Source organism: Musca vetustissima, unplaced genomic scaffold (assembly GCF_032173495.1).
Source record: "Musca vetustissima isolate MV318-11 ecotype Yass unplaced genomic scaffold, APGP_CSIRO_Mvet_v1 utg60785, whole genome shotgun sequence".
Classification (NCBI taxonomy): domain Eukaryota; kingdom Metazoa; phylum Arthropoda; class Insecta; order Diptera; family Muscidae; genus Musca; species Musca vetustissima.
The window spans coordinates 16,053-87,857 of NW_026887490.1; the positions used below are offsets into that span (position 1 = coordinate 16,053).

The 71,805-nt window shown below is 35.4% G+C and overlaps 2 protein-coding genes across 2 annotated transcripts; both read left to right on the plus strand.

Annotated features, from left to right (window-relative positions):
- The first annotated feature begins 23,722 nt into the window (after positions 1-23,722).
- Positions 23,723-38,977, plus strand: LOC133335049 (glutamate receptor ionotropic, kainate 2). Its single transcript, XM_061543351.1, has 12 exons — positions 23,723-23,807; positions 23,886-24,038; positions 24,103-24,165; positions 27,905-28,108; positions 28,171-28,382; positions 31,500-31,622; positions 31,684-31,887; positions 32,101-32,327; positions 32,390-32,573; positions 37,433-37,656; positions 37,791-38,359; positions 38,436-38,977. Exons 1-12 carry the CDS (start codon positions 23,723-23,725, stop codon positions 38,975-38,977), a joined length of 2,790 nt encoding a protein of 929 aa, XP_061399335.1.
- An 8,246-nt stretch (positions 38,978-47,223) lies between these two features.
- Positions 47,224-60,502, plus strand: LOC133335050 (glutamate receptor ionotropic, kainate 2-like). The gene is made up of 12 exons (XM_061543352.1): positions 47,224-47,305; positions 47,381-47,533; positions 47,652-47,714; positions 52,095-52,298; positions 52,366-52,577; positions 52,642-52,755; positions 55,922-56,137; positions 56,205-56,431; positions 56,490-56,679; positions 59,062-59,285; positions 59,349-59,917; positions 59,982-60,502. Exons 1-12 carry the CDS (start codon positions 47,224-47,226, stop codon positions 60,500-60,502), a joined length of 2,775 nt encoding a protein of 924 aa, XP_061399336.1.
- Positions 60,503-71,805: the final 11,303 nt, after the last annotated feature.

The following is a 71,805-nucleotide window of genomic DNA, read 5'->3' on the forward strand; positions in this document are numbered from 1 at the left end:
GACGAAACTATATATGGGAGCTATATCAAAATCTGAACCGATTTTCTCGAAACTTACCACACATCATTCTAGACCTAATTCAGTACTCTGTGCCAAATTCCATGCATATAGAATGATATATAGGGACTTTGGTGCACCATTTACCTTAAATCGGACGAAACTATATATGGGAGCTATATCTAAATCTGAACCGACTTTCTCGAAACTTGGCACACATCATTCTAGACCTAATTCAGTACTATGTGCCAAATTTCGTGCAAATCGAAAGATATAGAGGGACTTTGGTGCCCCATTTACCTTAAATCGGACGAAAATATATATGGGAGCTATATCGAAATCTGAACCGATTTTGAGGAAACTTAACACACATCATTCTAGACCTAATGCATTTCGCTATGCCAAATTTTGGGCAAATGATGTGTAGGGACGTCCGATTTGAATGAAATTTGGCACAGTTCACTTATTTGGCCGAAGGACGAACCCTATTGAAATTGGAGAAAATCGGTTCTGATTTAGATATAGCTCCCATATATAGCATATTTGTCCGATTGGCACAAAATTTTGCACAGAGTTCTGAATTAGGTCCAGACTGATGTATGCGGAGTTTTGTTAAAATCGGTTCAGATTTAGATATAGCTCCCATATATAGTTTCGTCCGATTTTATGTAAATGATGCACCAAACTCCCAATATTTGTCCGATTGGCACAACATTTTGCACAGAGTTCTGAATTAGGTCCAGACTGATGTATGCGAACTTTTGTTAAAATCGGTTCAGATTTAGATATAGCTCCCATATATAGTTTCGTCCGATTTTGTGTGAATGATGCACAAAACTCCCAATATTTGTCCGATTGTCACAACATTTTGCACAGAATTCTGAATTAGGTCCAGACTGATGTCTGCGAAGTTTCGTGAAAATCGGTTCAGATTTAGATATAGCTCCCATATATAGTTTCGTCCGATTTTATGTGAATGATGCACAAAACTCCCAATATTGGTCTAATTGAGTAAAATTTTGCATAGCTATTGAAGAAAAAGTGATTTGTGATATGGTTTGTTGAAATCGGTACAGATTTTGATGTAGGTCTTATATATACTTTCGTTCGATTTTATGTAAATGGTAAGGGGCTATGGTGGTTACACGAAATTTGACAGAGGGTATTAAATTGAATATAGAGTGATTACAAAAACAAACAATTAGGTCCATGTGTTTGTATATAGCTCCCATACATACTTTGACTCGATTTCATACAAATGGTACACCAAAGAATCCAAGTCTGTCCGTTTGAAATGCAAGTTTTCATTGATTTGTGTATGTATGTGTATGGGGTTTTTCAATTGGTTCAAATATATATCTAGGTAACACATTTAATTTCGCTCGATTCCATCTCAATGGTCTTCCAAAGATTCTATGACCGTTCTATCTACAGGATATTGTAGATATTAACATGTGGTGAAGGGTATCATATAGTCGGCACCGTCCGACTTTTGAACTTTCCTTACTGGTTTACTATATTATTATGATTGATCAGTTGCAGATTCAAAGTTCAACGCGAAACCCCCAGGCTGTTTTAATGGTACCATTTTATAAACACAAAAACAAAGGCAACTATGATTTCATTTTACCACCGAACATGTTTCCTAAAAGCCTTTACCACAAAAGTGGGTAATCGAATGCACGTTACTATGCCAACATTCCGTTCCGCAAAAGCATGTTCATGATTTTGTAATTGTGTTTTTATTTTTTCTATTTTCCCCATCGAAGCGACATATGCTACTGGCAGGATGTTACCACAAAGTTTTTACTTAGACTATGACAGACGCATAGCACATTTTGGTTGGATCATTTTATACACGACACACAATCGCACACACATCGGTTAGTTGGAACATTTACATATCTGGGTATGATTATACCCTTCACCACACTGTGGTACAGGGTATTATGTCTTTGTGCATATGTTTGTAACAGGCAAAAATAATCGAGATAGACCCATGGTTCCTTTTGAGAATATGCATAGAATCACTTTCTAAGTCGATTTATGCATGTCCGTCCGTCCGTCTGTCTGTCTGTCTGTCTGTGCATGTTAAATTGTAAACAAAGTACAGGTCGCATTTATGATCCGAATTGGATGAAATTTGGCATAGGTCACTTATTCGGCCCAAGGACGAACCCTATTGAAATTGGGAAGAATCGGTTCAGATTTAGATATAGCTCCCATATATATATTTTACCGATTTAATGTAAACGGTCCCTATATATCTCTCGATTTGCACGAAATTTGGTACAGCCTAATCATTTAGGTCTAGAATGATATGTGCCAAGTTTCGTGAAAATCGGTCCAGATTTAGATATAGCTCCCATATATAGTTTCGTCCGATTTCATGTAAATGGTGCCCCAAAGTCCCTATATGTCTTTCGATTTGCACGAAATTTGACATATCGTACTGAATTAAGCCTAGAGTGATGTCTGCCAAGTTTCGAGAAAATCGGTTCAGATTTCTATATAGCTCCCATATATAGTTTCGTCCGATTTCATGTAAATGGTGCCCCAAAGTCCCCATATGTCTTTCGATTTGCACGAAATTTGACATATCGTACTGAATTAAGCCTAGAGTGATGTCTGCCAAGTTTCGAGAAAATCGGTCCAGATTTAGATATAGCTCCCATATATAGTTTCGTCCTATTTCACGTAAATGGTGCGCCAAAGTCCCCATATGTCTTTCGATTTGCACGAAATTTGACATATCGTACTGAATTAAGCCTAGAGTGATGTCTGCCAAGTTTCGAGAAAATAGGTCCAGATTTCTATATAGCTCCCATATATAGTTTCTTCCGATTTAATGTAAATTTTGCCCCAAAGTCCCTATATATCTTTCGATTTGCACGAAATTTAGCATAACGTACTGAATTGAGCCTAGAATGATGTCTACCAAGTTTCGTGAAAATCGGTCCTGATTTAGATATAGCTCCCATATATAGTTTCGTCCAATTTCATATAAATAGTGCACCAAAGTCCCTATATATCCTTCGATTTGCACGAAATTTGGCATAACGTACTGAATTGAGCCTAGAGTAATGTCCGCCAAGTTTCGAGAAAATCGGTATTGATTTCTATATAGCTCACATATATAGCTTCGTCCGATTTCATGTAAATGGTGCACCAAAGTCGCTATATATCCTTCGATTTGCACGAAATTTGGCATAACGTACTGAATTGAGCCTAGAGTGATATCTGCCTTGTTTCGTGAAAATGGGTTCAGATTTAGATATAGCTCCCTTTTAATTTAGATTGATTTTAAGTGATTGACGCACCAAGGAACCAATAGGAACAAAACGTTCTGAAATTAGTATAACCTAACCTGTGACAAGTTTGTTTAAAATCGCTTAATATTTGGATAGACCTTCCATATATATTTTCGCCCGATTTCAAGTAAGTTGGGCATTAAACTCCTCATGTTAGTCAGATCGACATCAAATTTTGCACAACTTACAAACTTGAGCATAGAATTACGTAGTTGGGTTTTGTAGAAGTACAGACATAGCCCAACGGATGACCTATTTTTATTTGTTTGAAGTCGATTTACATACTTTATGGATAGATCTAGGTAGATTCACATGTAGATAAATATCAAATATTTTATTTCATCCAATTTCATGTTAATAGTCCTGTTTAATATACCCATAGTGGTGAAGGGTATCATATAGTCGGCCCCGTCCGACTTTACTGCTTTCCTTACTGGTTTTTATTCTATTTTATTGAGTTTTTTTTGTAATTTGTATTTTCAAAATTCAATTGGTATTATAAACAATTGTCTTTTATGGTGTGATAGATAGAAAAAAAAACAAAGTTGTACGAATTAAAAAAAAAAATTCCGATTTTGATCGGTTGCTGAAAGTTGGTTTGAGGTTACATATTGGGATCAGGCTATTTTGTTGTAGAACTTGCACTTTGTTCATGTTTTATAAAAATATTATGTGCAATGATTGACATATTTCGCATATTTAAAATTGTGAATTGTGATTTCCGACCCTATAAAGATAAATATTCTTGATCAGCGTAAAACTCTATGACGATTTAGCCATGTCCGCCTGTCCATCTGTCTGTTGTAATCACTCTAGCCTCTAAACGAATTGAGATAGATCGCTACAATTTTGCATAGGTTCGTCTTTTGTCTGCATGTAGGTCAAGTTCGAAGATAAGCTTTATCGGTCCACGTTTAGGCATAGCTCCCATATAAGGGTACCCCCCAATTTTCGGTATTTTGAGGTTCTTGAGCGCGTTTTTCAACTGAATTTGGTACAACGAGTTCTTATTGGGTAGCAAATCTCTCCACTACAAATTATAAATATGGGTCCATATTTTCGGATAGCCCCCATATAAGAGTACCCCTAATTTTGCGGTATTTTGGGGGGTTTGATCGCATTTTTCGACCAAATTCCCTGAAATTCGGTACATTGTGTTCTTACTGGGTACTAAATTTCCCTACAAAAAATTATAAATATATTTCCACTTTTTCTGTTAGCCCCCTTTTAGGGTACCCCTTAATTTTCATGGGGTTTTGACCATTTTTCCATCGTCAAATTTTTGTATATAGGTCTATTTTTCAGGTAGCCCTCATATAAGGATATCTTTAAATTTTCGGTATTTTGTGGTTCTTGAGCGCGGTTTCCAACCGAATTCGTTGTAATTTGGTATTTTGTAGTCGTATATGGTAACAAGTCTCCCTACCAAAAATTATTAATATTTGCCCACTTATATTTATTATACAGCTAGTAGATATGCATTCTTTGGATTTCCTATAACATGACCTGATTATTAGACCTCGGATTTTTGCATATTTTTTATGCTTTATCCGATTGGACTCAAATTTTGTATTTAGGCGTTTCATGCTTTAATTGATCGATATTTGGGGTCATGTCAAAAATATGCAAAAAATATGCAAAAAATATGCAAAATATATGCAAAAAATATGCAAAAAATATGCAAAATATGCAAAAAATATGCAAAATATGCAAAAAATATGCAAAAATATGCAAAATATGCAAAAAATATGCACGGTATGCTAGGCCGATATGCGATAAATATATGCAAAAAATATACAAAATATGCATTGTCGATATGCAAAATATGCAGACATATGCAAAATATGCAAAAATATGCAAAAAATGCAAACATATGCAAAATATGCAAAAATATGCAGACATATGCAAAAATATGCAAAATATGCAAAAATATGCACGGTATGCTAGGTCGCAATATTAAAAATAGAACTTGGAAATTTTGCACATATATTATTACTCCTAGGATGTTTGGTATTGGAAATGGGATATATCGGTCCACGTTTTAGTATATCGCCATATAACGGTTATATATGTTGCATGTTTTATACATATATTTAGCAAATTTTTCATAATGCCCCAAAAATCTAACAGTTGAACCATGAAACGCATACATACACAATTAGATTTCTATAGGTTAAAAATAAAGAAAGCACACAAATTCGAAAACTACCATGAAAAAACTTTTTTTTTGATTAAAATGATTGCATATGTGAAATGTGTTGCTCATATTTGCACATATTTTGCATATTTTTGCCTATATTTTTCATATTTTTGCATATTTTGCATATTTTTGCATATTTATTGCATATCGACAATGCATATTTTGTATATTTTTTGCATATATTTATCGCATATCGACCTAGCATACCGTGCATATTTTTTCTTCCCAAACAAGCTCCCAAAGTTTCTGCCGAGTCACTGTAGATATGTGTGGCCTAGCGTTGTCCTGGTAGAACACGACACCTCTCCTGTTGGCCAATTCTGACCTTTCTGGTCAATTCCTATCTTCAATCGGTCCAGTTGTTGACAGTTGAGATAAGAATTTAGCGTTTGGACATACGGAAGCAACTCATAATAAATAATCCGCTTCCGGTCCCACCAAATGCATAGCAGAACCTTACTGGTCGTTAGACCTGAATTGACCACCGTTTGCTTCAGCTCTATTTTATCTATTTCTCATCTGCAGTCACCATCCGTTTAAATAGTGGGTCTATCTCATTCCGTTTTTATACCTTTCACCACACTGTGGTACTGGGTATAATATCATTGTGCATATGTTTGCAACAGCACAAGGAAACGAGATAGGCACATAGGTCCCTTTGAGAATATACACAGAATTACATTCTAAGTCGATTTATGAATGTCCATCCGCCCGTCTGTCTGTTCATCATCTGTCTGTCCATGTTAAATTGTAAACAAAGTATAGGTCGCATTTATGATTCGAATTAAAATTGGCATAGGTCACTTATTTGGACGAACCCTATTGAAATTGGGAGAAATCGGTTCGGATTTAGATATAGCTCCCATATATATTTTCGTCCGATGTAATGTAAATGATGCACCAAAGTCCCTGTATATCTTTCGAATTGCACGAAATGTGCCACAACGTACTGAATTACGCCTAGAATGATATGTGCTAAGTTTCGTGAAAATCGGTTCAGATTTAGATATAGCTCCCATATATATATATTCGCCCGATTAAAGGTAAATGTTGCACCAAAGTCCCGAAATATATTTCGATTTGCACGAAACTTGGCACAATGTACTGAATTAAGCCTAGAATGATGTGTGCTAAGTTTCGTGAACATCGGTTCAGAGTTAGATATAGCTTCCATATATATGTTCGTCCGATTTAAGGTAAATGGTGCACAAAAGTCCTTGAATATCTTTCGATTTGCACGAAATGTACCACAATGTACTAAATTAAGCTTAGAATGATGTGTGCGAAGTTTCGTGAAAATCGGTTCAGGTTTAGATATAGCTCCAATATATGATTTCATCCGATTTAATGTAAATGTTGCTCCAAAGACCCTATATATTCTTCGATTTGCACGAAATGTAGCATAGCGTGCTGAATTGAGTGTAGAGTGATGTGTGCTGTTTCGTGAAGATCCGTTCAGATTTAGATATAGCTCCCATATATATTTTCGTCCGATTTTACACAAATGGTGTATATGGGACAGAGTAACTTCTACTGCTTATCTTTAGAGTGTGTAAGAGATATGCACATGAGTTTTGTACATATCATGAGGTCTATTATACCGATCTTTAACTCGAAAATCACGTTTTTATACCCTACACAACTATGTTGTCGGGGTATTATAGCTTTGTGCAGCCCCAAGAGTTTGTAACGCCGCGAAATATTGGTCCTAAACCCACCTTTAAGTATACTGATCGTAATATCTCGACTAGCTGAATCGATCTAGACATTTGTGTCCGTCCGTCTGTCCATTATAATTTGTAAACACGATACAGGCCACAGTTATGGACCAATCTTCACGAAATTTTGCATGTAGGATGAGTTCGGCCCAATGAAGACCCCTATTATTTTTGGAAAATATCGGTTAATATTTAGGGGATAAAATGGACTAAATACTAAATTGTGGCCCGATCGTCGTGAAATTTTACATGGAGAAGGGGATCGGGCCAAAGAATAAGCATGCCAGTTTTGATAAAGAAATTTATTACAAAATGTATATTCTATGGCGTAATATTTACTTCTGAAGGACATACACCCGAGAAGTTGTTCAAATATACAAGAGGATTGGTTGGCCTTTAAATTGATACCAATTATATTGTCGTATGTACTGGGATGTGGGTGTTACACTTAAATATTTACAAGTGCTTACGCATTCATATATTATCTAGTAACCCATTACCACACTAGATGGCGGATATATAGCGCTGATCGTTTGAAATTTTGCATGAGGTTCTTGTTATGGTCAAGGACAACGCTTATAATTTTCGTCGATGATCGGAAAGAAGTGGACCAAAAACTTAAATTTGTGTATTTTTTCGAGTCGATCTATAAGCCACAATTGAAAGCCGAACATCACGAGACAACCCACGGTGAAGGGAATCTGGATAAATAATTAGGTCAAGAGGTTGCAAATATCACGGCATATTGCGTAAGCTTAGAATAAACATGCGCAAAAAGTAAGAGTTCCGTAGTCGTTGTGTAGGGTATCGTATGGTCGGCCCCGTCCGACTATACTGCTCCGCTCACTGGTTTGAGTTATGCTTGTCTTGCAGCAAATGAGCGATACGTATAATATACCCAAAGTGGTGAAGAGTATCATATAGTCGGCACAGTCCAACTTTACTACATTCCTTACTTGGGCAAACGGAATGAGATATACCCATAAATTTGTACGAAAACGTATGCGTTGCATCCATATGTCCAAACTGAAAATTCTGATCTCAGCTGTCATCAACTGGACCGTTTGAAGATAGCAATTAAACAGTTACGGCCAGAATTTGCCCAACAAGAGAGGTGTCGCGTTCCCCAGGACAACTTCGAGCTTATTTTTGAATCCAGCTTTGTGTAAATGACTTACAACATTTTAATGGGCGATGTAACGTATGGCGTAGGGGATGATAGATACCAAGCAACGGCTCTGATTAGCTTTAACATGGCGAACCCCAGGCTTATCTTGGTCCCTCTTTCATCTCAATTGTGGACACTGACCTCCCCGCGGTGTCACCTGGGGAGCTATTCTCATCACCCGATGAAATAGTGAGCTAATATGTGCCGCGAGTTCACCCATAAGAACTATAAAAAAATGGGTTGAGGCGTCGGGTTAGTTGCCCACTCTCGGAAAACCCAACCTACTATGAAAAAGCAAAGAAAAAGAAAACCAAACCCCCCTAATGTTGACGACCCCCGCAAACGTATAAAGGACCACGATCTGCGAATCTGCACTTGGAATGTGCGCACGCTATACAGAACAGGGGCAGTGTTCGCTTTGGCGGATATACTCAAGAAGTACAAAGCCGATATTATTGCCTTACAGGAAATGCGATGGAAAGGGACAGGCGTAAGTAAATCAGACGATTACGCCCTGTATTATAGCTGCCATGAAACGAGACATGAATTTGGCTGCGGATTTATGGTTAACAGGAGAATAAAAGACCTTGTCTCCAGATTCACTCCAGTAGATGAGCGAATTGCTATAATCCGTATAAAAGCGAAGTTCTTTTACATCAGTCTAATTTGCGCCCATGCTCCGACCGAAGATAAAGATGAACAGACCAAAGATATATTTTATGAGCGCCTAGAAACAGCATATGACCGTTGCCCTGGCCATGACATTAAAATTCTGCTAGGAGATTTTAATGCAAAAATCGGAAGGGAAAATATCTTTGGCCCCACCGTCGGAAAATTCAGCCTTCATGAAGAAACATCCGATAACGGCATGAGGTTGATTGACTTCGCGGCAGCAAAAAACATGGTAGTTAGCAGCACCAGATTCAAGCATCTCGATATACACAAGGCCACCTGGATTTCTCCTGATCAAGTAACGAGAAATCAAATTGATCATGTTGTGATAGACGGAAGGCATGCATCCAGTGTTTTAGACGTCCGATCGATCCGAGGAGCGAATATCGATTCGGACCATTACCTTGTGGCAGCCAAGGTACGCACCCGTCTAAATGTTGCAGCAAAGGTGCGATCTAATACAACACGGAAACTCGACGTCGAAAAGCTGCAAACACAACAGGTAGCCGAGGCCTACTCCGCTCAACTTACCCATCTGCTTGAAGAAAGCACTTCTTGTCCCGATAATAGTATAGAAGCACAATGGCAAAGAATTGCCCACTCCCTACAAACTGCAGCAAAAAGAACAATTGGGTACCAAAAACCACCACCAAGAAACCCATGGTACGATCAGGAGTGTCGTATTGCTACTGATGTGAAAAACGCAGCGTATAGGGCAACCCTGCAGACAGTAGCAACACGTAACGTGATGGAGAATTATCGGGAGAAAAGGAGAGAGGAGAAACGTGTTTTCAGAAAAAAGAAGAAAGAACAAGAAAAACGTGAGCGTGAGCAAATCGAGATGTACAGGAGTCAGAATGAAGTCCGGAAATTTTACCAACGAGTAAAACACCAAACCGAAGGCTTTGGTGCAGGCACATCCTCCTGTAGAGATGAAGAAGGAAACCTGGTGACAGATACAGACAGCGTGTTGAGGATCTGGAAGGAGCATTTCGAAAAGCTGCTAGTATCAAATAGTGGCGATGAAGAAGATACCCCAGAACCAATAGGAGATGATGGTATAGAGTGTATACCACCTAGCCAAGATGAGGTCATAAAAGCAATTAATCGGCTCAAGAACAACAAAACAGCAGGAGCCGATGGGTTACCAGCCGAACTATTCAAGACTGGTGGCCAGATGCTGGTCAGGAGCATGCACCAGCTGATTAACACAATTTGGCTAGATGAATGCATGCCCAATGATTGGAACCTCAGCATCCTGTGTCCCGTGCACAAAAAAAGAGACAAGACAATATGTGCCAACTATAGAGGAATAAGTCTCCTTCCCATCGCATATAAAGTGCTATCCAGTGTGCTGTGTGAACGATTGAAGCCAATGGTCAATGACATCATCGGACCATACCAATGCGGCTTCAGACCTGGCAAATCGACCATAGACCAGATTTTCACTCTGCGCCAAATCCTGGAAAAGACCCACGAAAAACACATCGACACATATCACCTATTTGTCGACTATAAAGCCGCATTCGACAGCCCTATCCGTTCAGAGGTGTTTAAAGCCATGTCTGCGTTCGGCATTCCTGCAAAATTAATACGGCTATGCAGGATAACTTTAAGTGGCACAAGGTCAGCCGTTAAAGTAGGAAAGGACCTATCGGAGCCCTTCACTACCGAACGAGGATTCAGACAAGGTGACAGTTTGTCGTGTGATCTTTTTAACATCCTACTGGAAAAGGTCATACGAAACGCAAAGGTGAACAGAAATGGCACTCTGTACACCAAACAACACCAGTTACTCGCCTACGCCGATGACATCGATATAATGGGTCGAACATTGCGAGCGGTAACAGCCACCTTTGAACAAATTGAAAAGGAGTCTGCCAAAGTGGGTCTGGCAGTAAACGGCGAGAAGACCAAGCTGATGGTATCAACGCGCAAGACGTCCAGTAGACTCGGACCAACTGTGGAACTTGAGAACTACAGCTTCGAGGTAGTTAAAGACTTTATATACCTTGGTACCGCCATAAATAAAACGAATGATATCAGTTTTGAAATTCGGAGAAGGATTGTGATGGCCAACAGATGCTACTATGGTCTAAGTAAGCAGTTTAGAAACAAGGCCACCTCTCGCCAGACCAAACTCACACTTTACAAGACGCTGATACTACCCGTGCTATTATATGGATCAGAAGCATGGGTACTTGCGCAAGCAGATGAGGCAGCGCTTGGGGTGTTTGAGAGAAAAATTCTCCGAAAGATCTACGGGCCGATCTGCGTCGACGGTGAATATCGGCGTCGAATGAACCACGAGCTCTACAATTTATACGCAGACATCGACATAGTCAGTCGTATTGAGCTGCAGCGACTACGGTGGCTAGGCCATGTTGTGCGGATGAATGAAGAAGCCCCAGCTCAAAAGGCATACAAAAATGAGCCTACGGATGGTTCCCGTAGAAGGGGAAGACCACGAATTAGATGGAAAGACCAAGTAGAAAACAACATCTTGGAACGTGGTCTTCCAAATTGGTGGACTTGCGCACAAGACCGGCGCGCTTGGAAATCTTTTTTAAGCTCGGCTTATGGAACAACCGTTCTGTAACAAGCCAGCTAAGAAGAAGAACGTATGGTAACATTCCGGTCAATTTCGATCATTTCTCCGATTTTATCAACATTTTCGACGTGGATTTCTTTTTCCCAACCTAATATAACAGTCGTACCACATCTAGTACACTCGACATAGCTGTATTATACTTATTTCCAATATTTTTTAATTAATTGTTTAATTAAATAATTAATTGTGTCTCTTACTTTGTCCTATTATTCCATTGTTTAACATAGCTGTGCACCTATCATAATATAATTTTACTTTAAAAGCTTAAATTTAAAATGAATTTCAATTACAAATTTCATTTCTATATATATTTCTTATCTCAGATTAAATTCTATTACATATACCAAAATGAATTACCCACTGGACCAGTTTGCAGATTTACAAATCTATCAATCAATCGGATAGTTATTAATACCTTTATTATCGAAATTAATTGAACACCAACATGCCAAGGCAAATGGAATCCATTTATTATGCGGATGTACTTTGTTTTCTTCCAGGAATTTTGCATCTGCAGTTCGGTATTATATTGCTGTGAATCTTTCTCCATCTATATCTGTTAGCTTTTGTTTTAGTCTGATTACATTTTGCATTTTAATTTCCTGTCACAAATTATTGTCATTTCCCCTTTTGTAGTTTCCTCTTACTGGCGTTGTTGGTGGTGTTGCTGTTGTGTTTGTTGTCGTCGGTGTTGTTCATTTTGTCAAATTGCTGTCGTAGTAAGGACGGAGGAGTTCCATTTGCTTTGAGCCATACTGCTGCAATAGGTTTTGAATGCAGAACCTGGCATTCTTTGTCGATATTCGAGTAGTGTCATTTATATCTCTGTTAGAACTCATCGAAGAGTAATCGAAATTTTTGTGTTACAAATCTATTTCATTGGATTTGTATTTTTCGCATAGACAGATAAGTTGACACACTTTCAGCATTTGTTACAATTTTAATAAAAGAGAACTTTGTAGTTGTTGTATTCACAAGAATAAGATATATCAGAGGGAAAGCATCCATGACAATTGAAGGGAAATTTGCTACTTTACGTACAGATTATAAACATACATATAGGGAAATACACTTTATACTTAGATATTGAAATTCAGAAAAATGATAAGCAATTCATTTGAGAAATACTGAGAAATACTCGTATGTACTGAACGAAAACAAACATTGTGAATTGTATTTAATTTGAAGAATTAAATTTCCCAGAAAAAAATGTATTTAGTTTATGTTGTTGTTCCTGTTATGTTAATTCTGTTTCTTATCCTTTTAATCTTCAAGTATTTTTATTCAAAGTTACAAGCCTTCAATATAATGATCTTCCATTTGCCATCCGGTTGAAAATCATAAAAATTTAAGTCGTGAATGGGTGTCTCCTGTACAAATATTCGTGTAAATCGAACACATCTTTGGAGTATGGCAGAAAATATATATAGTACAAGTAAGAACGACGTTAAGTTAAACCCGACCGTACTTTATAATATTGGTGACAATGAGGATGACAATGAAAATATCTTAAATTAATGGCGGCTTTTAGAAAAATAGGTCATTGAAAATACCGAAAAATACATGAGAAATTGATTATTGAAATTCTCTACAATGAAACGAAGATACATATTGATATTTTTGGTAGTGAGATTTGACCGCCAATGGGAACAAAGTATACCAAATTCCAGCCAATTCGTTTGCAAATCTTTCCAAAATTCTCAAACTAGGGACTTGGCTTCATATTCACCAGTAAGGAAAGTAGTAATGTCGGACGAGGCCGACTATATGATATTCTTTACCACTTTGACTATATTTAAGAGATGCATCCTAACAGACTACGCATTTTTGAAGGAGAACATTGACATGAAATTGGACAAAATTAAAAATGTGATATGTGTCTACGATGAATAATCGGTTGGATTTGTACCTTTTATGTAGGTAAAATTCTATGACGATGTCTGTATTTTCTAATCACTCTAGCCTCTAAACGAATTAAGATAGAGTTCAAGTTAGAAGATGAGTTATATCATGTATAAGGGTTCCCCAAGTTTTAATATGTTGGGATTCTTGAGAGCGCTATTCAAACGAATTCGCTGAAATTTGGCAAAATGGATTCTTATTGGATAACAAATGTCTCCACTAAAAATTATAAATATCGGTTCACTTTTTCTGGTAACCCCACAATTATCGGTATTTTGGGGTATTGGGTTCTTGAGCGCGCTTTTCAACCGTAATGAAATTTGGGTTCTTATTGGCGTAGCATGTATTAATCCACATACATGTCCCCGGTAACCTATATCAAATTTTATTTTATTAGGGCAGATTTAGATTAGTTTTTGTGCAAATGGGCAAAATTATGTAAATCGATTTAAGTCAAACTATTATTATGCTACAACACAGACCGATGTTCAAAATTTAATCATAATTTGGCATCAGTTCATTATTTGATGTACATTTTAAATAAAATCATTTTTTACAGAACGCTGTTAACTTAACACATGTTAGGCTAGACTAACTTTAGAACGTTGTGCAAAATTTGGAGTCAATCGAACAAACATGAAGTGTTTGGTGCAACATTCACCTAAAATCGGAAAATATATATGGGAGCGAAGTCTAAATTTGAACCATTTTCATTCAAACCCATTTCGATACGTTGCGCAAAATTTTGTGTCAATCGGACATTTTCTTACCATTTGCTAAAAATCGGACGAAAAATATATATGGGAGCTGTATCTAAATCTGAATCGATTTTCACCAATTTCGATTTCAATTTAACATAGACAGACGGACGGACTGAGAAGCGAACATGCATAAATCGACTCAGAAGGTGATTCTATGCATATTCTCAAAAGGAACCATGGGTCTATCTCGTTTCATTTTGCCTGTTACAATCATATGCACAAACACATAATACCCTGTACCGCAGTGTGGTTACGGGTATAATGAGTTTTGGTGCGGAGATGTGGTGATACCCTTATGAGAACCCAGAATACCAAATTACAGCCAATATGATTAAGAAACGAGTCAAAAATCCCCAAAATGGCGTTTTGATTACCACAATATAGGGGCTATCCTTAAATGTGGGCCGATATTAAGAAATTTCAGTACGGTAGTGTGTTATACAATGAGAACCCAAAATATAAAATTATAGTCAATTCGGTTGGAAAACGTGCCCATAATTCACAAAATACCGAATATTGGGGGTACCGTTATAAGGGGGCTACGCCAAAACGTTGACGGATCCTAGGAGTACTAGCAAAGTCTGTGGAAAATTTCAGATCTCTATCTTAAATATTGCGATATTTTCATCAATTTCAATTTCATCCTTGGGCCAAATAAATGAGCTCTTCAAAATTTCATCCGATTCTGGTCATAAATGCGACCAAATATTTACAATTTAAAATTTACGGATGGGCATGCATAAATAGACTTAGAAACCGATTCAATGAATGTTCTCAAAAATAACTATGGGTCTATTTTAAGCACTGCAGAAATTTCCACAAAATATTCCTATGTACCTCCAAAAGGTCAAATGGGATACTCTATTATTATATTTCAAAATGTTGAACCTTTTGACGCTGATTTTTCTCCAAACTCTGACTCCACCAATCTGTACATTGCCATAAATACCACCATATTGCACTATAGGCGAAATTGCCATTTTTGTGGCAAAAAGTCATTTTTTGAACTTAACATTTTTCATATATTGTTGATGGGATTCAATACAGAACATATTGATAGGAGAAAATCAAAAAAAGTTTTTACTGTTGGCAACCCTTTTTATGTACAAACAGCTGTTAATGTTTACATTACTGTTAGCACGCGTTATTACAATTGAAGCAGCAATATGTTCGTAAAATTAAACGCCGTTTTTTTAATAATATAAAATACAAAATATAAAAAAATCTTGATAAATATGTATTTCAATACTGGAGTTGGGTAATTTTAGTATATAAAAATATATTTTGCTAAATGTTTGTATTTCGGACACATTTTGGTGCTTTATGTGTGTATTTTTTGTGAAATTTTGAAAAGTTTTATCGTTTTCCGTGGAGCAAAATTAAAAATGTAACAAAGTGTTACAAAAACTATTTATATGCGATTGTTCGTAGAAAACGAAATTAAATTTTTTGCAATTATTAAATTTTTTGCAGAAAAACTCAGGGTCAAAAATTATATAAGAAGTAATACTCCATACGGAATAGACAGTAAATTAAGAAAATTAATATGAATTAGAGCTTGGAAAGTGTATAATTTTTTTAAACTTAAATGGAAAGCACTTTCAGAAGCGAGAAAGTATTTAGAAGTACCTGTATATGAAGCATTGTGTACAATGGATGTTGGAGAGGATGTTGATCGATAGTTTTCTACGGTTCTGATGGTTACAGTTTAGTTAAACCAATTTTTTTTAGAAAATACTTTACTTTACAGTCATTTCAAGAAATGAGAATCCAAAATATAAAATTACAGCCAACTTGGTTAAAAAACGTGCCCAAAATTTCCGAGGTACCGTTATATGGGGACCACTTTAATAAGTTGTTCAATATCGACAGTTTCTAGTTGGTAGATTTGCTCCCCATTTAAGATCTTAAATACATAAAGACAGCCACTTTGTTTAAAGAAAATGCACAAAATCCCAAAATTTTCGAATAATGGGGTATACCGTTATATGGGGGCTACCCGAAAAAATAGTCCAATATTGATCATTTTTGGTAGGGAGATTTTCTATACAATGAGAACCCAAAATACCAAATTACAGCCAATTCGGTTGAAAAACGAACACAACATCGTCAAAATGCCTAACATGCTGGGGGCGTGGGCCGCCCATTTTTTCATAAATCACCTTTTCTAACATTAATATTCTGCACCCCAAATTTGGTGAAGCTAGCATGTCGGGATATATTTTATGCCGCTAAAATCGCGATTTCAGCCATAGTGCATTGAATTACTTAACGCCATTTCGCCTATTTTGTTATCTCCACAAGGTCAGAATTCCTAAACGAATTCAGAAAATCTTGAGTTTGAAGATGTAATTATGCAATGCTGCGTTTTATATTCTATTCTTTTTTTTTTGTACAGAATCTTTAAATAGTGAATGCCTATTCTTTTATAGATAAAAGCGTTCTTATTTCTACTCACCTTTTAAGTTTAGGTGTGTTTAAATAACCCGGAAACTTTCCTTACTTATTTGTTATTTTTGTTCCTCTTCACCGACCATCAAGTATTCTTCACAAGTTTGCCGGCAGTACTTTCAACTTTTTTACTCCACTCTTCAGTTTTCAGTTCTAGTGTCAATTGTTTAATAACATGAAACAGAAAAACAAGAAGGAAGAAAAAAAAACAATCTTACCTGTTACAGAAAATTTATCAGTTACGACAAATTGAGAATGTAGTGATGGGTAATTTGTCTATTATCGCCCGGAAAACACAACATGGCTTTTAACGTTTAAATTATAAAAATTCGATTTCCATTCTGACAAAAAATCTATTGATATGTTTTTGTTAAGTTTGTTCCTATTTTTTGTGCCTCCACTATATGCTAGTGGAATAAAAGACATCTGGGTAAATAACTAGTAGTGTGAATCGATGTTTTTACATAGACCCCATATAAAAGTCCCAACCCATTATAGGTAGAGTCGAAATCATTTATAACGATAATCAGCCTTTATTTTTATATCATCTATGAAGACATTTCCACGGAAGTTAGCACACATCATGAGAAAAAAAAGCTCCACCTTAAATAAAATCTTTAACAAATGATCAAACCAGTAAGGGGATTTTGAGTTATGACCTAATTCTGTTTCGAAAAAAACGCGTTAAAAGTATCCTATGCCATCGGACGAAAGTATATAATTTCGTGCAAATCAAAAGATATATAGGGACTTTGGAGCCCCATTTTTCATAGATCGGACGAAAATATATATGGGAGCTATATATAAATCTGACCCGAAACTTGGCACACGTCATTCTAGACTCAATTCAGTACACTATGCAAAATTACGTGCAAATCGAGAGTTATAAGGACTTTGGTTCAACATTTACATAAAATCGGATAAAACTATATATAGGAGTTATATCTAAACTTGAACCGATTTCCACGAAACTTAGCACACAACATTCTGGACTTAATTCAGTATCCTATCCCAAATTTCGTGCAAATCAAATGATATATAGGGACTTTGGATCCCCATTTACCTTAGATCGGACGAAAATATATATGGGAGCTATATATAAATCTGACCCGAAACTTGGCACACGTCATTCTAAACTCAATTCAGTACACTAAGCAAAATTTCGTGCAAATCGAGAGATATATAAGGACTTTGGTTCAACATTTACATAAAATCGGACAAAACTATATATGGGAGCTTTATCTAAATTTGAACCGATTTTCACGAAACTTAGCACACATCATTCGGGACCTAATTATGTACTCTGTGCCAAATTTCGTGCAAATCCAAGGATATATAGAGACTTTGGTGCACAATTTACATAAAATCGGACGAAACTATAAATGGGAGCTATATCTAAATCTCAACCGATTTTCTCGAAACTTGGCACACATCATTCTGGACCTAATTCATTACTCTATGCCAAATTTTATGCAAATCGAAAGATATATGGGGTTCGTCCTTGGGCCAAATAAGTGACTTGTGCCAATTTTCATCCAAATCGGATCATAAATGAGTACAAATTGTTTACAATTTAACATCTACAGACGGACAGACGGATGGACATGCATAAATCGACTCAGAAAATGATTCTATGCATATTCTCAAAGGGAACCATGTGTCTATCTCGTTTCCTTTTGCCTGTTACAATCATATGCACAAAGACATAATACCCTGTACCACAGTGTGGTGAAGGGTATAAAAACACTGTTTGTGAAACTAATTTCTGGCGTGGCTTGACACAACAAATGACCTGTATCTTCAAGAGTTGTTCGAAAGTACATTTCGACTATAAAGGTAGGAAATGAACTCATCGCAGTGTCAGACAGGATGTAATATCCTGGAATCATCTTGCACGAAAGATTCGACTTCTGTCGCCATGTGGATTATGTGCTTTCAAAGGGCAAAAAATGGAATTTGCCTTGCTGAGACTCTATATATACATATATACAAGCAAGTGATTCGTCCCATTATTACCTACTCTTTTTTGCATGGGCAAACATGTACTTACTTACTTAGCTAGCTTGTTACAGAACAGTTGTTCCATAAGCCGAGCTTAAAAATGATTTCCAAGCGCGTCGGTCTTGGGCGCATGTCCACCAATTTCAAAGACGTTCCAAGATGTTGTTTTCTACTTGGTCTTTCCATCTAATTCGTGGCCTTCCCCTTCTACGGGAACCATCAGTAGATTCATTTTTATATGCCTTTTAAGCTGGGGAATCTTAATTCATCCGCACAACATGGCCTAGCCACCGTAGTAGCTGCAGCTCAATACGACTGACTATGTCGATGTCCGCGTATAAATTCACCGTCGACGCAGATCGGCCCGTCGATCTTTCGGAGAATTTTTCTCTCAAACACCCCAAGAGCTGCCTCATCTGCTTGCGCAATTACCCATGCTTCTGATCTGATATAATAGCATGGGTAGTATCAGCGTCTTGTAAAGTGAGAGTTTGGTCTGGCGAGAGGTGGGCTTGTTTCTAAACTGCTTACTTAGACCATAGTAGGATCTGTTGGCCATCACAATCCTTCTCCGAATTTCAAAACTGATGTCATTCCTTTTATTTATGGCGGTACCAAGGTATATAAAGTCTTTAAGTACATCGAAGCTGTAGTTCTCAAGTTCCACAGTTGGTCCGAGTCTACTGGACGTCTTGCACGTTGATACCATCAGCTTGGTCTTCTCGCCGTTTACTGCCAGACCCACTTTGGCAGACTCCTTTTCAATTTGTTCAATGGTGGCTGTTATCGCTCGTAATGTTCGACCCATTATATCGATGTCATCGGCGTAGGCGAGTAACTGGTGTTGTTTGATGTGCAGAGTGCCATTTCTGTTCACCTTTGTGTCTCGTATGACCTTTTCCAGTAGGATGTTAAAAATATCACACGGCAAACTGTCACCTTGTCTGAATCCTCGTTCGGTATTGAAGGGCTCCGATAGGTTCTTTCCTACTTTAACTGCTGATCATGTGCCACTTAAAGTTATCCTGCATAGCCGTATTAATTTTGCAGGAAAGCCGAACGCAGACATGGCTTTAAACACCTTTGAACGGATAGGGCTGTCGAATGTGACAATAGGACAAAACACTGTTTGAGAAACAAACTTCTGCCGTCGCTTGACACAACAAATGGGCTATATCTTCAAGAGTTGTTGAGGTTTTCACTTGAAATGTTAAAGAAACATTCCTGAATTAGTTTAGGTTTCAATTATATAGAAAACCAATATTCATTTTGTTGAAACCCAAGGGGATCCCCTTAAATACGTCCGTTAACACATGATTAAAAAATGAGAAGACTTCTAATCTTCCTAACCAATCACAATTTATACCATTACGACCAAATAAAAAATTACATTACCGAACAAATATCCCTTTGTAATCAAAATATATGCTAAGCAGTTTGGTCTTATTTAAGGTGGAATAAAGATTTTGCGATAAACCCTTGCTTGTTTTTGCAAAATAACAGAAAAACACAAAGGTATTGTTTAACATTAAAAATTAATATAAAACATAAAAACAATCTGATTTACTACTAAACCACTTAGGGCTACCTTTTTAGAAACCGAGAATGTTTGTTGTTGTTTTTTTCACCTAACCTAACGTAAAGCTAATTAAGAAGATGAAAAAAACAACAACCCTTTATAGCATCTAAATGAGATAATTTAGCGAAACAATATGATATGGTCCCCCTTATAATGGGGCCATTGCGAAGCACACGGCTGCAGGCAGGTGCAAAATACTCCCACAATACAAAGTTGAATGAAACGTGAAAACGCGGTGCAAATGAAGTACAGTGTATTTGTTTTGTTTTTTTCGCTCGTTTTAATTCATTAATTTATTCATTCAGATATTCAGGGTCAATACGATAGGCTGTTAACCCTCATTTTAAAACGTTTTATTGGTAAAAGGGGGAAAATAAAAACGTATAACGAATGAAGATATTTAAAACGTCTAGAGTGAAGACAATAATGTGGTTGAAATAAACTAAGTAGCTGTGTTTATTGATTCTACATAATTATGGTTGAAATAAAATGATGCAGCTTATTAAGAGGAAGGAATTTTAATAAAACAAACATTTCACATACTTATTTTATAACTGCCATATACTATTGAGCTGTTTATTTATCAAACATAGGGTTTAGAGTGATTTTAAATCATATATATTTTTTAAAAGACCTCTCTCACTTCTTGGTCTTGAAAATTGACAAAACCAGTAAGGAAAGTAATAAAGTCGGACTGGGCCGACTATGTGATACCCTTCACCACTTTGGGTATATTGCACATATGTATACTTACAATTGTATGTCAATGTTCCCTCGAAGGAATATACTCATGTCTTTCTGGAACCTATGATAAATTTATTTTCATTCGGGCAGATTTAGAGTCGTCTGGAAAACGATTTATAGCAAAATTGATGCACGCTATTCGGTACGCCGCACTGTTAAAAATTTAATCTCAATCAGACACCCGTTCGAAATACATACAGGTGCTATGGCTGCATCTGCATAAGTTTCAACAAAACCTAATAACGTCATACAAGTCTGAATTTGATTGGGAGTTTGGTGCACTATTTACGGAAATCGGACGAAAATATATATGGGAGCTATATTAAAATCTGAACGGATCTTCACGAAACTTAGCACACATCATTCTAGACTCAATTTCGTGGAAATCGAAAAATATATAGAGACCATTTGCATTAAATCGAACAAAAATATATATGGGAGCTATATCTAAATCTGAACAGATTTTTACGAAACCTAGTGCAAATCGAATTATTTATAGGGAATTTGGCGCATCATTTACCTTAAATCGGACGAAAATATATATGGGTGCTATATCTAAATCTGAACCGATTTTCACGAAACTTTCCACACATCAGTCTAGACTGAATTCAATACGCTGTGCCAACTTTCGTGCAAGTCGGATTATTTATAGGGACTTTGGCGCACCATTTACATTAAATCGGAACTTCAGCATCCTGTGTCCCGTGCACAGAAAAGGAGACGGAATTAGTCTCATTCCCATCGCATATAAAGGACCTCTCGGACCCCGAACGAGGTTTCAGACAAGGTGACAGTTTGACGTGTGATCTTTTTAATATCCTGCTGGAAAAGGTCATACCAGGTTCAAATATGAACAGAAATGACACTCTGAGCAGCAAATTTTACGCGCCTACACCGACGACATCGACATAATGGGTCGAACATTGCGAGCGGTAACCAAAAGCGGTAAGCAATTCTCGCCAGACCAAGCTCACACTCTACAAGATAGTGAAACTACTCGTGCTGTTATATAAATCTGAAGCATGGGTACTTGCGCAAGCAAATGAGACAAATCTTGGAGTGTTTGACAGTAAATTTGTCGGATGATTTATGGAATCGGTCAAAATCTTCTTTATTATATCCTTCACCACACTGTGGTACAGGGTATTATGTCTTTGTGCATAGGTTTGTAACAGGCAAAAATAATCGAGATAGACATATGGTTACTTTTGAGAATATGCATAGAAACACTTTCTGAGCCGATTTATGCATGTCCGTCTGTCCGTCCATGTATTTTTGTGAACAAAGTACAGGTCGCATTTATGATCCGATTTGGATGAAATTTGGCACATGTCACTTATTTGGCCCAAGGACGAACCCTATTGAAATTGGAGAAAATCGGTTCACAGATTTAGATATTGCTCCCATATATAGTTTCGTCCGATTTAATGTAAATGGGATGCCAAAGTCCCTATATATCTTTCGATTTGCACTAAATTTAGTATAGCCTATTGAATTAGGTCTAGAATGATGTGTGCTAAGTTTCGTGAAAATCGGTTTAGATTTACAAACAGCTTCCATATATAGTTTCGCCCGATTTTAGGTAAATGGTGCACCAGAGTCCTTGAAAATCATTTGATTTGCAGGAATTGTGGCATAGCATATTGAATTAAGTCTAGAATGACGTGTGTCAAGTTTCCTGAAAATCGGTTCAGATTTAGATATAGCTTCCATATATACCGAATAGCGTGTGTCAAGTTTGCTTTAAATCGATTTACACAAATATGTCTCACAGTGCGCATTCGACTCTAAACTTGCCCAAATTAAATGAAATTTAGGTTCCAGAAAGACATAAAAATCACATAGTTAAGTTCGTTCGATTTCATGTCAAAATTCCTTCAAAAAGGCGACGCCTTTTCGGATGCATATGTAGAATATACCCAAAGTGGTGAAGGGTATCATATAGTCGGCCCAGTCCGACTTTACAACTTTCCTTGCTGGTTTTCTATATCGATTTGTGGTAGATTTTGAGGATTCAGTAATCGGAAATCATGCCAGCCGCCAAAAAGAAGGACTTGTCTTTATTTATACCTCGAATGAGGTGCATATCTAACTACGAATTTGAGATAAAACATTTCTACCAAAAAACAACCATCCTTTTCCTTATATGAAGAAGCATATTTTGCAGCTGGTAGTAACATTTCTGCTTTACTATATTCGTATACGAATTTCATTGCTTTTGGAAAACTGTTTTTTTTTATATAGTGTCGCTACATTTTTTTTGTTAATATGCATTTTCATTAATAATATTTTCCATATGTTCTTCTTCTCCTTAATAATAAGAAGAAATGTTATGAGTAAAATGAGAAAAATTCTTTGTCGCACACATATAGAGAAAAAACAAAAACATTTCTCTCATTTCGAAAATATGTTCCACTGAAATATTTTACAAATATCAAATTAATATTTAGTAAGTTTCGAGATTCGGTTGGGTGCTGATGGAATACTGTACGATACGAAAAAAAAACAAATAACATAAGTGAAAAGTGACAATATTATACACATACATATACATATCATGAATATACATTAATATTACCAAAAAATCGTAATGAAAACTAAAACAAAATGAGAAATATTTGCATATGGAGTGCATTTTTTATCGCTGTGCTGTTTATAAAAAATTCTCATCAACATGAAAATATTAATATTGGTAAAAATTTTGTTTTTATTTTGGAAAATTAAATTGGTGTTCATATTAGTTTTTTAATTTTGTTTGTTTCTTTTCAAGGTGCATTATTTTACGACGATGAATATGAAATTGAGGAATCCTTTGTAACAACAATAAATTTAATCAATAATCAAAATGAAGTGAATTTTAAATTAATACCGTTAATTGAAAAACTTGACGATGCGGATAGTACGGCAATCTTGGAAACTAAAAGTATGTATTAAAATGTTTAGCGTGAAAACAAACAATTAATTAAACGCATTTAAAAATGTTTCAGCTAACAAACTTATAGAAAACGGTGCCGCAGTTATTTTTGGACCAAGTTCAAAGGCAGACAGTGGTATGTATGAACAAAGTGTGCCCAATCAGAGATGGAAATTCTGATGGAATGGTAAATTTTTGCGGAAAGAAATGTTGTAGGAAAATCAAACAAAAAAATCAATGCCGATTATTCATACAGTAGAAATCACGATAAGCTCGCAATATTAAACATAGAGTGAAAACCTAGCACATATATTTATACTATTTGTAGAATATTGGTATTGCACCAGAGATATATCGATCCAACTTCCGATGTGGAGCTAAATTTTAAATTTATTTTTCAGCCAAAGTTTCTGCAATTTTACATTCTGTGTTATTGTTGGTTTAAAAACTTCTTCGCATAGAAGTTGAAATGGTCGTTGTTTTTGTAAAGACATCGACGCATGTTTAGAATAAAATTCTATGCCGATTTAGCAATGTCCATCTGTTATTATCATGATAGACATCACATACATTGCTAATAACCCTAGAATTATCTTTAGAATTATAGTTGAAAATGGGATTTATCAGTCCATATGGTGAAGTGTATATTAAATTTGCAACACCTTGAAATATTTATCGGAGATAAGTATATGTATTTTTGATCAGAATAATACTCTATGTCGATTTACGCATGTCCGACTGGTGAAATATCGATGGAGATCGCGATATTGAAGATAGAGCTTTGACATTTTGTACAAAAGTTGCTAGTACTCCTAGGTTGCTGGGTATTACAATAGGGGTATATCGGTCCACTTTTGGTGTAGCCCCCATATAACGGTACCCCCATTTTTATACCCTCCACCATAGTATGGAGGGTACATTAGTTTTGTTTTTCCGTTTGTAACGCATCGAAATAATCATTTCCGACCCTATAAAGTATTTATATTCTTGATCAGCGTAAAATTCTATGACGATCTAACGATTTCCGTCTGTCCGTCTGTCTGTTGTAATCACTCTAGCGTCTAAACGAATTGAGATAGAACGCCAAAATTTTGCATAGAGTCGTCTTTTGTCTGCAGGCAGGTCAAGTTCGATGATGGGCTATATCGGTCCACGTTTAGGCATAGCTCCCATATAAGTGTACCCCCAAATTTTCAGTATTTCGGGGTTCTTGAGCGCGTTTTTCAACCGAATAAGCTGAAATTTGGTAAAATGGGTTCTTTTTGGATACCAAATTTCTCCACTAAAAATTATAAATATAGGTCCACTTTTTCTGGTAGCCCCCATAGAACGGTACCTCCCCACTTTCAGTTTTTGGGGGTTTTGACCGGATTTTTTCGCCGAAAAAGCTGTAATTTAGTAATTTCAGTTCTTGGGTAGTAAATCTCTCCACAAAAAATTATAAACATAGGTAATTTTTTCGAAATGTTGAGGTTCTTGAGCGCGTTTTTTTTTTTTGGTATTTTGTAGTCGTATATGGTAACAAATATCCCCACTAAAAATTATTAATATTCACCCCTTTTTAGGGGTAGTCCCAATATAACCTCCTTTATATGCCCTTCACCACACTGTGGTACAGGGTATTATGTCTTTGTGCATATGTTTGTAACAGGCAAAAGCAATCGAAAAAGACCCATAGTTCTTTTTGAGAATATGCATAGAATCACTTTCTGAGTCGATTTATGCATGCCCGTCCATCCGTCTGTTGATGTTAAATTGTTAACAAAGTTCAGGTCGCATTTATAATCCGATTTGGCTTTATTGAAACTGGGAAAAAATCGGTTCAGATTTAGATATTGCTCCCATATATATTTTTATCGGATTTACGGACTTTAGACCCTGCAAATCATTTCATTTGCACGAATTTTTGCATAGCGTACGGAATAAAGTCTAGAATGATGTGTGCCAAGTTTCGTGAAAATCGGTTCAGATTTAGATATAGCTCCCGTATATAGTTTCGCCCGATTTTAGGTAAATGGTGCACCAAAGTCCCTAAAAATCTTTCGATTTGCACGAATTTTTGCATAGCGTAGTGAATTAAGTCTAGAATGATGTGTGTTAAGTTTCGTGAAAATCGGTTCAGATTTAGATATAGCTCCCATATATATTTTCGTCCGATTTTATGTAATGTTTATCCGATTAACACGAAATTTTGCACAACGTCTTAGACTGAAACATTATTGCGTTTTGTTGAAATTGGTTCTGAATTGGATCTGATTGATATTAAATTTTAAACAGTGCGACGTACCAAATATCGTGTATCAATTTTGCTATACATCGTTTTCCATACATTTGTCCCATGGTGCGCAGACGACGAAATCTACCCGAATGAAGTTAAATTTAGCATAGGTTGCAGAAAGGCATGAGTATGTTCCATCGAGTGAACATTGACATACAATTGTAAGGGTACATATGTACAATATACCCAAAGTGGTGAAGGGTATCATATAGTCGGCCGAGTCCTACTTTACTATTTTCCTTACTGGTTTTCTTATATTTCAAAATCTGATTTCACATTTGCAATTACTAAACGTGTTGAAAATTTACGTTTTTCTTGCAGAAACCCTCATAAGTGATATTTATTTCATGAACTCAATCTAATTATTGCCAAAAAATTCGCAATTCGATGTTATTGCAAAGTCACCGTGGATTTTCGGCCATAACGACTTATCCAACAGTTCCGGGAAACGTACGCTTATAGCGACCAATATCGCCGGCTTCTTGACCGTTTTAGCATGCATACAACAGTACATTCACAACTTCGATGTGATGTGCTGTTTCGACAGGTTTTCCATCAAATCGGCTGTAATAATATATTTTAGGCTCCCATTGAGTAGAAAATATCTCTAATATGAATAATCAATACTGGTCGAAGTTTTGGGGTTATGGGAGTACTCTTTTTGATATTTTGTGTTCTTATTGGGCGTTAAATACTTCTACTAAATATTATCAATATCATTCCACGTTCTACCATAGCACCAACCGAAAGACTCATACTTAGATACTAAAGGTTTTTGAAAAATTTGGTCCATGATTCTACATTGTCCCCATATAGAGGTCCCGCCCTATGTCGGTATTAAAAAGGTTTTAATCGAATTTTCCTAATTAAGTGGCTATAATTCAGCATTATGATTTCTTGGAGGTCAAACACATTTTTTCAGACCAGATATTATAGAGGTCCAAATTTAGAAATATCCTCATCATCGCGATTTTTTGGCATTTTTTAGTTTTATCCGAATTTTTCCACCTAAGCAGCAGTAATTTGGCATGTCCGGTTTTACCCGCGAAGTGACAGTGAAAGGTTCCCATCCTTATAGACGAAGTAACAATAATTTGCCAGTCCGGGTCCTAGGGAATTGAAAATCTTATATGCAGAAAATATCAATACGGTTTATGTTTTGTCGGAGGTGGCGCCCAATGATATGCCCCTCACAAAAATTTTGTTCTATATCAGTGGGTTAAACATTTTCGCTAACATTTTTCAAAATAAGACCATTTTTGGACATGGCTTCCAAAAAATGTCGCAAATCATTTTTTGTATGTTAAAGGTCCTAGCCGTATGTAGTTTCAAATCAAGTAAACTCTTTGGAGCATTAATGGTTTTCCCACATTAACAGAATAAGCAAAAATATTATTTAAGAAGAAAATATCTGTCAATGATGTTCCATTAGTCATGTTCAATTTGTACAAAAACTTTCCATCCCTGCTAAAAATATGTATGACCCACATTCAAATTATGACGGCGTGTGGGAGACAAAAATCCATTCATGTTTTCTTGTTATTTGTTTTGCTCTTGCATTTTTGTTTATATTTTTTATTACTTTTCATATTTTTAGATATTGTCTCGCTTATTTGTAATGCCACCGGTATACCGCACATGCTCTTCGATTATCTAGCGGAAGAGAGTGATCTCTCCAAAGTCAATCATCAAATGACTCTCAATGTTTTTCCCGCCCAGCCGGTGTTGTCTAAGGCCTATGCTGATATTGTACAGAATTATGGCTGGAGAAAATATACCATAGTCTATGATGAAGATGATGGTGAGCATTGGGCAATGGAAAATTATTAAAAATGAGAACAATTTCATTTGTTGTATTTTTAGGCAGTGCACCGTTTCGTCTACAAGATCTCATCCAGCTAAGAGATTTAAATGAGAAAATTGTTCGTGTTCGTACATTTAAGAGAGGTGAAGATTATCGAATTTTATGGAAGAGCATAAAAGGTGAAAGGCGTATAATTTTGGATTGTCCGCCTGATATGTTGGTGGAGCTGCTCAATTCATCGATTCCATTTGGTATGACGGCACAATTTAATGTAAGTGAAAATGTTAAGTTCGGCCGGGCCGAACTTTGGATACCCTCCTACATAGATATACTGACAGGTACTTGAAATAAAAATATAGGGAACATACCAAAAAGTGTACCTATATCGACATTTCTACAAACCGATTATGGTTCTAAATATTGTTCCTAGAACCATGTTTCTTTGGGCCTAATTTGTTTACAAAATTTTGATTTCATCTAAACTTTGCCCATGTTATTATTTCTTCCAAAATTAGTTCAAGTTCGAACATAGGTAATATCGGACCACTCTATCTGGTACCCTTCACCACTTTGGGTATATTCTACATATGTGACCGAAAAGACGTCGCCTTTTTTAAGGTCGATATTGAACGAACTTAAATATGTAATATGTAGGTCTTTGTGGAACCTTTGTTAAATTTCATTTCATTTGGGCAAGTTAAGAGTCGTTTGCGCACAGTAGGACATATTTGTTTAAATCGATTTGACACGGGCTACTCGGTTTGCTGCACTGTTTAAAATTTAATCTCATTTAAATAAAATCGGACGAATCTATATATGGAAACTATATCTAAATATGAACCGATTTTCACGAAACTTAGCACACATCCTTCTAGACCTAATTCAGTAGGCTATACCAAATTTCGTGCAAATCGAATGACATATAGGGACTTTGGTACACCATTTACCTATAATCAGGCGAAAATATATATGGGAGCTATATCTATATCTGAACCGATTTTCATGAAATTTAGCAGACGTCATTCTATACTTAATTCAATACACTGTGTAAAAATTAGTGCAAATCAAACGATTTTCAGGGACTTTGGGAGCTATATCTAAATCTGAACCGATTTTTGCCAATTTCATCCAAATAGGATCGAAAATGCGACCTGTACTTTGTTTACAATTTAACATCAACAGAGGGACAGACGGAAGAAAAGATGGACTTATATTTATTATTTCTTGTGGAGAGATTTGGTACCTATTAAGAACTCAAAATATTAAATGACAGCCAATTAGGTGGAAAAATGCGATCAAAACCCCCAAAACCAAAAAAAGTGAACCTATATTTGGGCAATATTGCCAATTTTTTAATATTCCATTTTCAAAAAATCAGCTTTTTTGTTTTTGTGGCACATCAATGATTTTTGGTACACATATAGAGAAAAATGTTCTGACTCCGAAACCGTTCGCGATCAAATTTTTGGTTGATGCGCGCAAAAGTTATCGACGTTTTAATTTTGGGCATAAGAAAAAAATCTTAAAATTACGCCGTTTATTATATTGACGAAAAACGTTGATATATATCTTCCTCCGTAAAATAAGAATATGAATATATTATAATAATCACGATAAAGTTGCACATATTCGCGAAATATGAGAAAAATAAAAAAACATATAGCAGATTACATCAATATTTTCATTATATTAATTACATACACACACCTAAAAATTAATTTAAAAATATCTACATAATCTAAACACCATGATGAATCAAATGATGTCAAAATCACACAAGTCCGTGTAGCGGTTTCTAAATCACAGCGACAACAAAACAAGATATTGAGGAAAAATATTTGTTTTTGGTTCGAAAAAATAATGTCATCATATTTATTTTTTTAATTTTATACAAGAAATTTCAGAAAAAAAATGTTGGGGTTATTCTGCAATTTTACCCGAATTTCGCCGAAAAAATTTACATATATAATAATCACTTTTTGTGTATAAGTATACGCCTTGCGGATTATATCAAGACCCTTCCGATAAATCTTGGGGTTCTATAAATAGGAATAAATCTTAAAATAAAATAATATTATTAAATATACATTTTAAATTGCGTGTAAATCGCGTAATTCTCAAAATCATTTGATGCGCATGCGGTTTCCAGGAAGTACTGAAGTTCATCTTCCAATTCATATATATTTTGCGAAATTTCATTTGACGGCTAAGATGTGCCACACGTTACATTGAAGTACCCAAAAAATCGTAAAACGCGAATAATTTCCGAAATCTCCATATGCCATTAACGCGCATCCGATTTCTGTGTGCACCCTAAAAAAATACATCGATCTATACCGATTTCAATGTGGTCCATTAAGAACCATGGATGTGCCAGCTCACACTATTTTTGAGATAAATTGCGTCTAAATCGCGTAATTCTCAAAACCATTTGATGCGCATGCGGTTTCCAGGAAGTACTGAAGTTTATCTTCCAATCCATGTATATTTTGCGAAATTTCATTTGACGGCTAAGATGTGCCGCACGTTACATTGAAGTACCCAAAAAATCGTAAAACGCGAATAATTTCCGAAATCTCCATATGCCATTAACGCGCATCCGATTTCGGTGTGCACCCTAAAAAAATACATCGATCTATACCATTTCATTTAAAGGTAGATGCAGTGAAAATTTTGAAAAATGATACATAAGGGGCGTAGTCCCCATTTTGTTGGCTTCTAGTTTTATTTTGACACGAAGACCGTGCAATGAGTGGCTTAGTCACAAATCGATAGAGAACATAAAAAAACTGGTTCGCCTCAACCTGTTTTTACACATTTTTTTACATTAAAGTAGAAACAGCTTCCACCTAAATAAAGTTTGGAGGTCAATATCATAAACAGTTTGCAACGAGAGATCAATTAACCCAAAACTATTCACTTTTTTTCATATACTTAAGTAGTTCCCCAGTTATAAAGGGGTGAACCTCCGCTTCAGCTATGTTAAAAAATTGGCAATATTGCCCATTTATAATTTTTGGTAGAGACATTTAGTATCCAATAAGAACTCAATGTACCAAATTTCAGCGTATTCGGTTTAAAAACGCGCTCAAGAACTCCAAAATACCGAAAATTGGGGGAGCATCTTTATATGGGGGCTATGCCTAAACGTGGGCCGATCCATCTTCGAACTTAACCTGCCTGCAGACAAAGACAAACATATGCAAAATTTCAGCATCCTATCTTAATTCCTTCAGAAGATAGAGTGATTACAACAGACGGACGAACGGACAAGGCTAGATCGTCTTAGAATTTTACCCAGATCAAGAATATATATACTTTAGAGAATCGGAAATGAATATTTCAGTTGAACTTTCTTTATGTTTTTTTAAATTTTTATTCATTCCAGCATTTATTCCTGACAAATTTCGATACTCAAGTTGCAAGTTTAGAGGAGCTACGGGACAATGTAACATTTGCTGTTAATGTCACCGCCATACGTATGAGACAACGTGAATTTGATAGTGAAGAGGTATGTGTGTTTTGTCATCATTTTGGGGAGATCCAATACAATTTTCTTTTCTCATTTATAGGGAAATATTTGGAATGAAGTCGATTTACCAACTATGAAATTGTTACCCGATTTAATACACGATGCCGTAATGTTATTTTATTTAGCCGTTAAAAATATTAGTGTCATGTATGAAATCAATCCACCGGCTATACATTACACATACGAAGATGGCAATGAAAATCCATGGCCAATGGGTTTATATATAAATCGTGTTATGAAATTTGTAAGTAATATAATCGAATTGGTTTTAAAGACCTCGTCAAACCTGGATGAATAATAATTTGAAATTGATGAATCGGGATAATATCTCAAAAGTCATCGATATGTTCGTTTACCGCCCATAATCATACGATGTTAGAATTTTTTCGATTCTTAATTTAATTAATTACTTTGACTTATTTAAATGATTATTGTTATTATTTGCAATATTTCTTAGATTGCCTCCGCCGATGATAGTCACTTCCATATGAGCTATATGCAATTCGATGATGGTGGCCAACGAATAAATTTCACATTGGAAATCTATGAACCGGTAGATAATTATTTACTAGCTACATGGGATCCAGATGGTCATATCAGTCAAAAGGTAGTGGAATTGACAAATATCAAAAAAATTGTCTATAAAGTGGCAACACGTATTGGAGAACCGTATTTTATGTTGAAGTAAGCTGCCCGGCCTTAGAACAGTTTGTGATCATACCAACTAAAAAGCCTAACATTTACAGGGAAGATGCTGAAAATCGTACCGGCAATGATCGTTATATAGGCTATGCAGTCGATCTTATCGATGCCATTGCCAATGTTTTACATTTTGATTATTTATTTGTACCGGTTGCTGATAATTCGTATGGTAAATTGAATAAGGAAACGAATCAATGGGATGGTATTATTGGCGAACTGATAAATAATGTGAGTTTTTGAAATTATATGCTTATAACCTTCTGTGGTTTATAACAGGCAAAAGGGAACGAGATATACACATGGTTCCTTTTGAGAATGTGTATAGAATCACTTTCTAAGTCGATTTATGCATGTTCGTCCGTCCAACTGTCCATGTAAACAAAATTGTAAACAAAGTACAAGTCACATTTAGTATCCAACATGGATAAAATTTGGTACAGATCACTTATTTGGCTCAAGGACGAACTTTATTGAAAAGGGGAAAAATCGGTTTAGATATAGCTTATGTTCGTCCGATTTAATGCAAATGGTGAAATAAAGTCCCTATCTATCTTTAGATTTGTACGAAATTTGGCATAGCGTACTAAATTAAGTTTTGAATAATGTGTGTTAAATTCCGTGAAAATCGGTCCAGATTTAGGTACAGCTCCCAGACATAGTTTCGTCCGATTTAATGTAAATGGTGCACCAAAGTCCCTATATATCTTTCGATTGGCACGAGTTTTGACACAGCGTACTGAATTAAGTCTAGAATGATGTGCGCTAAGTTTTGTGAAAATCGGTTCGTATTTGGATGTAGCTCCCATATTTTATGTTGGTGCGTATGAAATTTCGGATGCTTAAGTGATTGTATTAAACTGCATATCTTTCTCCAAAAGCTCTTTATTCAATCAAAGTATGCTCCATTCGCATCAATACACTTTTCCCAACGAAATTTTAAAGCGTAGATGCCTGTCGAAATTTTAAAGATATCGTTTTTTAGATGCCATTAAAAACAGTCTTGAAAAAATGAAAATAAAAAAATGGTCTTTAGTTTCGCAATTATTTTGTTGTATGGGGCCGAGCATTGTCATGGAGCTGATATTCGAGTACAATTTTTAACTTATCGTGCATCTCATCAATGTACTGCCAGTACTTTCACCCTGATAGCAAGTTCCCTCGTGGATAAGTGCTTCCACTTGCCTTCATTAAAAACAGCTCTATATGCTTGAAAAAATGAAAATCGATCGGTGAGAGATCCGGTGATAATGGTGCTCTGAAATTTGCACACACATTGTTATATGAGAAGTTTTGACGATTTTTCAACAGAATGGGTTGTAATTGAACAGAAAATATCCGTACCAAATATTATCAATATTGGCACATATTTCAGAGTACTGCCCATATAACGGTAGCAATAAACATTCCATATTTTGAAGATCTTGGGCACGGTTTACAACAGAATATCTGTACTCTGTACTCCCTTCATTTAATTTTATATATTGGATGATCATTGAGTAGAAAATGTTCCTTAAAAAATTGTGCAAGCTTCGGAAAAGCCTCCATATAATGGCACTCCACATTTTTGGAGTTTTGGGCACGTTTTTCAACCTAATCAGCTGTAATTGGTTGTTTTATTTGGTAGCATGAACCCTACTTAAAATTGTCAATATTGGTCCACTCCTCTGTATTTTGTTTGGACACGTGTTTCAACCAAATTAGCTGTAATTTTATATTTTAAATGATCAGTGAGTACAAAATCTCCTTACAAAGAATTACAGTATTTTTCGGTTAATTGACCCTACGGTTAATTGGTTTCCAGGCTTAATTGAACCACATGATGGGTCAAAACTATTTCATTTCATAGTAAGCGGGTTCGGATAATTGGTTCCTCGGTTAATTGAACAAAAATTTGTGCAAATTTTGATGTTCAATTAACCGAAAAATACTGTATCAATATTGATCCAAGTTTCCGGGGAGCACCCATATAATGGTAACCCCAATAATTTCTCATATGCTGTCAAATATTCCTACCAAAAATGTATATATCTCCATTCCCATTGTAGTAGCTAAAATATGTCATTCCGGGATATTGGAGGTGAGACACATTTCTGCGAAAAATTACCTATTTAGGTCCAAGTTTTGATATAGCAATACATACAGGTCTCGCCCCATTTTCAATACATTGACCTAATCTTCTCATAGAGTTGGCTATAATTTGGCATAACATCATCCCAGAAGTTATGCACTATATCTAAAGGTTCTTACTCCCGTTTTCCAATCTGAGTGTGATCGGTAGTTGGCATGTTCATTACGAATAGGTAACATCGGATGGAGGTTTTGGTACAACCATCAAATTAGATATTATGCTATTTTTCTAATTTTGCGGGTTTTTTGTCGGTTGTTCTCTTTACAGCTGAACTTAATGATAGATTTTTGCAAAGAAAATATCTGGTACATATATTAGTTTTCTCTGTGATACACATTTTTGGTATGGGATATATGCGACGTGGTCTGTTTATAAGTTCAAAGATATTGAAAAACGATTAGGCATTTAACCACCTGATTTCATATTTCCCGTTGCATATCAACATTTCATTTACTTTAAGGAACAACATGTTCATATTATTATTTTCAAACATATTAATCTAGGGCATGGATCTTAGAATCCGAATATCCTGAATGGCCACGAACTCGATTCAGAATGTCTTCTGATTTTCCATCCTTGCATTGGTCCCAATATGTACCTGTATTCTATGGAAAACGTGTAAATACAATGATCGCGTGTGCATTCAATAATATACTTCTCAATTATTTTTTGTATTCTCCCAAAAAAATGTTTCAATACAATGTCAATCCAATTTAAAAAAAATTAAATATTTTGAAAAATTTTAATAAATGACAAATGTATGCTTAAAGGAATGATACGCTACCAATTTTCGCTCAAAATACCTCAAAATAAGAACTACGACGTGGTGCTTTCCATATAGCTCGATACTAAATTCGCGGAAATGCAAATATGCTTCAAAATATTTTTTGCAAATTTTTCGCGATTTTCAAATTTTTCTCACCTTTTAAACCTTCCCTGAACATCCACGAACACTTCAACATTCAACATTGCCGGCCCGGCAAACGTTGTCTTGCATAGCAATATTGTTGATGTATAATTCACATAACGATAGCCCAATATTAAATAATCTTTAAGATAGTGCTCTGAAATTGCGGTATTGGTATTGGTGAGGCACCCAACCATTGAGCTTATTTTTGAATCCAGCTTTGTGTGAATGGTTTAATTTTTAGCTCCTGGACGATGTTACGACATGCCTGTAAAATTCGATCGTTCCACCGGTCTAATGGATTTCTTTTTCCCAAACCTAATATTAGGGATACTTATTGGGCAGAAATTCTCCCTAATTAGAATTTTCCATATTGACTCAAGTATTCGGATATCCCCATCTAACGGCATCCCTTAATATTCGGTATTTGGCTGCCATGTTATGTTCGCCCAAGGTTTCAAATATCCCCCATGTAATAGTAATCCACCTTTTTCGATACTGTGTTCCTATTATTATTATTTTCAAGAAGAATAATCTAGGGCACGTGTCTTAGAATCAGAACTCTTTCTGAATCTTCAGATTTTCATCCTTGCATTTGTTCCAAAATGTACGTGAATTTTATGGAAAACGTGTACATACAATGATCGCGAATTCATCTCAATTATTGTTTTGCATTCTCAGAAAAAAAGTTTCGTTACAATGCCAATTGAATAAAATAAAATATTTTGAAAATTTTCAATATTTGACAAATGAATATTTATTTTTTCATAACATTGTTTTTCATAATATTTTTTTTCATAATATTTTTTCTTTTTTGCAAATTTTTCGCGATTTTTAAATTTTTCTCACCTTTTAAACCTTCCCTGAAGCTCTACGAATATTTTAAGACTAAGATAAGAAAAATCCGTTCAGCCGTTCTCGAGTTTTAGCGAGACTAACGAACAGCAATTCATTTTTATATATATAGATTTCGACCTATTCACGTTAATTGTACACCAAATAATTAATGGGTGTCTGTTTGAGATTAATTTTTTTTTTACATTTTTAGTGCAGCACATTTTGCTTTAAGGGGACTCCCCATTCTCGGGGTCAATTTTTTTTTGGATTTAATTCGATTTTACACTAATTCAAGAATGTCCCTACAAAATTTCAAGTGAAAATCTCAAGAACTCTTGAAAATATAGCCGATTTATTGTGTCAACATCAGATGACGGCTAAAGGGCTTCTCAAACTTTAAACGCGTTTTTCTCTAAACATTTTTTTGCGAATGGCGGGCACGATAATTCAAAAACTAATAACCCAATCGATTTCAAATTTTTACACGTTTCTCTGTGAGTGTATAGCTCTCGTATGAACTAGGATAAAGCCAACCGGTGAAGATCTTCCTTATTTTTTAACTTGGGTTTTGGTAAAAAATCGGCGATTTTCCAAAAATATTTTTTCAAAGGTCCACCATTTTGTTAATTTTAGAGCGAAGTCAATAATCCTAGTTCATACGAGAGCCAGACATGTACTCTTTCTAACACCGTTGGAATTTTCGGATTCCGATGTTGCAGTGAGGAGTTATCGTGCCTGCCACCAAAAAGAAGGACTTTTCTTTAATTACAAAAAACAATAACAAAACAACAAAAATTTTTTTTTGTAAATTATTTTTCTTCTCTTTTAAATCTTCAAATATATATGTGCAAAGTTACAAACCTTAACAAGCGTTGGTATTGATTTACCAACCCATTGAAAATCTTGAAAAATTAAAATCGAGAATGGGTGGGGTTCCCTTAAATCGATTTACAAAATTTAGCATAGGTTGCAGAATGGCATGTGCAGTGATTGATGTTAGTTGGTTTACATATAGTTTATCTTTACACATATCACATATTTTAGTTGGTTCAATTTCGTGTCAAAGTTCCTTCAAAAAGTCGGCGTCTGTTAGGATACATATCCATAATATGCCTAAAGTGATGAAGGTATCATATAATCGGTCCAGTCCGACTTTACTACTTTCCTTACTGGTTTTTATTTATTAATTCAAATATTATTAAAATTCATACCTAGGATGCTCATATGGGTATATGTGATCTGACCATAACTCAAAAACGTAAAACTGTTGTGGATTTTACGGTGCCCTTTATGCAATTGGGTATCAGTATTTTGGCCTATGAAAAACCAATTGAACAGAAATCCTGGAATGCATTTTTGGAGCCATTTACCAATGAAGTTTGGATTTATGTTATGTTTTCGATTTTCATTATGGCATTTTTGTTTCTATTTATGGCAAGGTAAGAAAGAACCTCTTTCCAGGAATCATTAATATTTAAATTTTTAATGAAATCCCCTTTTTGGGATGTTAACTGTTAAGGGTCATTATAAAACATCTATTTAACGATTATCTTCTAATCTCATTTTATTCCAGAATATCGAAAGGTGAATGGCAAAATCCCCATCCCTGTAATAAGAATCCTGAAGTTTTGGAAAATACATGGAATGTTTCGAATGTCTTTTGGCTGACAATTGGCTCCATTATGACAGCCGGCAGCGACATTTTACCACGAAGTGCTCCCATGCGTACTTTCAATGCCATGTGGTGGATTTTTGCCGTAATCATTGCAAATTCCTATACAGCTAATTTGGCGGCTTTCTTGACCAACAGTAAAATGGAAGGTGACATTAAGGGTGTGGAAGATTTGGCAAAACAAAATGAAGTGAAATTTGGTACCATTGAGGGTGGCAGTACCTATACATTCTTTTCGGAATCGAATGAAACCGCCTTTCGTTTGGCATACAATATGATGCAGTCACAAGATCCTTCGGTCTATACGAAAAGTAATAATGAAGGGGTGGAGAGGGTGTTGAAAAATAACGGTTCCTATATGTTTCTAATGGAAACCACCTCGTTGGAGTACAATACCGAACGGAATTGTAAATTGAAGATGTTGGGCGAAACTTTCGGAGAGAAACACTATGCCATTGCTGTGCCGTTTGGTATGTTCGAATAAAACATATTGCTTAAAATTCTTTCACCAATATAAATTTTCATTTCATTTTCATAAATTTCCAGGTGCTGAATATCGCTCCAATTTAAGTGTTGCCATACTTAAACTTGGTGAATTGGGAAAGTTATTCGAATTGAAGAAAAAATGGTGGGTTAATGAGAACAAAAGTTGTCCCCAAGAAACCAAAGCCAATTCGGAAACAAATGATTTAAATTTCACCGAAGTGCGAGGTATATTTTATACCCTTTATGTTGGCCTGTTTATAGCCTATGTTGTTGGCATTACGGAGTTTTTAATTTATGCCCAGCATGTTGCCGTTGAAGAAAAGTTAACTTTTAAAGAAGCTCTAACAAAGGAACTGAAATTTGTTCTAAAAGTTTGGAATAACAAGAAACCTGTAACACCTGCCTGTAGTACAGCATCATCATCGCATCGATCCGGTAGTACTGACAAATCGTCGAAGCCGTATGCTATACGTTCGGATAGGGTGAATGGTACAACCGATATGGATGAAAGGAAAAGTATGAAGAGTATGAAAAGCATAAGGAGTATTCGAAGTTTCAAGAGTTTGAAGAGTGCCATTGTTAATACCATAAAGAAAATCTAATCGTATATACTCGCACAATGTTTTTGTTCTTACATTTTTTTTTTTTTTAGAAATTTGAAATAATCTTATAAATAAAGATGAAAAATTAAATATAATTTTGCTTGAATCAAATAGATTCTGTATCGTGAATTTTGCCATCTCTATGATCATTTCAACGAAAAGACGGATTGGATTTTAGTATGATCAAGAATACATGAATAAGTAAATGACAAATTTAATATACCCTCCACCTCATAATGGTGGGCATATAAACGAGATGGAGCCACGTTCGAACAAATAAAAGAGCAGTTAACTTCTGCCAGGTTGCAATTGGCATACCCACCAGGTGGGTATTAAATATACCTAAAATCAGCCAATGCCGCGACTTTTGATGTAATAACCAGTGAGCGGAGCAGTATAGTCGGACGGGGCCGACCATATCATACCCTACACAACTACCACGAAAAGAAAATTTTCTGCGGTTCATATTGTGAGCCTGGACAATATTTCGTGATATTTGCACCATTTTTACCGATTTCAGATCAACAACTCCATTTTCTAAGCCTTGCATATTTTCCAAAATGATTTTTCTTTGAGTGAATTTTTACGCCATAAAATAAAAAAAATTTACTTTTGGTTTTGGTTGATTTGACACTCGGAATATTGACCTATCATCATCTAAATAGCCGCTCTAAGTATATGGTTAGATCCCTTCACCTTGTAAAATATGTGATGTTCTGTATATAATAGTTGCTCCTAGAGCGACTAGAAAATCTGACAAAATTACAGTTTTCGGTTCATTGCACCCCCTGAATGAAATCTTAACTCCACCGAAAACTATAGGCGTCGTCCTTGACCATAATCGGAACTTTATGTACACTTTCAAAGCGATCAACGCGACATTTCCGTCCTCTTATGGAGTAATAGTAATACTATTCACCTACTTACGTATACCTCCCACATCAGAGTACATACAGCCATATAATCGGTATCAATTTGAAGGTCAACAACTCCTCTTGGATATACCACCAACTTCTCGGAGCAAGTATATACGCCCCAGAATAAAAATTTTGTAATTTTTCACACAAAGGTCAGGGTCCATTTGACCCGCTAAATATTGACCGATCTTTATCAAAACAGGCATGCTTATACTTTGGCCCGATCCCCTTCTCCATGTAAAATTTCACGATGTTCGGACCATAACTGCGGACTCTGGAGCGACCAGAAAAACCGACAAAAATTAAGTATTTGGTCCATTTCTTTGCCAAAAACAATAGGGGTCTTCATTGACCAGAACTCATCCTACATGCCAAATTTCGTGAAGATTGGTCTATAACTGTGGCCTGTATCGTATTTAGAAGTAATAATGGACGGACGGACACACATCTCTAGATCGACAAAGGTTGTCGAGATATGACGATCGGTATACACAAAGGTGGGTCTAGGACCAATATTTCGCGGCGTTACAAACTTTTGGGGCTGCACAAAGCTATAATACCCGGACAACATAGTTGTGTAGGGTATAAATATTGGGAAGGATACTTATATGAGAAACATGCCTATACCGACGATTTATTCGAAGAAATACACATTTGGGTTTTTATTCTAACGTATGAAGATTATTGTTAAAAATTACAGCCTTTAGGTGGAAAAATGCTTCTAACACATGGGGACTATGTCCAAGTATAGACCTATATGGGCAATTATTAAAATATATGAGAAAAATTGAATAGTTTTGGATTTATTGATATGTAATTGCAAACTTTTCATAATATTGACGTCGAAAGTTTCTTTTCATCTACTTTATTGTAAAAAAGGTGGAAAAAACGGCCGGTCCAAACTTTAGTATACTGAAAGGTACTTTGAAATCCGTACTTCTAATTTCAGTACGCAATCAGAAATTTCATTTATAGGATTGTTGTACTCGCGAAACTGAGTAAATCCATATATATTTAGTGTATGTAGTATCGCGTATTTAATTATATTTTCTGTGGATCATTTCCGTTTCAATAAATGACCTGATACGGGTTTGTAACTTTTGCGAAAACAGAAATTTGAAAAATTCAGCCGAAAGAGACATGTACCCCGATTGACACGAAATTTTGTACAACGATTCAAATGGAGACTTGAATGACGTTATATCGTTTTGTTGAACTTGGTGCAGATGCAGACATAGTTTCCATGTATATTTTGAACGGTTGTCGGCGTTTGTTTTATATCGATTTAAATAAATTTGTCCCATTGTACGCAAACGACTCTAAATCTGCCCGAATGCAATGGAATTTATCATAGGTTGCAGAATGGCATATGTTCGGATTGATGTTAGTCGTTTCAGACATATTTAAACGTATATTAATTTCGGTTCGAATATAGATAAAGATCATACATATATTTATTTTCGTTCCATTATATGTCAATGTTCTTTCGAAGGGTATCATATAGTCGGTACAGTCCGACGTTACTACTTTCCTTACTGGTTTGAAAATTGAATATTAAAAAAATTGGCAATATTGCCTATATATAATTTTTTCTGGATAAATGTGTTTTACCACACCAGAACCTGGAATGTCAAATTGTAGTACATTTAAGAGAAAAATGCTGTTAAACATTTAAAATACCGAAAAACGGTCAACAAAATATCGAATAAGACAATATTGATCATTTTTGGGAGGGAGCTTTTCTATCCAATGACAATCCAAAATATCAAACCAGTAAGGAAAGTAGTAAAGTCGGACGGGGCCGACTATATGATACCCTTCACCACTTTGGGTATATTCAACAGATGAATCCTAACAGACGTCGAATTTTTGAAAGAACATTAACATGAAAATGGATCCATAAACATGTCATTCTGCAACCTACACTAATTTTTTCATTTGGTCAGATATAGGGTTGCTTCTTACAATGGGACATAATTATATAAAGCAATGTAAAGGATATATATATATATATATATATAAGCTATATAGAAATCTACACCGATTTCATTGAAACTTGTCACTGGTTAAGTTATATGCATTATGTACTTAAATTCGGGAGAAAATATCTAAAGGAGCTCTATCCAAATCTGAACCGATTTTCACGAAACTTAACACACATAATTCTAGACCTACTTCATTACGATATACCAAATTTCGTGCAAATCGAAAGATATATAGGGACTTTGGTACACCATTTACATTAAATCGGACGAAAATATATATGGGAGCTATATCTAAATCTGAACCGATTTTTCCCAATTTCAATAGGGTTCGTCCTTGGGCCAAACAAATGAGCTGTGCCAAATTTCATCCAATTCGGGTCATAAATGCGACCTGTACTTTGCTCACAAAAATACATGGACAGACAGACTGACAGACGGACAGACGGACGGACGGACATGCTTAAATCGACTTAAAAAGTGATTCTATGCAAATTTCATCCAATTCGGGTCATAAATGCGACCTGTACTTTGCTCACAAAAATACATGGACAGACAGACGGACAGACGGACGGACGGACGGACATGCTTAAATCGACTTAAAAAGTGATTCTATGCATATTATCAAAAGGAACCATGGGTCTATCTCGTTTCCTTTTGCCTATTACAAACATATGCACAAAGACATAATACCCTGTACCACAGTGTGGTGAAGGGTATAATTAGAGGCAAATCGTTTGAAAAATGTGCCCAAAGTCCCTAATATATCGCATATTAAGGAGTACCGTTCTATGGGAGCTACCTCGAAACATGAGCCAATATTTATAATTGTTAGTGATGGGATTTTATACTCAATGAATATCGGAAATCAATAATTTCAAATACCAATCATACTAAGAATAATAGAAAAAGTTTAAAGATCAAAGTCTAATGTTTCGAGCTATAAATCACAGTGTCACGACCGCGGCCAAAAATGGTGAAAAGCAACTTCCTTGAAGGACAAATTTATTGATGAGAATTGATAGAAAACACTCCAAGTAGAATAAATGTGAAATTCGGTATTGATAATTGTTTTTTTCACATTTTTTTGAAAAATGTGTACATTTTTCTGATGCTAAAATATTTAAATTAACGGTTATTATAAAAGTGTTTTTTCTGTTGCTTGGGATGTTAAAACTAGGATTAATTGTTGTTTTTATGTAAATAGAGACACTATGAAGTTTACAGCTATCCAAGCCTTTAGTACTTAGTTCATATAATTTGTAAAGCAAATTTTTAAATTAGTGGAGTAGAACAAAAAAGTTTAAAAAGGTTTCGTTCTAATTTTTTTTTTTTGACTTTTGAAAAGCGTCTTTTTCAACGTGTAAAAAATTAGCTGCGTAGACTTGCGGATCTAAAAGTTATTAACGTTTTTAAGTGGACACCTTATTACAAATATGACATATTCAAGAAATAGTTAGAAGTTAAGGATCGAATATGTTATGCATACCATTAAGAAAATTTATTGAGGGTCAAATGGGATGGAGAAAGACGGATTCAGAACATAGTAATCATACAATATTTTACATAAAATTTGCATTTAATTGGAAAATAATGTTATCAGAAGCGGAGGTATAGTCGAATTAGTATTTATTAAAATTTTACTTTTTCAGGGTTGCTTTTGAATTATATTGGGTCAGGTTGAAGATTATACCAATTTAACGCATTATATAGACCTTTTTTAGAAAAATTATAGTCTAAACTTAGGCAAGGCACTTGCATGGTACATGGCATTGGAGATGTATAGTACAGTACTTTACCTTTGCAGTGACATTCACAATTTATTTCTGTTCAACAGATGTATCCTAAGATGTATCCTATCGATGCACCAATTACATAAAACCGGACGAAAATATATATGGGAGCTACATTTAAATCTGAACCGATTTTCACGAAATTTAGCTCACGTCATTCTAAACTTAATTCAGTACGCTATGACAAATTTCGTGCAAATGGAATGATTTTCAAAGACTTTGGTGCACCATTTACCTAAAATCGGGCGACTATATATATATATATATATATATATGGGAGCTTTATATACATCTGAACCGATTTTCATGAAACTTGGCACACATTATTATAGACGCAATTCAGCACGCTATGCCAAATTTCGTGCAAAGATATATAGGGTCTTAAAAGCACCAATTACCTTAGATGAAAATATATGTGGAATCTATATCCAAATTTGAACCGATTTCAACGAAACTTTTCACAGGTTGGGTTATACTAATTTCAGTACGTTTTGTTCTTTCAATCATATATTGGTTCCTTGGTGTGTCAATTACTTAAAATCAATCGATCTATGCAATATTAGAACTTTGGTACATTATTTACATTAAATCTGACGGAAATATATATATATATATATATATATATATCTTAATCTGAACCGATTTTCACGAAACTCAGCACACATCATTCCAGGAAACTTGGCATAAAGCACTCTAGGCTCTATTAAGTACGTTATGCCAAATTTCGTGCAAATCGAAATATATATAGGGACTTTGGTGCATCACTTACATAAAATCGGACGAAACTATATATGGGAGCTATATCTAAATCTGGACCGATTTTCACGAAACTTGGCAGACATCACTCTAAGCTCAATTAAGTACGTTTTGCCAAATTTCTTGCAAATCGAAAGATATATAGGGACTTTGGTGCACCATTTACATAAAATCGGACGAAAATATATATGGGAGCTATATCTAAATCTGGACCGATTTTCAGGAAACTTGGCAGACATCATTCTAGGCTTAATTCATTACGCTGTGCCAAATTTCGTGCAAATCGAACGATATATAGGGACTTTGGTGCACCATTTACATAAAATCGGACGAAACTATATATGGGAGCTATATCTAAATCTGGACCGATTTTTACGAAACTTGGCAGACATTATTCTAGGCTTAATTCATTACGCTGTGCCAAATTTCGTGCAAATCGAACGATATATAGGGACTTTGGTGCACCATTTACCTTAAATCGGACGAAAATATATATGGGAGCTATATCTAAATCTGAACCGATTTTTCTCAATTTCAATAGGGTTCGTCCCTGGGCCAAATAAGCAAAAGTAACTATGGGTCTATCTCGATTCCTTTTGCCTGTTACAAACATATGCACAAAGACATAATACCCTGTACCACAGTGTGGTGAAGGGTATAAACACAAAAATTTAAGTTTTTGGTCCACTTCATCCCAAAATTATTATCTGATCATCACCGAAAAATGCAGGCGTTGTCCTGGATCCTCATGGACATTTCAAAGAGATCAGGGCTATATTTGCGCCCTCCAGTGTGGTAATGGGTTACTAAATAATATATGAATACGTAACTCTTACATACGACCATATAATTGATATCAATTTAAAGGTCAACCACTTCTCTTCGTTACGAAGTATCACCTTTTTACAAAAAATTAGTGTCGAAGTAGATACTTATTTGGAGATGGAGTTAGAAACTCACTTCCAAATGCTTGCAGGGGAGTAAATATATACACCATACAATACAAATTTTGTAATTTTTCACACAAAAGTCAGGGTCCATTTGTCCCGCTAAATATTGACCGCTCTTTATCATAACAGGCATCCTTATTCTTTGGCCCAATCCCCTTCTCCATGCACAAAATCGCGGTGTTTGGGCCATAATTGCGGCCTCTGGAGCGACCAGAAAAGCCGACAAAAATAAAGTTTTTGGTCCATTTCATCCCCTAAATATTAACTGATCTCTTCCAAAAACAATAGGGGTCTTCATTGCCCAGATCCCATCCAATCGTGAAGATTGACCCATAACTGTGGCTGTATCGTGTTTACAAATTATAATGAACAGACGGACGGACTTACACACATGTTTAGATCGACTCAGCTAGTCGAGATATGAGGATCGGTATACTCGAAGGTGGGTCTAGGACCAATATTTCACGGCGTTACAAACTTTTGGGGCTGCACAAAGCTATAATACCCTGACAACATAGTTGTGTAGGGTATAAATATAGTGGTAAATAGTGATTTAATGGTATAGAATAGTTACTTATTCAGGAATATTATTAATTATTCAGGGTCATTTGTATGGTAAGCGCTCTGAAACGTCAACTAAACAAACAACTAAATTGCAGCACTTATTATTGTCTTCGTCCAAATTTGCAACACCCTTTGTATGTGAGGTATACCAAATATTGATCCGATCTATTCATTTTTTGTCAGTTTCTTTATGGACATAATTAGATATAAATTGCCAATTTTCGTTGAAATTGGTCGAAAATTACAGATTTTTTAAGCCAAAAAGTTTGAATTTCTCAAGACCCACTATATGGGATGTATACCAAATCTTGGTCCGATCTGTTTTTTGTCAGTCGCTTTCCAGACACAAGTAGATAAAAATTGTCAATTTTCATTGAATTTTGTTGAAAATTAAAGATTTTATAGGCCAAAGGATAAAATTTTCAAGACCCACTATATGGGAGGTATTTGGTATACCTCCCATATAGTGGCCCGATTTATCCAATTTTGTGTCTGGTGCTCTTAAGGCCAATAATAAGCAAATTTCGTCCACCTTAATCTTACAAATTTACGCTGATCAAGAATACATATTTCATAGATTCGAAAATGAATATTTCAGGTTATATCATAACATAAAATTGTAAAATAAATATCCAATAAATTTCACTTTCGAATAATCGGAGAAGCCATCCATCAACAACAACTTCGGTTGGTAGGTGCGTCTAAAAGCATTAATATGCCGAAAATAGGGCGGTTATTGGGAGGATATACCAAAACGTGGCCCCATATTTATTATTTTCATATGCCAAAGTACATCCACATTTTAGTATCTATATGAGTTTTTACTAAAATGTGGATGTATATTGGTACTTCTCTCCGTGGACATATTTTCTACTCTGAACACATAAAATGCAAATTATATCCATTCCGAATGGAATGACGGCTAAAATCTTCAAAACATCTAAATTTCCATAGCTGGCGTTTGCTTAAAAAAATCCAAACACAAACGTGAATGTTTCAACAAATACTGTTCCTAAAACGAAAGAGAGGCGATCGTCTCTTAAAAGAATGAAATGTAAATATGATTTTATTAACAAATGTTCTAATTCCAAAAACAAAAACTACCAAATATCCTAAAAAAGTTTTTTTATTAAAATTTTCAATTTAGTTAGTCGCGAGATTCGATTGTGTACGGACCGAAGTGTGTGTGAGCGCGAAGGAAACGACGAGTTCACATAATTTACGACACGATAAGTTCACATAATTTATTTCTTAATATAACAAAAAGCCCCCCCAAAAAAAAACATGAAATTTATTGTTTTACTATTGTGTCTGGCAGCTGTCAATTGTCAAATGAATTTTCCAGAAATTCCCCAAATCAAAATAGGTGGTGTTCTGTTTACAACATCAAATAAAATTATGAAAAATAATAATTTTATTGAAACATTTCCCAAAATAACAGGTGCTTTGTTCTACGACAATGAATTCGAAATTGAGGAAGCCTTTGTGCAATCGATTGAGTTTGTAAACACCCTGAGCAAGGATGAATTTTTACTACAGCCAATCGTCATGAGACTAAATACCTACGACAGCACAATGTTTATTGAAAAGTATGGTTCGTGGCCCATTTTGTTTTGATGTTAGCTTAAATTTATTTATTTATTTTTTTGAATTGAATAATTGGAAGTAATTCGTTTAAAAGTGAAAATTATCTTTGCCGCCACTATTTCTAGCATGCGACTTATTAGATATGGGTGTTGCAGCTATTTTTGGACCAAGTTCAAGGGCAAACAGTGGTAAGTATTGGTAGCTAATGTATTTGTTGTATTTTGTTGTCACATTGCCTGATAAGTGTTTGATAGAGATTGAGGTCAATGTCCGGAATAATAACAAAACCAAATAGTGTGTGGATAATTTTGAATGGATATTTGGACGAGTGTGTGTGCTTATTTTAGATCCAGACATGTATTGTTTATATTTTATTTTTGTTTTAATATCAAATGGTTATGGGAGACAAACTAATTTATATTTTTATATTATTTTAAACATATTAAAGCATGAAAATTCCAAATGACATAGATAGATAAATTGTAATACTATTTTGTTTTACCTTAAAATGAAATAAAACACAAACTCAATGTGGTACCATAGACTAGGGCCAGAGATTGTTTGGCCATAATTAGAGCAGTAGTTTATTAACTAAATATATATCACATATAAGGGACTCGGGGACGCAGATTACGAGTTTACAAAAAAAACTTACGAATTCAATAGGGAGGTTCGAAAATGGCGGTCGCATTTTTTAAAAATTTTGAACATCTGTGGTCACTGATTACAAATGTGAAATCAGATTTCCAAAATGGCTGATTAAATATATATATAAAAAAAAACAAGTATACTATATTATACCCTTCACCACTTTGGGTATATTCTACATATGTATTCTAACAAACATCGCATGTTTGTTATATATCTATATCTGAACCGATTTCAGGGAAACTTGCCAGAGACTAATTTATATTACTTCAGTACGTTGTGCCAATGGATCTTTTTACGAAGCTTAGCAACAACATTCTAGACTTAATTCAGTACCCTTTAACAACATTCGTGCAAATCGAATGATATATAGGGACTTTGTTGCACCAATTACATAAAATCTGAACCGATTATCACGAAACTTAGCACATGTCATTCTAGACTTATATAAGTGCGCTATGACAATTTTCGTGCAAATCGAATGATTTTCAGAGAGATATATGTATAGGATATTTGGTGCACTATTTACATTAAATCGGACAAAAATATATATGGGAGCTATATCTAAATCTGGACCGATTTTCAGGAAACTTAACATACATCATTGTAGACCTAATTCAGTACGCTGTGCCAAATTTCGTGCAAATCATTTACATTAAATTGGACGAAAATATATATGGGAGCTATACCTAAATCTGGACCGATTTTCAAGAAACTCAACACACATCATTGTATACCTAATTCATTATGCTATGCCAAATTTCGTGCAAATCGAAAGTTATATGGGGACTTTGGCACACCATTTTCATTAAATCGGACGAAACTATATATGGGAGCTATATCTAAATCTGGACCGATTTTCAGGAAACTTAACACACATCATTATAGACCTGATTCAGTACGCTGTGCCAAATTTCGTGCAAATCAAAAGATATATATAGGGACTCTGGCACACCATTTACATTAAATCGGACGAAAATATATAAGGGAGCTATATCTAAATCTTTTCACGAAACTTAGCACACAACATTCTGGACCCAATTCAGTACTCTGTGCCAAATTTCGTTCAAATCTGAAGATATATAGGGACTTTTGTGCACCATTTACCATTAATCGGACGAAAGTACTTATGGGAGCTATATCTAAATCTGAACCGATTTTCTAGAAAATTGGCGCACGCCATTCTGGGGCTAATTCAGTACGCTATGCCAAATTTCGTGCAAATCGAAACATAAGAAATTTCGTGCCCCATTTATATTAAATCGGACGAAAATATATATGGGAGCTATATCTAAGTCTGAACCGATTTTTCCCAATTTCAATAGGGTTCGTCCTTGGGCCAAATAAGTGAGCTGTGCCAAATTTCATCCAATTCGAATAATAAATGCGACCTATTCGTTGTTTACAATTTAACATGCACAGACGGACGGACGGACATGCATAAATCAACCATGTGTCTACCTCGTTTCATTTTGCCTGTTACAAATATATGCACAAAGACATAATAGAGTGGTGAAGGGTATAATTAGTATTTAATGTCTAGGCAATATTTATTTATTACAATATTTATTTCGGAATCGGTGGTTTATGTATTAAGCTCATAAAATTGGGCTATACATGAATTAAATTCGAAATATAGCTGATTTACTCAAAATCCCTAAAATTCCAAATAATGGGTTGTCCGTTTCGAAGGGGCCTATCCCGGGCCTTAAATAAGAGATATCTTTATGGGGGGCTTCCGTAAACTACTTAATTACATAGTTGGTTTAAGACTGGAGATTTCCAGGGGCGTCCATACTGTGCGCAGCTCTTCTAATTGGAAAGAGCAGATTTTGAAATGTTGACTTCGACTTGATATTTCCATCGAATTTGTTGCCTTCCTCTTCTGCGCGAACCATCAGTTGGCTCGCTTTTATATCCCTTCTGAGCTGGGGCATCCTCATCCATTCTCACAATATGACATAGCCACCATAATCACTGCAGCTCGACAATGCCGATATCCGATAATAGATGCTCTAACTAATGCTTCATTCGAAGGCGTTTTTCACCGTCGACACAGATCGGCCCAAAGATCTTTCTCTCAAAGACTTCCAGAGCTGCCCCATCTGCTTGCCCAAGCTTCAGATCCATACACCAGCACGGGTATTATCAGCGTCAATGACATTATTGGACCGCATTGGTATGGTCCAATAATTTCATTGACCATTGACTTCAGTCGTTCACTGGATAGAACTCTATTTGCGATGGGAAGGAGACTAATTCCTCTATAGTTTGTAAATATATTATTGTCTCCTGTTCTGTTTACGGGACACAGGATGCTCAAGCCAAATTTTAGTAATCAGCTTGTACATTCTCCTGATCCCCGGCCACCGGTCTTGAATAGTTCGGCTGGTTCTGGGGTATCTTCTTACTATATCAGAAGCTTTACAAAATGCTCCTTCCAGATTCTCAACACGCTCTCTTTTTCGGTCACCAAGGTTCCTTCTTCATCTCTACAGGAGGATGTTCCTGCACCAAAGCCTTCCGTTTGGGGCCTTTGCTGCAACATTAAGACCAGCGCAAACCTTAGTTGCTACAAGTTAATGGTCGGAACCCATATTCGCCCCTTGATCGAACGTTTAAAATATTATTTAAATACCACAACATCACAACATGATCAATTTCATTTCTCCTTGTTTGATTGGGAGAAATCCAGGTGGCCTTGTGTATATTGTGATGATTGAATCTGGTGCTGCTAACTACCATGCCGCGAAGTCAATGAACCTCATGTCGTTGTCAGATATACCAAAAAGATATAAAAAAATAGTATTAGTTAAAACATTTTACAGTTTTGTAAAAAAAGTCAAATTCGCCGAATGTGCCCCAACCCGGGGTAGCTTCGGCATTTGATGGGGCACATTCGGCACCATAGTCATAGCCGGGTAATTGTCATCGCTATCAGTCTGGTTGAAATTCTGATCCTCTTAAGGCTCGATTTGGTTTTAATACGCCACACAATGTTTCAATTATAGGGCTTTATTTTCGAGCGGCGGACGTTTACATCTCAAGGTCGCACACACCATCAGAAATAGGGGTTTTCTATCGCATTTTCGTCAATGCAAGCACGTTTGATCTTATATATGCAATTTCGAACCATATTAAAGGATTAGTTTTAAAGACAAACTCAAAAACATTTTAAGGAAATAATATTACACAATCTGTATATTGCCGAATGTGCCCCATTTTAAAATGCCGAATGTACCCCGAATATACTTTTTATAGTTTTTTTAATTTTTTTCGATCAATTTTGTAAAAACATTATATTTTTAAATATTTCTATAATAATACACATCGTAGTTAACCTCTTTTTAATAATATTGTCTTAAAAATTTCAAAAGTTTTATACACGAAATACTTACGAAATGGAATTGAAATATTACAGAAACATCTATAAAAATACAAAAAAATATGTATCTAAATAAGCTTATTAGCTAGAAATTTCAAACTTTGTGTCATTTATTTATTTCGATACTCGATACCTATATATCGAAACTAGTGATGTACGGTGAGAGCTTCATATCGAAAACGCGATTGCCGAAGGTGCCCCGATGCCGAAGGTGCCCCAGTCTCCCCTACCATATACCGACCTCTGTCTTTTGTGAACAATTTAACTGATATATACTTTCGATTATATGTAGATATGAGAAATAGATAAATTTTGACTTAAAACACATCATGTTTATGTTACTTCGAAACACTGTGCGGAGATCCTAGGAAGAATAGATCAATAGATTTCATATTTGCACTAAATCTATGCCCTGGATTTGACATATAGTTTGGATCGGATTGGAGTATTGCTTCATGTTAGATTGAACAATATATAGTATATAGTTAATATTAACTTCATACGCATTCATAAAAATTTCCACATATTATTTCAGACGTAGTTGCAGTACTCGCAAATATAACTGGTATACCAAACATCCTTTTCGATGCCATTATCGAGGAACCTGAGGAACAAAAAGCTGGCCATCAGTTAACAGTGAATGTCTATCCGGCACAACAAATGATTTCCAAAGCCTATTCCGATATTATTCACAACTATGGTTGGAGGAAATTTAATTTGGTCTACGACATTGATGATGGTGATTTAAGAGATTTCTGCGCATTTAATACGTTTATATATACTGATAATGAAATAATTTATTACAGATACCGCTCCGATGAGATTACAGGATATTATTCAATTAAGAGATCTCTATATTGATGCAGTTCGTTTGCGAAAATATCGTAAGGGAGATGATTATCGAAATCTATGGAAGAGTATGAAAGGTGATCGAAGGGTAATTTTAGACTGCCCAGCCGATATATTAGTAGAAATGTTAAATGCCTCGATACCGTTTGATATGACTGGGCAATTTAATGTAAGTTGTGCGAGTGTATGTGTTTGAAATGTAATAATATGAAAAAACTGTTTATATTTTTTAGCATTTATTTTTGACAAATTTGGAAAATCTGGAAGGTATTTTGGAGCCATTAAGACATAATGAAACGTTCGCTTTAAACATTACCGCGGTGAGATTTAAAGAGAGGCCTACCAATGTAAGTATGATTTTATTTTCATACCCTTCACCACACTGTGGTACAGGGTGTTATGTCTTTGTGTCGATTATGCATGTCCGTCTCTTGTTGTTAAATTGTAAACAACGTACGGGTCGTAATTATTATCCGATTTGGATGAAATTTCGCACAAGTCACATATTTGGCTCAAGAACGAACCTTATTAAAATTGGAGAATATCAGTTCAGATTTAGAAATAGCCCCCATATATATTTTCGTCCGATTATATGTAACGAACTTTATTAAAATTGGAGAAAATCGGTTCAGATCGCTCCTCTATATATTTTCGTCCGATTTTATGTAACTGATGCACCAAACTCACTAGGATTGTCTGATTGAGAAAATTTGGCAAAGCCTACTGAAATAGGTCATTATTGATATATGCAGAGTTTTTTGGAAATCGGTTCAGATTTATATATAGCTCCCATATATAGTTTCGTCTAATTATAGGTCCTCCCAATATTTGTCCGACTGAGACAACATTTTGCGCTGTATGTAAATGGTGCACCGAAGAGCCTATGGTTGGGAAGACGTGGGTTCAGAGTGATGTGCATTAAAGTTGCTAAATCGGTTCATATTTTCGTCTGATTTTATGTAAATGGTACCCCGAAGAGTCTACGTCTTTTTCAGATACACGAAATAAAATTGTGGACAGCGCACTGTGCTGCATTATACCGAATGGTACACGCCACGGTTGCTCAATTTTTATACCCTTCATCACACTGTGGTACAGGGTATTATGTCTTTGTGCATATGTTTGTAACAGGAAAAAATAATCGAGATAGACCCATCGTTCCTTTTGAGAATATGCAGGGAATCACTTTCTGAGTCGATTTATGCATGTCTGTCTTCTAGTCTGTCCGTCCATGTATTTTTGTGAACAAAGTACAGGTCGCATTTATCATCCGATTTGGATGAAATTTGGCATAGGTCACTTAATTGACCCAAGGACGAACCCTATTGAAATTGAAGAAAATCGGTTCAGATTTAGATATAGTTCCCATATATAGTTTCGTCCGATTTAATATAAATGGTCCCTATATATCTTTCGAGTTGCAATTTGGTATAGCCTACTGAATTAGGTTTAGAATGATGTCTGCTAAGTTTCGGTTCAGATTTAGATATAGCTCCCATATATAGTTTCGTCCGATTTTAGGTAAATGGTGCACCAAAGTCCCTATATATCTTTCGATTTTCACGAATTTTGACATAGCGTATTGAATTATGTCTAAAATGACGTGTGCTAAGTTTCGAGAAAATCGGTTTAGATTTAGATATAGCTCCCATATATAGTTTCGCCCGATTTAAGGTAAATGGTGTACCAAAGTCCCTATATATCTTTCGATTTTCACGAAATTTGGCAAAGCATAATGAAATAGGTCTAGAATGATGTGTGCTAAGTTTCGTGACAATCGGTTCAGATTTAGATATAGCTCTCATATATAGTTTCGTCCGATTAAAGGAAAATGGTGTACCAAAGTCCCTATATATCTTTCGATTTCCACGAAATTTGGTACAGCGTACTGAATAAAGTCTACAATGATGTGTGTTAAGTTTCGTGAAAATCGGCGTAGATTTAGATATAGCTCCCATATATATTTTCGTCCGATTTTAGATAAATAGTGCATCAGTGTCCCTCTATATCTTTCGATTTGCACGAAATTTGCCATATCGTACTGAATGAAGTATAGAATGATGTGTGTTAAGTTTCGTGAAAAGCGCTCCAAATTTAAATATAGCTCCCATATACATTTTCGTCCACATATATCTTTCGTAATGCACTTAGTATAACCTATAAGTTAGATATAAATGCTGCACAGAATTTCCCAGGTGGGTCCGCTTGGCACAAAATTTTGCACAACTTATTGAAGTTATTATGAGATAACGTGTGACAAGTTTTGTTGAAATTGGTTCAGATTTAGATATAGTTCTTATATATAGTTTCGTCAGATTTTAAGTAAAATGTGCACCAAAGACCCAAAGATATATAGTTTACATAACCTAGCATGTGGAAAGTTTTATTTAATTCTGTGACAAGTTTCGATGAAATCGGCTTAGATTTTGATATAGCTTTTATACATATTTTTGTCCTATTTGAAGTAAATGGCGCACCAAACTCTTCATGTTTGTCAGATATGTATCCAAATAATCAACGGATATCCGATTGGTACATGCTTTAAATTGATTTACATAATTTTGTCCCATTGAAAAGAATCAACTCTATATCTGACCAAGTGAAAAACTTTGTATAGGTTGCAGAAAGACATGTTTATGGGTCCAATTTCATTTTACTGGTTCTTCAAAAATGCGACGTCTGTTAAGATTCATCTGTTGAATATACCCAAAGTGGTGAAGGGTATCATATAGTCGGCCCCGTCCTTACTGGTTTTTAGAATGAGATATATGTTTTTAATTTGGCGTAGGGCACCGACGTATACAGGAGACCAATAGATAGATCTTTGAATAATGTACATTGGTCCACATTTTACTATAGCGCAATTAGGTCCAAATTTACATAAATAGTTTTTCTCGGTATGCGTATGGGGTTTTTTATGAGATTCAAAAAACTGTGAAGATCACACATTTACTTTCGTCCGATTACATTTCAAAGGTCCTCTAAAGATAATATGTCGGTTCTATCTACAGGTTATAATTAGATTCGATTTTAAGGACCCAAAGTGGTGAAGGGTATCATATAGAGTTTGGTAGGAGAAGTATGGCAAAAATAATTTTAGAATGAGATATATGTTTTTAATGTGGCATAGAGCACCGCCGTATACAGGAGACCAATAGATAGATCTTTGAATACTATACATTGGTCCACATTTTACTGTAGCTCCCATACACCAAACCGATGATTATAATTTGGGCAGATACTACCTATTTTCCAATTTAAGCTATTTTTGTCCAACTTAACTGTGGTCCAAATAGTCATAGTTTTGTCGTATCAGAGTTTATAAAACCCCATTAATCTTAACATACTATGGTCAAGAAATGTCCATATTATAACAACAGCGTCTCCTGCATATGCCCAAAGTGGCGTAAGTAATTATTGGACTATTCCCACTTTGATACGTTCTTATCTGGTTTAATATATATTGCTGACATAAAAAATATTTATTTTTTATTAATATTTTATTCCCTTTAGTTGCCAAATTTAAATCAAGTTAATAATGAACCAAGCCAAAAGTTATTACCCAAACTAATACACGATGCTGTGATGTTATACTATTTGGCTCTAAAAAATATAACCACACACTATATTATAGAGGATCCTCCTCGGTATACTTGTGAGAATTTAGACTTCAGTGGTGAAATGGGTCGTTGGCCTTTTGGCGAATACATTCGGAGGATAATGGGCCAGGTAAAACTTTTCAGTTTTTTTTTTCAAGCCATAACCACAATCTCATCCACGTAAAATAAAATTACAGGCATCATTTCTGAACGATAGTTACTTTCATTACGGATCCATGCAATTCGATAACTATGGTCATCGTACACAATTTGAAATGGAAATCTATGAACCAATGGATAATTACAGTCTGGCAGTATGTCATACAAATGGTCACATTTACAATGAACATATTTCCAATAATATTACAAAGAAAATTGTTTATAAAGTGGCAACACGTATCGGTGCTCCGTATTTTATGGAAAGGTAATGAAAAAAATATATTTTTTATTTTATCTGTTTAATAAATGTTGATTTTTCATAGGGAAAATGCTACTGATACTGAAATTATGGGAAGTTCACGTTATACTGGTTATGTTGTCGACTTAATTGATGAACTGTCAAAGGAAATGCAATTTGAATATGTTTTCGTACCAGTGCCAGGTAATGGCTATGGTAAATACAATAAGGAGACAAAACGTTGGGATGGTATTATTGGCGAAATTATCAATAATGTGAGTAAAATTAAATAAAATTTTCAAATATTTTTTGGGGGTCCGAATATTTTTGTGCCCACTGCCATGAGTTGGGCATTCAAAAAATTTGAAATTGATTCGGAATTTTATGTGGAAGCTACGTCATAGTAACTGCTGTCAGGAGAAAACAATATACAAACTACTGATACTTAGGTTGAAATTGGTCTAGAAATAAACAGAAAATGAACCGTAAGTAAATCACATGAATACACACTGCTGCCATGAAATGAGATGTGAATTTGTCTGCAGATTTATTGCTAACAAGAGAATAAAAGACCTCGTCTTTAGATTATCTGTAGTCGATGAGCTAATTGCTATAATCCGTATAAAAGCGAAGTTCCTCTACATCAGTCTTATTTGTGACACTGCTCCGACGGAAGACAAAGATGAACAGACCAAAAATATATTTTATGAGCGCCTAAAAACTGCATATGACCGCTGACCTGGTCATGACATTAAAAATCTGCTATGAGATTTTTATTGAAAAATCGGAAGAAAAAATATATTTGGCTCCATCGTCGGAAAATTCAGCCTCCATAAAGAAACATTCGGCAACGGCAGCAAAAACATGATAGTTAGCAGCACCAAAGTCAAGCATCTCGATATACACAAGGCCACCTGGATTTCTTCCGATCAAGCAACGAGAAATCAATTTGGTCATTCTTCCAGTGTTTTAGATATTCGATCGTTACGAGGAGCGAATATCAATTCACACCATTACCCTGTAATAGTCAAGGTTCGCACTCGTCTTAATTTAGTAGCAAAGGTGCGATCTAACATAACACGGAAACACAACAGATAGCAGAAGCCTACTTCGCTCAACTTACCCAATTGCTTGACGAAAGCACCACTTGTCCCGATAATAATATAGAAGCACAATGGCAGAGAATTGCCCACTCGCTGCAAACTGCAGCAAAAGCAACATATGGGTTCCAAAGACACCATCAAGAAATACGCGGTACGATAAGAAGTGTCGAAATGCTACAGATTTGAGAAACACAGCGTATAGGACAACGCTGCAAACAATCGCAACACTCAATGTGAGAGAGTATTATCGTGTGAAAAGGAGAGAGGAGAAACGTATTTTCAAAAGAAAGAATAAGAAAAACGAGAGCGTGAGCAAATCGAGATGTACAGGAGTAAGAATGAAGTCCGTAAATTTTACCAACGTGTAAAAAACCCCAAAGAAGGAAACCTGGTGACAGATACAGACAGTGTGCTGAGGATCTGGATAGAGCATTTTGCAAAGCTTCTGGTATCGAATAGTAACGGTGAAGAATAAGAGATAACGGTATGGAGTATATACCACCTAGCCATGATGAGGTCAGAATAACAATTAATTGGCTGTCCAGTCGAACTATTCTAGGCCTTTGGTCAGACTCTGATCAGGAGCATGCCCCAACTGATTAGTACAATTTGATTAGAGAAATACATGCCAAATGATTGGAACCTCAGTATCCTGTGTCCGGTGCACAAAAAAGGAGACGAGACGATATGTGGCAACTATAGAGGAAATAGTCTCCTTCCCATCGCATATAAAGTGCTGTCCATTGGTCAATGACATTATAGGATCATACCAATGCGGCTTCAGACCTGGCAAATCAATTCAATAATATTATGCAATAATATTATTGATCCAGACCTGGCAAATCCACCATAGACCAGATTTTCACTCTGCGTCAAATCCTGGAAAAGACCCACTAAAAACATATTGACACCTTCCGACTATTCGTCAACTATAAAGCCGCATTCAACAGCCCAATCCGCTCAGATGTGTTTAAAGCCATGTCAGAGTTCGGCTTCCCTGAAAAATTAATGCGGCAATGCATGATAACTTTAACTGACACAAGGTTAGGTGTTAATGTCAGAAATTACCTCTTGGATCTCTTCAATACAGAACTTGACTTTTACAGCGTCTAGAATGATGTGCTAAATTTCGTTTAAATCTGATCAGGAGTAGTTGTAGCATCCACATAGATACATTTTGGACCGATTTTATGTCCGACCCCACCTTTATTGGATGTAATCGAAATTTTGCACCCCGTAGCGAATTATGTTCAGATTTAAAAATAGTTCGATAAAATATTTTCGACAGTATGATGCAGTTTATAGCCCAATTTCTATCCTGAGTGTAAGTAATTTGGTATATAATATTCTTAGAACATATACAAACTACTATAAGTAAATTTACAACAAGTTACACCCCACATAAAGGTCCTGACCTGTTTAAGTTATTCTAAACGTCCACCACACGATCGTCTGAGCCGACCTTAAGGGCAAACATTACACTCCTGAAAAACATGCCTTCAAAAGAGTTATACCACGATTTTAAAGTTATCTCATTTGTCAATTTTTTTACAGGATGCTCACATGGGGTTATGCGATTTGACTATCACCCAAGCACGCAAGGAAGTTGTTGATTTCAGTGTTCCCTTCATGACATTGGGTATTAGTATATTGGCCTATAAGAAACCAGTCGAGCGGAAATCATGGAGTGCATTTTTAGAACCATTTCAGAGCGAAGTATGGGTGTATGTTATGGCATCGATATTCATAATATCATTTCTTTACTTTGCCATATCGAGGTAAGGCGTTAACTTACTTCTGCTACATTACACAAGTCATTGCAATCCTCCGTTTTTGTTCAGAATAACTGTTGGAGATTGGGAAAATCCACATCCCTGTAATAAAAATCCCGACGTTGTGGAAAATCGTTGGACTATTTCGAATAGTATTTGGATAACAATTGGTTCGATTATGACAGCAGGTTGTGACATTCTACCCACCCATTCAACAATGCGTATTTTCACAACCATGTTTTGGATTTTCGCCATTATCATCAATAACTCATACACAGCCAATATGGCTGCCTTCTTAACGAACAGTAAAATGGAAGGTTCAATTAACAGCATTGCCGATTTGGCGGGGCAAAATGAAGTGAAATTTGGTACTATAGAAGGTGGCAGCACCTATTCCCTGTTTGCCGAATCCAATGAAACCACATATCGTCTGGCGTTTAATCGAATGCAGGGGTCAGAGCCTCCGGTCTATACAAAAGATAACAATGAAGGTGTTGAAAGAGTCCTAAAGAATAATGGCTCATATATGTTTTTGATGGAAACCACCTCGTTGGAGTACAATACCGAACGGAATTGTAAATTGCAAATGCTGGGTGAAACTTTTGGTGAAAAACATTATGCCATTGCTGTGCCGTTTGGTAAAGAACAAAAAATACCAAGAAATGTTTACGACGCAATATTAAATTTTAATTTTTATTTCAGGTGCCGAATATCGTCATTCACTGAACGTGGCAATTCTACGCCTGGCAGAGAAGGGCATTTTACCATCGCTAAAACAAAAATGGTGGAAAAATACCAACAACTCATGTGATCATGAGGAGGCACCGGAAAAAGATACACCCGATTTAACGTTTGACAATGTTCGTGGAATTTTCTATACCCTGTATGTTGGTATATTTATAGCCTATATTATTGGTATAACGGATTTTTTGTTATATACACATCACGTGGCAGCCGAAGAAGGTTTGACATTTAAGCAAGCATTTCTAAAGGAAATTAAATTTGTTCTAAATATATGGAACAATAAGAAACCGGTATCAAAGGCGCCAAGTACACGTTCAAATTCATTAACGACAAGTGAAAAATCGAGTAAATCTTGTTCGAAATCAACCAAATCTCTACGAAGCTGTAGGTCATTGCAAAAGAAGAAAACAATTGCCAATGGCGATGTTCCAGAAGTTAAAAGTGTTAAGAGTCTAAAAAGTTGTCTAACCAAACATTGATAAGAAATATATATTTTTGAATGTATTTTTATTGGATGTGTTCGATGAAAATAAAAATATCGAATAAGTATGTTAAACTGCGTAGTTGTAATTATTTTTTAATTACAAAAAAATCGTATGAAAAATATAATACCGGAAAATAATACTAAGAAAAGTGCATCAAAACGGGCCGAACTTTTTTGTCCTCCACCCTGAGGTGAGCAAAGAAAATGCCTAAAATCGGTCAGAAACACAAGAAGGAGTCTTTATCAAACCATATATCTGCCAATTAAATTGTCTGAAAGGAGGTTTTAATTTTCATAGACAAAATCAAGAAAATTCACAAATGGTCTAAGGTCTAAGGCGACTGCTATTATTTTTTGGTAAATATTGGTTAATACCTACCAGTAAGGAAAGTAGTAAAGTCGGACTGGGCCGACTATATGATACCCTTCACCACTTTGTGTATATTCTATATAGGTATATAGGGTCTTTTGTGCACCAATTACATAAAATCGGACGAAAATATATATGGGAGCTATATCTAAATCCGAACTGATTTTCACGAAACTTAGCACACGTCATTCTAGCCTTAATTCGATAAACTATGACAAATTTCGTGCAAATCAAAAGATTTCTAGGGACTTTAGTGGACTATTTACCTAAAATCGGACGAATATATATGGGAGCTATATATAAATCTGAACCGATTTTCACGAAACTTTGCACACGTCATTCCAGACTAAATTTAGTACGCTTTGCCGAATTTCGTGCAAATCGAAAGATATATGGGGACTTTGGTGCACCATTTACATCAAATCGGACGAAAATATATATGGGAGCTATATCTAAATCTGAACCGATTTTTCACAATTTCAATATCGCCAAATTTCCTTGGGCCAAACAAATGAGCTGTGCCAACTTTCATCCAATTCGGATCATAAATGCGACCTGTACTTTGTTTACAATTTAACACCAACAGACGGACAGACGGACGGACATGCATAAATCAACTCAGAAAGTGTTTCTATGCATATTCTCAAAAGGAACCATGGGTCTATCTCGATTATTTTTTCCTGTTACAAACATATGCACAAAGACATTATACCCTGTAAAACAGTGTGGTGAAGGGTATAACAAGTATGACCTGAAGATCACGAAATTTCGCATGACTAAAGGTATATGGTCATGTTAATCAGTCAATATTTAGCGGGACAAATGGACCGAGAATTTTGCGTCAAAAGCCACAACAATTGTATGGTGCATATATATACGGTGGAAAGACATAGACTGAAGAAGTCGATAATATAGTCCTATTGGATATAGAGACTACTAAAAATATACATATACCGATATGTCCACCAAATGTTTGTAACGACGCGAAATATTGGTCTCTTCTTTTAATATACAGATATAATATCTCTACTAGCTGAGTCGACCTAGAGATGTGTGTTAGACACTGGCCAAAGAACCCGTCTTACATATTTAGGGGATGGAATGGACCAAAACTTTATTTTTGTCTGTTTTTGATCGCTCTAGATCGCTACAATTTTGACCCGAACATCACGAAGTTTTACACAAAAAAAGGGGACTGACCATAGAATAAGCGTGAACGTTTTGATTAAGATCGGTCAATATTTGGAGGGCAAAATGGATTCAGAATTGTGTGAGAAATATGAAAAATTTTATTCTCTGGCTTTTGTATTTACTCCTGAAGGACACAGATCCGAAAATTTGATAATATTTTCCGGAGGAGTGGTTGGCCTTTAAATTTATACCAATTATAATAATGTATATACTCGATGTTGGAGTTATACGAAAATATTTAAAGGTGTTGATATTGTTTAGTAGAAAGCGCAAATGTAATGCTGATGGCTAGGAAATTTTCCATGAAGTTCCGGTTATGGTCAAGGACAAATTTGTATGACTGTCTTAATAATGAACTGTTAATAGTAAGCGGGTCAAATGAACCAAACAAAACCAGTAAGGAAAGTAGTAAAGTCGGACGGGGCCGACTATATGATACCCTACACCACTATGGGTATATTAAACAGGACTATTATCATGAAATTGTATGAAATAAAATATGTGATATTTATCTAAATGTGAATCAACTTAGATCTATCCATAAACATGTCATTCGATTGTTACAATGGGACAAAGGTATGCAAATCGACTTCAAACAAATATCAATAGGTCATCAAGAGGTCTGTACTTCTAGAAAACGCAACTAAGTAATTCTATGCTCAATTTTGTACGTTGTGAAAACTTTGATGTCAATCTGACTAACATGAGGAGTTTGACGACTAATTTACTTCAAATCGGGCGAAAATAATATGAACCGATTTAAACGAAACTTGTCACAGGTTAGGTAATACAAATTTCGGTACGTTTTATTCCTATCAGCCATATATTGGATCCTTGGTGTGTCAATTATTTAAAATCAATCTATAATATAACGGAGCTATATCTAAATCAGTCTGGACTAAATTCAGTACGTGCAAATCGAAGGATATTTGGACTTTGGTGCACCATTTACATGAAATCGGACGAAACTATATATGGGAGCTATATCTGAATCTGGACCGATTTTCACGAAACTTGGCACACATCAGTCTGGACTAAATTCAGTACGCTATGCCAAATTTCGTGCAAATCGAAAGCTATTTAGGGACTTTAGTGCACCATTTACATTAAATCGGACGAAAATATATAAATCTGAACCGATTTTTCCCAATTTCAAAAGGGTTCGTCCTTGGGCCAAATGAATGAGCTGTGCCAAATTTATCCAATTCGAATAATAAATGTGGTCTGTACATTGTTTAAAATTTAACAAGGACAGACGGACAGGCGGGCATGCGTAAATCGACTTAGGAAGTGATTCTATGCATATTCTCAAAAAGAACCAGGGGTCTATCTCGATTCCTTTTGCCTGTTACAAACATATGCACAAAGACATAATACGCTGTACCACAGTGTGTTGAAGGGTATATAAATGTTAGAGTTATTTGTTACTCCGCAGTCCGACTACACAGCTCCGCTCACTGGTCTAATATTAATCTTATATACGAAATCACATGAAGTTTAGGGTTGGTAGCCATAGATTTTGTTTATGACAGATTAATATTAGTTTGGACAAAAGGAAATCCATTATTTTTTGTGTAAATGGTTTAAAACAGTTTTATGGTCGATTTTTAAATCCTGGGTGATGTTACGACTGCTAATTTCGATAATTTCTCCGATTTTATCGGAATTTTTGACAAAAGGCATACATCTAAAATACCTGAACGGAATCTACGAAACTAAAATTGCACATAATTGCTTGTTACTGTATCGGAACCATGCTTGCATTTTCTGGCTTGCATTTTCTGTACAAAAGAAAAAAACTGTAAAGAAAAACTGTAACATGTACCGAATTTTCTCTTTGTTCACTTCCATTTTTATCACCCTGTAACTCACAACAGAATTCACCAAGCAAAAAACGTCAAAATATTTTTTTACTGCGAAATGTCACCCTTCCATCGAGCATAAATCTGAAATTGTTTGACCGATACTTTACGAGAAATTTTTCAGTACAGACATCTGCCGAAAAAATAATTGATTTATTTTTCCCCAACCTAATATATATGAGATCAATTTGGCCAAGCACGTTATTTTTGGCTCTATAAACTATATTTATGATTTAGAGAACACGAAAAAATTTATGTAGAATTTATCTGGGCAACAAATAAGCATGCATCTTAAAACTTCAAACATGGTATCAAAAAATTAAGCAAAATCTACACATAGATCCATCGAAAATTTAAGACCATTGGTAGTGTGCCTCGTCCGACTATAATTTCCCACTCACGGTTTTTTTTCATATTCACATTTTTCCTTAGTTTTGTTTGTATTCACCGTTGATTGGCAGTTATTCATTAGAAATAAAATGCGTACACCTGAATACCAAAAATTTCAATGTTCTGCCACTTAGCTTTTGGCAAATTGTCAGTTGATGTGAAATTTTCAACATTCAATATTGTTAAAAAGGAAAATTCTAAAATTTCAGCTACTTTAATTGACATATTTTACAGATAAGTAGATTGGAGAATAGCAAATTGATTGAAATGAGATACGAAAAAGTAATGAATGTGAACAAAAACAAACTTGCAAATGTCCGTGATGTCTATTACTTTGCAAAATGTATTCAAGTGTATGTAGCTACGGTGGAATGGAACACGTACTTATATATAAATTATACAAATAATTGGCGAGACAATCGTATTTTTACTTTCGCCAAAATAAACACAATGTCTGATATTTTTTCTTATTTTAGGGACTTTTCATTATAAATAAATACATTTTTATCCTCTACCATACTATGGAGGGTATATTACTTTTGTTATTTCATTTGTATCTCATCGATATTTTCCGATCAGGGTAAAATTCTAAGACGATCCAGCCATGTCAGCATTTTCCATGGAGTTGTTAGGTCATGCTCGAAGATGGGCGATATCGGCCCACGTTTAGCATAGCTCCCATAAAAGGGTATCCCACAATTTTCGGTATTTTCTTGACCAAAAATTTAATGTCAATTATTTGTATGAAATCGAACAAAATTAGTATTGTGCTGTACAAATGGAAGTATTTGAGCAACCGTATGCTGCATCACAGTGCGTTATACAAAATGTATTTCGAAAAAAAGCAGTGAGGAAAGTAGTAAAATCGGACTGGGTCGACTATAGCCTTCACCACTTTGGGTATATTCTACATAGTACATAGACGTCGCCTTTTCGAAAGAACATTGACATTGAAATTGGTCGAAAGATATATATTAGAAATTTGGTGCACCATTTAAATCGGGCTAAAATATATGGGAGCTACATCTAAATCTGAACCAATTTTCACGAAACTTAGAACTCAACATTATACACTCAATTCAGTACGCTATGCCAAATTTTGTGCATATCGAAATATATTTAGGGACTGTGGCGCACCATTTATATTTAATTGGACGAAAATGTATATGGGAGCTATATATAAATTTGAACCGATTTCCACGAAACTTAGCACACATAATTCTAGACTCAATTTAGCACGAAACTTAGCACATATAATTCTAGACTCAGTTTAATACGATATGCCTAATTTCGTGTAAATCGAAAGATATTTAGGTACTTTGGCGCACCATTTACCTTAAATCGGACGAAAATATATATGGGAGCTATATCTAAATCTGAACCGATTTTTAGGAAACTTGACACACATCATTCTGTGCTATACCAAATTTCGTGTAAATGGAAAGATATGTAGTGACTTTGGTTCACCATTTACATTAAATCGGACGAAAATATATGGGAGCTATATCCAAATCTGAACCAATTTCAATAGGGTTCATCCTTGGGCCAATGGAGTGAACTGTTCCAAATTTCATCCAAATCGGATCATAAATGCGACATGTACTTCTTTTACAATTTAACATCTACAGACGGACAGGCGAACGGACGGAAGGCATAAATCGACTGAGAAAGTGTTTTATTGAAGTTGGTTCAGATTTAGATATAGATGCTATATATATTTTTTCGTCCGATTGTTACTAAATTTTGCACCAAAAAGACTTTTTTTTGACTTTTTACTTTTTTGTCTTGTAGAATAATGAGAAGCTTGACTGAAATCGATTTAATTTCATTTAAATAAAAATCGGAAGAAAATATGTACGGTAGCTCTATCCAATTTGAACCGATTAAAAAAAAAAAATTACATGCTAGGTTATATTAACTTCAGTACGTTGTGCAAAATTGTGTGTCAATTTGTGGTTTTTTATTTAATATCGGACCAAACTATATATATATGAGCTATATTTAAATTTGAACCGAATCCTACAAAACTTGGCAAACGTTAGGCAATACTAATTTTAATACGTTGTGCAAAGTTTTGTACAAAACGGACAGAACAATATATAGGAGCTATATTTAAATCTGAACCGATTTCAACAAAACTTCCCACATGTTATGTTATATGCCAATATAATAATTTATGCCAATCGGACGCACCTGGGAAGTTTGCTATGTAGAAGCCATATCTAAATCTGAACTGATGATGAACTGATGTCAACGAGACTTGCCAGAGATTAATTTATATTAACTACAGTTCATTGTACAAACTTGTGTGGTAATTGGACAAACTTTGGGTCTTTAGAGCACAATTTACGTAAAATCGGAACTAAACATAAAATGTATAATAAATATATAGAAGCTATATCTAAATCTGAACCGAAACCGAAGCTTAATACACATCACTCTAGACTATTCTAGACTTAATTCAGTACGCTATGCTAAATTTTGTACCAAATTATGCCAAATATATAGGGACGTTGGTGCACCATTTACATTAAATCGGACGAAAATATATGGGAGTTATATCTAAATCTGAACTGATTTTCAAGAAACTTAACACACATCATTTTTGACCTATTTCAGTACGCTATGCCAAATTTCGTGCAAATCAAAAGATATATTGACTTTAGTGAACCATTTACATTAAATCGGAGGAAAATATATATGGGAGCTATATCTAAATCTGAACCGAGTTTTCCAAATTTCAATAGGGCCAAATAAATGAGCTGTACCAAATTTCATCCAATGCGAATCAAAAATGCGACCTGTACTTTGTTTACAATTTAACATGGTCAGACGGACGGACGAACGGACGGACATGCATAAATCGAATTAAAGAGTGAGTCTATGCATATTCTCAAAATGAACCATGCGTCTACTTTGTTCCTTTTGCCTGTTTCAAACATATGTACAAAGACATAATACCCTGTACCACAGTGTGGAGAAGGGTATACAAATAAATATTTTTTTAAATAAATAGTCCGACAATTACTTACGCCAATTTGGGCTTATGCATTAGATGCTATTGGTATAATATGAACATTTCTTTGATACGACAAAAAAACGACCATATGAACTAATTTTTGACAAAAACATGTGCACAATGACGGAATACCCTGTGCCGCAGTGTGGGGAAGGGTTAATAATAATAATCACTATAGATATTGTAATATTTTAGATGGAACACTGATTTTGTTAGTTCTCCTAGCATGTTTGGTATTGCAAGTATGATATATCGGTCTACGTTTCGATGTAGCCCACATATAACTGTATCGCCTAATATTCGGTGTTTTGGGGATTTTGGACACGTTTTCCTATGGAATGGCTGTAATTTGGCATTTTGGGTTATCATGGTACAGCACATCTCCGTAACAAAAATTAATCATATTGACCCAAGTTTCAGGGTAGCCCCCATATAACGGTATTCCCCCATACTTGGTATTTTGGGGATTTTGGACAGGTTTTCCATCTGAATTGTATACCATATCTTCGCACCAAAAATGATTAATATAGACCCAAGTAGCCAATATATAACGTTACCCAATGGTACTCGGTATTTGGGGGATTTTGGAGACGTTTTCTAATCAACTTGGCTGTAATTTGTGTTCTCATTCCTTTTCTACAAGTTTTTAATATGGTACCCCAATAGATGTCGATATTGATATCCGTTTTATTATATAAAGATATCCTCACTGTAAGATAATTTAAGAATTTCAATAATCATATTCTCACGTATTTTTTGGTATGTTCAAGGTCCTATTATAACATAACCTAAAAGCATCACCTAGAAGCCCCCTATTTTATTTAATTTTACATATATTGATTTTCATACTCATGCTGGGATGTATAAAAAATTCGGCCGTGCCGAAATGCACATCACATGGTGGAGGGTATACAAATTTCGGCTCACCCGAATATAATGGTGTGCCAAATACTATAATTTTGGGGTACTATATGCAAATATTTGTTTATGTTTCCGAATTTCAAGTAGTGTGATCGTTTTGTATTTATTTAAACATTTATATACACACTAGTATATGCCCGAAACTTCTTAGGGCACATTATTTCCATAAGTACCCTCCTCAACCAATGATTCCAAATTCAAATTTCAGGATTCCAACTCTATTAATTCACCCACCATTGAAATTTCCAAAACTTCTTACTTAACCCAAACCTACACCCCGACAGTGATTTTAAATCCACTGTACCAAATTTGGTACACATTAGTATAAATTTCCAAAACTTCCTCCATACCCCAATCATACACCCCCACAGTGATCCTAAATCCATGTTTCAGGATTCAAACTCTATCGGTTCACCCACAATACAAATTGTACCAAATTTAGTACCCAAACCAACACCCCCACAGTGATCCTAAATCCATTTTTCAGGATTCAAACTCTATCAGTTCACACAATTTAAATTGTACCAAATTTAGTACACAGTAGTACCAATTTCCAAAACATTCTACATACCCCAATCCTACCCCCCACACAGATCCTAAATCCAAGTTTCACCCACAATTTAAATTGTACCAAATTTAGTACACAATAGTACGAATTTCCAAAACTTCCTACATACCCCATTTCTACACCTCCACAGTGATCCTAAATCAAAAATTGAGGATTCCAACTCTATCGGTTTACCCACAATTCAAATTGTATTAAATTTAGTACACAGTAGTGCCAATTTCCAAATCTTCCTACATACCCCAATCCTACAAATCAAAATTTCAAGATTCGGTTCACCCAAAAAATCAAACCGTACTAAATTTGGTACATAGTAGTACCAATTTCCAAACCCTCCTACATACCCCAATCCTACACCTCCACAGTGATCCTAAATCAAAATTTCAGGAATCCAACTCTATCGCTTCACCCACAATTTAAATTGTACTAAATTTAGTACACTTAGTACAAATTTCTAAAACTTCCTACATACCCCAACCCTACACCGCCACAGTGATCCCAAATCCATTTTTCAGGATTCAAACTCTATCAGTTCACACAATTCAAATTGTTCCAAATTTAGTACACAGTAGTACCAATTTCCAAAACATTCTATATACCCTAACCCTACACCCCCACAGTGATCCCAAATCCAAGTTTCAGGATTCCAACTCTATCGGTTCACTCACAATTAAAATTGTACCAAATTTAGTACACATTAGTACAAATTTCTAAAACTTTCTACATATCTCAATCTTACACCTCAACAGTGATCCTGGCTCCAAATTTCATTATTCTAGCTCTATTAGTTCACCTAAAATTCAATTTGTACCAAATTTAGTACCATTTAGTACCCATAAGTATTATTTTCGTAAACTGAATCCTGACTCCAATCCCACACCTCTACAGTGATCCTGACTCCAAATTTCATTGTTTCCGCTCTATAGAATCACCCGAATCCAAATTGTACCGATTATAGTACGATGTAGTACTTTTCGTACACATAAGTAACAAATTTCCAAAACTACGTTCAAATCCCAATCCTACCGACGGTAATTTTAATTTCAAATTCCAGGATTCGATTTGTACCTCCAAATCAAATTTGTACCAAATATAGTACCATATAGTACTTTTCGTACACATGAGTACACGCTTTCCAAACTCTCCTCATATCGACCCTAATTCTCAACCTTAATTTGCATTCTAGATTTCAAGTTTTTAGCTCAATCTATTCACATGCTACGAGATTGCACCAAATTTAGTACATTTCAGTACTTTTCCGATAATTATAATTCGAATTTCCAAAAAGTCCTTTGCTACATCTATTCTACACTCCATCAGTAACCCTCAATCCAAATTTCTAGCTCTACTGGTTCGCCAAATACAAATGATACCATAGTTAGTACTTTTTAGTACTTTTTGTACGGTTCTAGTACGAATTTCCAAAGATCCCAGCTTCAGCCGTTTCGTCTGGGCGTTGATGAATCGTTAATTCAGTCAGTCCGTCAATCACTTTACTCTTTTATTAGTATAGATTCCACATCTGTTAACACACAAAGTTGTTTGGTAACAACATTGAGGACACTTAATGAATTTCACTTTAACGAAAGTGGAAGTCTGAACCATTGCCACAATTACTGATGTTCTACGAATCATTAAATTATATTCCACATGAAGTGAGTACTTAATTCTCAATATGAAGTATCATCTGCAGAACATTGCCCCTCACAATAAAGATATTCAAAAGTTGCGCCAGACAAATTGAGTTAATATGACTCAGCAGACGAATGCGTATTGAAATTGTTTTTCTTTGTGTTACCAGCTGTAATTAATTATGTGGAAGAATTAAATTTGTTAATTGATTTTGTGTCTTAAATGTATTGCTTGTGGTAGAGAAATGGGTCAACGAATTAAGTGCAGATTTGCCACGTTTAAGGATAATACTTAGGGAAGGCACATATTTCAGATTAAGGGAACCCCCCATTCTCGATTCTAATTTTTCAATGGTTGTTAAGGTTTGTAACTTTGCACATATATTTGAAGATTTAAAAGAGAGGAAAAATTATTTACAAAAAATTGTGTAATTGTTTTGTTGTTGTTTTTTGTAATTAAAGAGAAGTCCTTATTTTTGATGGCGGGCATGATAACTCCTCACTGGAACTTCGGAATCCGAAAATTCCAATGGTGTTAGAAAGAGTACATGTCTGGCTCTCTTATGAACTAGGATCATTGACTTCGCTCTAAAATTAACAAAATGGCGGACCTTTGAAAAAATATTTTTGGAAAATCGCCAATTTTTGACCAAAAACCAAGAAAAAACCAGTAAGGAAAGTAATAAAGTCGGACGGGGCCGACTATATGATACCCTTCACCACTATGGATATATTATTTCTTGCAAATCGAGAGATATATAGCGACTTTGGAGCACCATTTACATGAAATCGGACGAAACTATATATGGGAGCTATATCTAAATCTGGACCGATTTTCACGAAACTTGGCAGACATCATTCTAGACCTAAATGATTACGCTGTACCAAATTTCGTGCAAATCGAAGGATATAGGGACTTTGGGGCACCATTTACATGAAATCGGACGAAACTATATATGGGAGCTATATCTAAATCTGGACCGATTTTCACGAAACTTGGCAGACATCATTCTAGACCTAAATGATAAGGCTGTACCAATAGGGTTTGTCCTTGGGCCGAATAAGTGACCTATGCCAAATTTCATCCAATTCGGATCATAAATGCGACCTGTACTTTGTTTACAATTTAACATGGACAGACGGACGGACGGACATGCATAAATCGACTTAGAAAGTGATTCTATGCATATTCTCAAAAGGAACCATGTGTCTATCTCGTTTCCTTTTGCCTGTTACAAACATATGCACAAAGACATAATACCCTGTACCACAGTGTGGTGAAGGGTATAATCAGTAAGGAAAGTAGTAAAGTCGGACGGGGCCGACTATATGATACCCTTCACCACTAT

Coding starts and splice junctions, on each gene's coding strand:
- LOC133335050 (XM_061543352.1), top strand. CDS start 47,224: ATGAAATTTATTGTTTTACTATTGTGTCTGGCAGCTGTCAATTGTCAA. Junction 56,432..56,489: donor GCTCCGTATTTTATGGAAAG/GTAATGAAAAAA, acceptor GATTTTTCATAG/GGAAAATGCTACTGATACTG. Junction 59,286..59,348: donor CTTTACTTTGCCATATCGAG/GTAAGGCGTTAA, acceptor GTTTTTGTTCAG/AATAACTGTTGGAGATTGGG.
- LOC133335049 (XM_061543351.1), top strand. CDS start 23,723: ATGAGAAATATTTGCATATGGAGTGCATTTTTTATCGCTGTGCTGTTT. Junction 32,328..32,389: donor GAACCGTATTTTATGTTGAA/GTAAGCTGCCCG, acceptor TAACATTTACAG/GGAAGATGCTGAAAATCGTA. Junction 38,360..38,435: donor TGCCATTGCTGTGCCGTTTG/GTATGTTCGAAT, acceptor ATAAATTTCCAG/GTGCTGAATATCGCTCCAAT.